The 60,948-nt window shown below is 42.1% G+C and overlaps 1 protein-coding gene across 2 annotated transcripts; it reads left to right on the top strand.

Annotated features, from left to right (window-relative positions):
• Positions 1–272: 272 nt before the first annotated feature.
• On the top strand, positions 273–48,123 carry dlgap5 (discs, large (Drosophila) homolog-associated protein 5). 2 transcript variants are annotated; one of them, XM_087978306.1, is made up of 19 exons: positions 273–592; positions 5,151–5,335; positions 6,231–6,341; positions 6,590–6,716; positions 11,937–12,023; positions 13,175–13,248; positions 13,431–13,490; positions 14,850–15,151; positions 16,605–16,729; positions 17,126–17,222; positions 19,530–19,618; positions 27,935–28,095; positions 28,847–28,948; positions 29,597–29,813; positions 33,916–34,144; positions 36,712–36,754; positions 43,590–43,860; positions 45,364–45,455; positions 46,451–48,123. In XM_087978306.1, the coding sequence occupies exons 1-19, from the start codon at positions 385–387 to the stop codon at positions 46,574–46,576; spliced, it is 2,706 nt and encodes a 901-aa protein (XP_087834432.1). In that variant the 5' UTR covers positions 273–384; the 3' UTR covers positions 46,577–48,123. The 2 variants fall into 2 exon arrangements, with proteins under 2 accessions (XP_087834432.1, XP_043535248.2); XM_043679313.2 differs by lacking the exon at positions 13,431–13,490 and having other exon boundaries at positions 276–592.
• Positions 48,124–60,948: the final 12,825 nt, after the last annotated feature.

Raw genomic sequence — 60,948 nt, 5'->3', positions numbered from 1 at the left:
ACGTAACGGCACCAGGTCGTCCAATGAGCGCCGGCGTCCCGCGCAGAGTGTGAGCGGATTGGATGCTACGCCACGCAAAGCAACCGATGCGAAGGGACGTCTCATACGGGTAGGTGGACTCTGATTGGACGTTGAGACGAACCAATGGAAATGGAGAGTTGTGAAAGGACCGCCATGGGATTGGACGCTGCCCACAGGCGACAGCGTCGGGGTAGCCAATCGGAAATGTCAATAATAAAGATTCGAATTTAACGGTCGCTGGGGTCTGGTCCAATCAAAGGGCGCGCGGATTATTTTGAACGTTGGAGGCTCGCGGCTGCGGCTTGATCTTTCAGGAACGTCCCGGTGTTTTGTTGCTGTTGACCCTTCCACCGGCCCGCCGTCATGGAGCTGGGGCACAACCGCTTCAGCGAGCGCTACAAGGCGGCGGCGACGCGGGGAGTGGAGGCGCTCAGGGTGAAGCAGGCCCAGAGCCGAGCCCGCAGCCAGAAGGAGAACCGCGACCGGCAGCTCAGGAAGAGCCGGCGCTTCGACGCCCTCCCGCTGCTGGCCCTGCAGGAGGAAGGGGAGGCCGAGGAGCCGCGGCCGCCCCGTGAGTGTCCGGAGGCCGCACCGAAGGAGGAGATTGGGGGCGGTGTAGTGGAGCGAGGAGGGGTGGGGGCTGGTGGAGAATGATTGGGATTGGGAAGTGGAAAGGGGGGGCGGGGAGAGAGATGGGGACAACCTGAGGAAGATGGGGGTTGGGAGGATGGTTGTGAAGTGGAAGGGGGGGGAGAAAGATGGGGATATTGTGGGGAGGACGGATGTGGTGGAAGGGGGGGCAGAGGGGGATATTGTGGGGAGGACGGATGTGAAGTGGAAGGGGGGGCAGAGGGGGATATTGTGGGGAGGACGGATGTGAAGTGGAAGGGGGGGCAGAGGGGGATATTGTGGAGGGACGACGGATGTGGTGGAAGGGGGGGCAGAGGGGGATATTGTGGAGGGACGACGGATGTGGTGGAAGGGGGGGGCAGAGGGGGATATTGTGGGGGGAGGACGGATGTGAAGTGGAAGGGGGGGCAGAGGGGGATATTGTGGAGGGACGACGGATGTGGTGGAAGGGGGGGCAGAGGGGGATATTGTGGAGGGACGACGGATGTGGTGGAAGGGGGGGGCAGAGGGGGATATTGTGGGGGGAGGACGGATGTGAAGTGGAAGGGGGGGCAGAGGGGGATATTGTGGAGGGACGACGGATGTGGTGGAAGGGGGGGCAGAGGGGGATATTGTGGAGGGACGACGGATGTGGTGGAAGGGGGGGCAGAGGGGGATATTGTGGAGGGACGACGGATGTGGTGGAAGGGGGGGGCAGAGGGGGATATTGTGGGGGGAGGACGGATGTGAAGTGGAAGGGGGGGCAGAGGGGGATATTGTGGAGGGACGACGGATGATACGACGTATATGGAGGTTGGTGGGGTCGTAGGTGAGGACCAGTGGGGTTCTGTCAACGTGGCGGTTGGAGGGGCAGGGCTCAAGGGTGAAGGAGCGGGAAGTGGAGGATTTGATTTGGTCGCCCGAGATAGAAATGGAAAACTCTAGAAAGGGGAGGGAGGCCGACCGACTCCCACAGCAATTTGCTATAAACCGACCGACTCCCACAGCTACCTAGACTACACCTCCTCTCACCCTGCCCCCTGTAAAAAAAAAACGCCATCCCATATTCCCAATTCCTTCGTCTCCGTCGCAGTTGCTCCCAGGAGGACCAATTCAAATACAGTACAACCCAGATGGCCTCCTTCTTCAAAGACCGCAATTTCTCCCCAGATGTGATCGACGATGCCCTCCACCGCTTCTCCTCCACTTCCCGCTCCTCTGCCCTTGAGCCCCGGCCCTCCAATCGCCACCAGGACAGAACCCCACTGGTCCTCACCTATCACCCCACCAACCTCCATATACAGCGTATCATCCGTCGTCATTTCCGCCACCTCCAAACGCACCCCACCACCAGGGATATATTTCCCTCCCCTCCCCTATCAGCGTTCCAAAAAGACCACTCCCTCCGTGACTCCCTCGTCAGGTCCACACACCCCACCAACCCAACCTCCACTTCCGGCACCTTCCCCTGCAACCGCAAGAAATGCAAAACTTGCGCCCACACCTCCCCCCTTACTTCCCTCCAAGGGATCCTTCCATATCCGCCACAAATTTACCTGCACATCCACACACATCATTTATTGCATCCGCTGCACCCGATGTGGCCTCCTCTATATTGGGGAGACAGGCCACCTACTTGCGGAACGTTTCAGAGAACACCTCTGGGACACCCGGACCAACCACCCCGTGGCTCAACACTTCAACTCCCCCTCCCACTCCACCAAGGACATGCAGGTCCTTGGACTCCTCCATCGCCAGGCCATAGCAACACGGCGGTTGGAGGAGGAGCGCCTCATCTTCTGCCTAGGAACTCTCCAACCACAAGGGATGAACTCGGATTTCTCCAGTTTCCTCATTTCCCCCCCCCCCCCCAGTCAAATCCCTCGAACTCAGCACTGCCTTCCTAACCTGCAATCTTCTTCCTGACCTCTCCGCCCCTACCCCCACTCCGGCCTATCACCCTCACCTTGACCTCCTTCCCCACCTATCACATTTCCAATGCCCCTCCCCCAAGTCCCTCCTCCCTACCTTTTATCTTAGCCTGCTGGACACACTTTCCTCATTACTGAAGAAGGGCTCATGCCCGAAACATCGATTCTCCTGCTCTTTGGATGCTGCCTGACCTGCGCTTTTCCAGCAACACATTGTCAGCTCTGATCTCCAGCAACTACAGTCCTCACTTTCTCCTGACTCATATCCTGCCAAACCTTTCCTGTTCATGAACTTATCCAGATTCCTTTTTCGCCACTTCTCAAGAAATTCATTTCACATATGTACCACCATCTGCTTTTTAAAAAAAAATTGTCCCCCATGTCTTTTTTTTTTTAAAATGTGCCCCCTCGTCTTTAAATCCTTCATTGTTGGGAAAATACACCTGCCATTCACCTAATCTATAACCCTAACACTGGAAAAAAGTCCCAGCCTCTCCTTATAATTCAAACCTTTCATACCTGGCGACATCCTGGTAAATATCTTCTGAATCATCTTCAACTTATCCTTTTTATAACTGGATGACCAGAACTGGGCACAGTACTCCAGAAGGGGTCTTACCAATATCCTATCAGGGCAATGATGGTTTAGTGGCATTATCACTCGACTGTTAATCCAGAAACCCAGATAAAGTCCTGGGTTCAAATCCCATCGCAGTAGATGGTGGAATTTAAATTCAATAAGCATCAAACGTTTGTATCCAAAATGTCGATTCTCCTACTCCTCGGATGCTGCCTGACCTCCTATCCTTTTTCAGCACCATGCACTCAAATCTGGAATTAAGTGTCTAATGATGACCATGAAAATATTGTCACTTGTTGGGAAAACTCATCTCCTTCACTAATGTCCTTTGGGAAAGGAAACTGCCATCCCTATCTGGTCTGACCTATAAGAGACTCTAGACCCACACCAGTGTGGTTGACTTTTTTTAAAATATATAAAACTTCAAGTTATCTTGGGAATGTAATTTGAAAGAAGTGCTGGGATTTCCCATATTAATTAATTGAAACCTGCAACACATTTTAAAAGGTGAAAGCTGTAACAGCAATCTAGGTTTGTTCAATGTATCGCATCAGTGTATGACACTATGATCGTTTGCTATAAATTTTGTGTTCTATGACCCTACTCCACTAGCTACCGGACTAAAGAACAGCGGTCCGAAAGCTTGTACAGGTACACGATCCTTTATCCAAAACCCTCGGGACCAGATTTTGGAAGTTTTCGGATCATGGATTTGATGACATTTTCATAGTATTAATAAAAATTACTGAACAGCAGGCCCACCTGTGATTACTATGAGGAAGGAGATGGAATTGGTGCCTGCCAGTGCTGGGCTATGCCCCCAGTCACATCTGAGTTGCATTAATTGTTTGCATGTCAAACAATCTTTTTCATGAGAAAGAAATTTTGGGTAAAGGATTGTCTCCTTTTACTTCCAAATAAACCTGTTGGGCTATAACCTGGTGTCATGTGATTTTTAGCTTTGCCCACTGTCCAACACTGGCACCTCCACATCAAGTATGGAATGAGGAGGTGGTGGAGGCTGGGACAATTACAACATTTAAAAGGCATCTGGGTGGGTATCTGAATAGGAAGGGTTTAGAGGGATATAGGTCAAATGCTGGCAAACGGGACTAGATTAGTTTAGAATATTTGGTTAGTGTGGATGAGTTGGACCAAAGGGTCTGTTCCATGTTGCACATCTCTGATGTGGATGTTGCTGGCAAGGTCAGTATTCATTGTCCATCCCTAATTTCCCTGTAGAGTGTGATGTTGAAGTGGGCTGCCTTGAACTGCTGCACAACATATATTGTATATAGATGTTTAAAGAAGAACTTTGTGGTTTGTTACCATTATTCGTTCAACTGATTATAATCCCAGGTTTGGAAGGTGTTGTGAAAGGAGCAGGTGCGTGTTGCTGCAATGGTTGGTGGGAGTAAATATTTGTGGATTGGTTACTAATCAAGCAAGCAGCTTTGGCCTGATAGTGTAATTCCTTTTGAGTATTGTTTTAGCTGCAAACATCCTTGTTTGTGAACCATATTCCCACAGTTTTGCCTTATTCAGACTTTGGGAAATTAGAAATTCAGTTACTTGGCCTCTAAATACATTTGTTGTCACAATACATTTCTGGCTGGTACAGAAGCTTTTGGGCAGTGGTAACCCAAATGATGCCAATAGAGCTTGATTCTACAAGGGAAGGAACCTTGTTGATGGAGTGATGACTGAGTTCAGAAACTTAACTCAATAGACACTTTGTAAAACCTCCCTAAACTCCAAGCAGGTTATTTGACTTACCAATGATGTTCAAGTGTAGTCTGTTTTTATTTTGTGCCCATGACTATTTGGTCTCCATGGCAAACTGATATTTCTGAAAGTAGTAAGTCTTATTTATCCATTTTCCATCGCTCTTTATGTGCATTTCCTTACTGTCATTGGTTACTGCTGTGTTGGGTGGTGTCTTCTCAATTTGAATATGGTGGTGTCATAAAATTGATTACTTGGATGTCTATCATATTTCACAATTGCAGAATCCTCTGAGACAGCAGTTCCATCACAGTTCACGCGACTAGAGATGTTACGCCGTTATAAGGAGGAGAAGCTAATGCGGAAACTGAAAGCAGAGCGTGCGAAACCTAAACAAATCTTCAAAGTTGGCATTTACAAACCGGATGCAACTCCCTTTCAGTCACAAAATATAAAACCAAAAGCTCAGGTACAATGTTTATAATGATTTGTGAGAATATAATCTGGGTGGCACAGTGGTTAGCACTGTTGCCTCACAGCCCAAGAGACCCGGGTTCAATTCCCACCTCAGGTGACTCTCTGTGTGGAGTTTGCACATTTTCCTCGTGTCTGCGTGGGTTTCCTCCGGGTGCTCCGGTTTCCTCCCATAATCCAAAAATGTGCAGGTTAGGTGAATTGGCCATGCTAAATTGCCCATAGTGTTAGGTGAAGGGGTAAATGTAGGGGAATGGATCTGGGTGGGTTGCACTTTGGCGGATCAGTGTGGACTTGTTGGGCCGAAGGGCCTGTTTCCACACTAAGTAATCTAATCTAAAAATCTTAATTTCTGTCAATGATGAAAAATAGAGGATTTGATGAATGGCAACCGGGTGATTACAACAGCAGTTGTATATTTGTATGATGGAGTGGTTGGGTCACAGGTGACCACTCATTATGCAAAGACATTTATTCAAGGGATCAGGCAGCTTCGTGCTGAATCTATAATATTGTAGATGTGGGAAAAAATGACTTGAAATACTTGAAACCATTTTCTTTGCAGAAAGCATGATTAAGGAAATAAAAAGGCTTCCTTTAATTAGACATCAGTAATTTGTAGCCAATGCCCTGAGAAGTTTTGAAGTTACGTGAGGTGATACTAATATATTGATGGGGTGCAGTGAAGTAGATTTGAGTAGAGACCCTGGGGCCTTCCTACTGGTATATGATAGGAAAATGGAGTTGATGTGGAAGTTTGGCCATAATCTATTGTCATTGAACAAGATTTGAATGCACCTTAGATGATATAGCTTAATTTGAGATACTACTTTTTGTTCTGTATCAGCATAGATACTAATTGTCATTGTTCCTTTTCTTTATCCTTGTAGAATGTAGTGCCTTCTAGCTCTGATTTGAGAGTGACAAGATCAATGGCTAAGAAACAAGAACTGCTCCTGACAAAGGCACCCAGTGTACCCAAATTCACAGCTCCTACAAAGGTAAGGATTTCAGAAATCAGAGCTACAGTATAAATGATTCTGTCCGCAATAGATTATGGTTGACTTGGGTGTTCTCTGGCTTTCTTTTGCTAGTATATCTGCATAATATGTATTCTTTTGCAAAAAATAACATTTGAGGGAAAGAAATAATATGTTGCTTGCTGATGTGGGGATGTTTTGTTAGCTGTGAGGATCTGAATGTGTTGAAGCCCCAATTTTGAAACTGCTTATTATTTGTCCTGCTGCAGGTGGGTCCTGTCAAAGGTAATGTCTCCAGTAATAAAGGCAGCTCTACAGTGGTCACTGGAACAAGGAGTCGGCACCGACCCATTCAGGCTGCAGCATCCAAAGTACCCATTGCAATAGAGAAAAAGGGTAACTTTAAATCCTTTTCATTGTTAATGCAAACTGGAGAGGTGGGTTTACTGTCCCTTCTGGTGTGAGTGGGTGAGGAGATTTAGGATCCAAAGAGATTGTGAGAGGCAGGCTCACAGAATCAAGGCTGTCCAGAAATAGATAAAAGTTTTTTACAGATTTTGGAGCATGTTGTGATAAGGATTTCTAGAAACACATAAAGAAAGATGAACATTACGTTTAACTAATCTAATACAGCACATATCGTCATACAGCACAGAAACAGACCCTTTGGTCCAACTAGGCTGTGCCAACCATAATCCCAAACTAAACTAGATCCACCTGCCTGCCTGCCCGTGGCCCATACCCCTCCAAACCTTGCCTATTCATGTACTTATCCAAATGTCTTTTAAACATTGTAATTGTACCCCCATCCACTTTGAGGTGTAGGCCATTCATCCATTCAAAAGATGATTGCTGATCTATGTATTTCAAATTCCACTTTCCCATCAATTCCTAATGATCTTTATGTCCTTGAAATGGAATATTCTACCATCTGCTTTCAGAGGCAGAGGTCCAATTTTGTATAATTCTCTAGGAAATTATTCCTCTTCAGATGTATAATATTGTTTGCAGTGGTGGCTCTGAAGTTCAGGATCCTAAAAGCTCAGTCATTGAAGTGTTTCACCTTGGGAGAACGGAATATAAAGCACTACGTTAAGTACAGTTGGCTAGAATTGGAATTCAGAAGATAATATTTTAGCCATTTTTAATGAAGTTGACATTCCCTTGACAGCATGTTCTGAATGAAGTGCTACAGAAATTCAATGACTGAAGCACTTAACATTGTTTTCCTTTTTTTCACGAGAATAGATTGATCTCATGCATTTTAAGTCTCTGGTGACAATACCAATAGGTCAAGTGTAATGCGTGCACTGTAATGATTCCCCATTAGTCTCAATCGGTGATGAAAGTTTTCTGGCATTTGACAGACCTTCCTACATTTGTGTTTCTGAATTCCATAATTTAAATATGTCTCTGTCCTTCCCATTGTCCAAATGGGGCTCAACAGTAAGAAAAGGAAACAATCCACAGAATTTGAAAGGCTACTTCTCCACTCAGATTTTCAGTTGCTCCCACACTATATGGCTAGTTCTTCCAAACACATCTTTTCTTTCTATTTTGCTGCTGCTCTAGAGATAGCACCTATTATTGGAAAAACAGCAAAGGTGGGAGAGAGGGAGAACCTGACATTATACACCAAGGAACTTTTTTCTGGTCAGTCCTGCTACAGCCCTGTAGGGCATTTTCAGTTGCCAATCCAGCCCCACTCAACCCCAAGTATGAGAAGCCAAATAAGGAAAAAAGAAAGCAAGCAACGACCTGAAACCCAGAGTGGGCTCTCTGGAAACCCTTGGCTGTTCCAGTGCAGACAAGGCAACAGTGAGAAGAGGAAAGTGAGTTGGGAAAGCCTGTTAATTGCAAGCTGGCATGAAGTACCTGTCTGTCCGAAGGATATCTTAGTGGGTACCAGTGATCAAAGAGAAGGTTCATACTCCTGATGTACTGTTTTGGAATGCTATTGCATCAAGCTAACACTTGAATGTGTTGGATCATAGTTCCATTGAATTGATCAAGATACATCTATCAAGCATTAAGCAGTTTATAACTGGGAACATCATGAATTGTGAGGCTAGTGGTTAGTTTGATGAGCCTTTGATACCATAACCTTTCAAAAAATAAAGCCCTGGTGGTGGCAATTTAGATGATAACAGCAATGAGAGAAGTGATCAGCCATGCAGAAATTCATTTGGATGCTCATAAAATAGCTTTATTGCATGTCTGATGTTTTTGTTTAAATTATGTAAAATAAAAGTTGGAATTTTGGTGAATCTGATCCTTTTTTGCTATTGGTGATCCTTTCCTTCAAGTGCTTGGCAAATAGCCCTGAAAACAAAATTTATCCTTTAGTGTAATTTAAACCAACAGTATTGACTTTTTTAAAATTGTTCAAACTTGGATGAAATTGATAAACTTGAATGTAGCTATTGTGGGGAAGAAAGGAAACTCGCTCCACATTGCTACCCGATCTTTGATCCTCTGCAAATAGTAAAAGGTTACATTGATCATGCAAAGTACTTGCACTTAAATAGTGACTGTCAGTCAAAACTGATTTGCTTCTGCTGTTCCTTGGGGAGAAATTGAAGGGGCTACCCTTGCAGAGCCTCAACAAATATGTTTTACATGCCAAAATAGTGAAACCTATTAAGGATTAATTAAAAGCTTTCTGATACCATTGATTCTGCAGCAGTGGATAGTGGGAATCAATTGAGCTGGAAGCCAGAGTGTAGAACTACTGTTTAAAAGTTTTTTGTAAAAGTTGAGAAAATGTATAAGCATATCAGTAGGGAAATAACATACTTTCTCTAGTTTCAGCAATGTACTAAGGTTTGTCATTGTGGACAAACAAGTCTGAATATTGTAGTTGGCTACAGAAGAGACAGTTCGGGTCGAAGCTGTATATGTTCCAAGGAAATTGAAATTTGAGGTGTAACTCTCGGTGGCTAAATGTTTGAATAAATAAAACATGTGGGATTCATTATAAACAGAAGTGACAGAAATATTTAGATGGTTTTTGGAAAAGGGGTCAATTCAGCAGAGCAGATGAGCAATTGCACAGTTATAGTGGATCGGTCCCTTTAGGGTTTCAAGTTGATGTCTAGCTCCATTTGAGTGAGGATAGGATATTGGACTGTATAGCATTGATCAAAATCGGAGATCTTGCTGTTACACGCTATCGGTTAGGTTGTGCATGACGCATTATATTATGATCCCAGTTGATGTTAATTGACAAGTCAGATCACAGCTGGAATCTAAACAAAACTCAGTATTTCAATTGAATTACAAGCATGCAATGGTGTGCATCTAGTTTTAAACATGTTGTTCCATGCCAAAAAACTATTTAAATATAGCAATTCGAAAGATGTCAAAATACTTTGTAAAAATATCAATATGCCATCAACAGCATAGCTTTACAGTACTTATACACCAAGTAAAATGTCTTTGCTGTCACATCTATATGTTTAACTTGATTGTTGCTTTTGATTGCTGATCTTGATAGCTTCATTTTTGAGTATTCACACAACTGAACTAAGATTCTCTGAGCTTTGAACAACCCCTTTAGTATTCTGATTTGGAACCTTCTCATTTAAAAAGGCTTGCACTGAAATAAGCTAATTCCTAACAGTTCTGAACTAACTATTCTCTCTCTCCCACCCCCCTTTCCCAACCACCTCCATTAAGAAACTGTTTGGTGCATCAACTTTCACCAGAACATCGAAAAGCATGCCAAGCATTTTCCTATGGATGTTTTCACTAAGTAATAAAAAGTAAATTCCTGACCATTACAATTGAATGCAGGTTAATGATCTTCAATGCTTACTCTGTAAAAGTCTCTTGATGTAAACAAATTCTCATTAGCACTCTAGAAACACACTAATACTGGTTCCAAAAAGCCATGTCTGCAGAATATTGGCAAGTTAATCATTAAATGCTTATTCACAAAGACACAAATTCAATAACAATAATTCAAACTCCAAGCTCTCAAATAATATTGGATTTTTAAAATAACACTTGACATCAGGAAGTTTTGCACAATGGTAATGTCACTAGCCTGATAGTGCAGAAACACAAGTTCTGGAGACGAGCCACCATGGCAGATATTAAATTCAAACATCTCACTAAAAGAAATCTGAAATTTTAAAAAATCCAATATAATTGGTTACTATTAATTTATCAACTATTATGAAATCTCATCTGGTTCATTAATGTCCTTTGGGAAAGGAAAACTGCTGAGCTTACCTGATCTGGCCAACATAACTTCAGACTCAGAGTTGACTCTTAACTACCCTCTAAAATGTCTGATCAAGCCACTCGGCTCCAGGACGGTGAGAGATGGACAACAAATGCTGGTGAGCCAGTAGCACCCACATCCCCTGAACAATTTTAGGTGTGCAATAACTACTGGAAGGACTGTAGTGAAAGAGTTTTAGTAAAAATCTTAAAACCTTTAGTGAGTGACTATGGTTATACTAAAAGGAACCAAGACAATAAACGAGGAAGGTTGTTACTTTAGGGTGGGGAAGGTCAAAAGTGGTGTGATTTGGCCTGAAGTTTGACTGAAGTCCGGAGTTGCAGAAAATTAGTCTGTTATTTGATTACAAACTCAAAAACAGAACATTTAAGAATAAACCAGAAAAGCTCCGTTGAAAATTTTTGTTTGAATACCACACTTCAAGGTCCTTGAGGGTGCAACAGCGATTTTCTAAAATTTACCAGAATGAGTGGCATCTGTATGGGGGGAAAAAAAGCTAGAATTGTTTGCCCTGAAACAAAAACTTAACAAAGTTTGAGATCTCTAGTTTGAAATTGGAAAAATGTGTAGGACCATAAGGAATGAATGAGGGTTGTGATTAGTCTGCTGTCTTTCAAAAAGCTAGACAGGTGCAATGGGTTGAGTGGCCTCTTTCTATGGTGTTGCATTCTATGCCTCCAAAGATTAAGGTGTTTGAATGAGAGTCCAAGAGCTTAAAATTATGGACTAGATTGACAATCGGATTATGGGATCAAGCAGCCCCATCCCAGGTACAAGTGAACAGTATCTTGTGAAACAACTGAGAGCTGAAGTGCACTAAATGTAACTGAGGTCTCCAATTGTGATGTATTCTATTTATGCAGCTGATGTCAATTAATAGCTAACTGCAGATTTATAACCAGCTAGTATATTTATGTGCCTGAAATCTGGCGCAGTACTGTTTATAAATAATACAACAGAACTCTTAAAAGCTTTTTTGAAAGTCCCTCATCGAACTTTAATGTTTCGTTGATTTGGAATTTTTAACTCTCAGCCTTTAAGAAAACTGGGAATTGCAACATTGGTATAAATATTTTACATTGTAATGTAGTGTGACCTAATTTGGTTTGACATACATGAATTAATGTTACTCAAGTTCGTTTTTTTAACTTTACTGCCCATATTCCCAATCAAATTCCATTCCCGCATTATGTGCAACTTTCTTTTTGTGATGAATTTTAATGCTAGCAAGTCCTTCAATGAAAATACACTTTACTTTCTAGAATGTAGCTTATGGACTTTTATTTAATCAAAATGATGTGTGAATTTACTGTTGCTAAGTTGTTTCAATAGCTAATCCTCTGTCATTCTCCAAAAATGGATTCTAGATGTCAAAGTAGCACCTATCAAGCCACTACAGACCAGGGATCGGCTTGAACCAAAAACTGCTGCAAAAGTTGTTAAACCTGTGCAGGGTAAGTCTTTATGTGAGCAGTGGTTTAGCTGGTTGGTTTAAACCATTGTACTGGAAATCCAGGATCTGGAACCTGTACTTTGAGTATAATGTATGGTTGAAGCCCAAGCTGGAGACAGATCTATTCAAGCCTTCTAGTACTGTTCCAGCATTGCCAATGGACTCCAGATTAAGCTATCCTATACTTGGATCTGTTCTGCAATTGAATAACCTGCAGAGTTGCAAGTGTTGTTAGCTGAAATAGAAATAGGTCAATTTTGCTTTTTTTTTGTCCTGCTCCATTTGAGTTGCTTCAGCAAGTGCCCTTTTCAGTTCTGTGGCTGGGCAATATTTTGGTTCCCTACTTAATATTCAAGCTGCATTGGGATAATGGAATCAGAAGTTGTTTAACAGTCAGTGCAAGACATTGATAGACAATACTACAAATGAATGGGCCTGCTGCTTTTCTTTCCTGATACCTCGTGCTTTTTAAACTACCTAGTACTGATGGAAGGGCAGAGAATTCTGTCTGAGATTTAGCTACTATGTTTGCTTTCCTGTTAAGTGCCTCCCTTGCCCCACCTAAACCAGATCTTTCGGGAGGTGACACATGAAAGTTCCCTGCATAATGAATTATACTTCTGTCAATTGAGGAAACATATCTTTGGGCTTTCGCTTTGCTATTTTGTGATCTTCACTGCAAGATGTTGAAGTCTTATGATCACTTGGTCATGGGAAGAATTTTCTAAATGCACAGACTAATTAGGTGCAGACATAGACAATTTTGGCCCCTTGTTTCCGCTCCAAGACTTGACGATTAGACACAGGATTTAAAGGATCCCTTCAGAAATTACAATTGACACTTTCAAAACCATTTTGTTATTGCACAAAAATATGGTGATAACTGGCTTCAGCTCTGCTGTAGGGAGAAAGTATCTAGTTTAATTGGACATAGCTAACCACTGACAGGGCAACCTTTATAACCCAGTCATACTTGAGTTTAGGCCACAGCTGGAGAATAAAGTCTGACTAATGTTTATTTATCTAATTGATATTAAAGCACTGGTGTTGAAATCTCAATACTTACTGAAACTGAGTGATACCTTTTTTGACAATGCTTAAAATTCTCAATCTTCTTCTGAGAAGGAATACTGACTAATTGTTTTTCTTTAGTTGCTAAGTCTCAAGCAGCTATCAACAAAACCAAAAAGATGGGAAAACCTGGAGAGAGATCTGACTGCAAGCTGGTGAGGACTATTTCTGTTGCAGACAAGTCTCTACTTTTTTTATGCTTGCTCGTTTTAAATGGAGTCTATTTGCTACAATTAAGGTTTCTCTATATTTCGCAAGAACATTTTAAAATCTCCATTTGCTAAACCAGAAATTTCTGAACATGATATGTCTGCCATTCTTTTCCCCACCCAAAAAGAGGATTTCTGGTATACTTGTGCAAAAGGGCACTATGCGAGTGCCTCAAGCAATTTGGAAGGTAAATAGCATTTTGACTATAATCACAGAAGGGTTAAAGTACAATGTAACTGCAGTGTGACCAGTACTGTTCAGTTTTGGTCTCCATATTTGAGGCAGGGTATACTTTTTTTGAAGTTGCTCCAGTTGCTCCTAGATTGGCTATAAGATGAGAAGCTGAGTAAGTAAGATCTAAACTTTCTCTAGTGTTTAGTAGAGCTGAAGTCATCTTATTCCTTCACTCGTAGGGTTGTTAATCTTCAGAATTCAGTACCCAGAAAGAGGTAAGGCTCAGATATTTAGAGGCTGTACTGAGGATCAATAGGAGCAGACAAGAATGTGAATCTGAAGGTTGGTTATCATCCTTTTTGACCTGTGGTACAGGCTAAAGATGTGTGCTGTACTCCTATTTCTTGTATGAATGGATCACATGTTCTGCATGGAGTAGGCCAAACAGTGCTCGTTTTAAAGTTGCTATGGGACACAAAGCACTCTTGTTAAATATGCAGCAGAGTATAACTTCGAATATGCCTTTTTAGCTGTTTTGTCATGGCGAATGGTGTACAGCACTTTGTTAAAAATCCTGAATGGAGTATCTCCCATTTGGTTGTTTTTCTCCTTGAGGCATTCTAAAAATTTTGCTTAGAGCCTGGGTATTCTCCAAAATAATGCCACTTTGTGAGATTAGGATGGTGGACCTGCTGTGTTTTGTGATTGCCATTTCTTTTAATTGAACATACAAAGTTTCTGTTTCCTAAGTCTGATTACTCTTGCACATTGGAACTTCAGCAGTTTGCACACATTTCTCTAAATTTGAGTTCCAAACTCTGGGTACTGGATTACATTGAGGACAGCCTACTTTAATTATGTAAAACTATGTGTACGAATTTCAATGACAAAGCCACAGAAAGTATTGGGAGAAGTAACCAAATCAAAGGTTTACAAAGCTGGTGAGAATATCAGGGCTTCAAGTTGGTATGGTGGTGTCATTTATAAAGTAGTGGAATTTGATGGACCAAAAAGGCAGACTTCATAAAGATGCACTGTTCTCTCTCTTCTCTGGAAGAGAGGTTGAGGCAGTGAAGGACTATGAGATATAAATAGTAATCATGCACGACATCAATATCTCCAAGAATTTCACTGACTTAGGATATGCAACCAAGTTGGACTTAGAGCTACATATAGGCCTGTCTTCCAGTTGATGGAATGCTAAGTTTAGTCAGCTCCAGAATAAAACTATCTATTGGCTACTTAATATGATGGCAGTTTTCTGACGTGCAGTGGATGACTGACTAAAATGTATCAATATAATCTTGTACCTAAGCTATAGCAGTCGAAAGCTATTTAAAACTGAAATTAAGTGCTTCAAACTGTCTTTCAGATTGTTCATGATGAACCAGCATCTATCCCCTGTGAAGAACAAGATATGGAAGTGACTGAGAAAGATCAACCACCAAGTTGCAAGGAGCCAATTCAACCAACTGAGAATGACACTGACACTGGGCTCCAAATACCTCCAGTAATGGGAACTGGGCGTGTGGGCAAAAGAATCTCTTTTGCACCTGAAAACTATGTCTTTGCTCCCATGGCTGGATTGGCTGAATTGAAATTTCCCCCACTCAGCCCCCGAAGTGTAAATAATTTCTTTGCAAGTTGTTCCTGGAGTCCTGTCGAACACATGTCGTAAGTTAAACACCTTCCTAATCAGAAGGGTTTTATGTGCATCTACTTAGTTTCCTATATTTTTTCTTCACTCATGCTACTGAATGTCAGTGATACTTGTATAACACTTAGCAAATCCATTCAGCACACCAGTGCCAAACTTCACAATTGTTACTAACCTGATCTTATTTGGCTTCCCAACTTTCCCAAGTGGGTGTTGTACTAGAATAACTGTTAGCAGTCGGGCAAAGTATACTGTAGCTACTTGTTTTCTTTCCTTTTTTAAGTTTTTTTTAAATTAGATTAATAAAAGGCCAGGATTCACTTATCTGTGTAGAGTTAATTAACTGTAGCTGAGTCAACAATTGGAATTATTTGGCCTCCGACCATTTGGTCGAGGAGTAGAAAATTTGGCTGTGCTTTTGTCAGTTCCTGATCTACTGGAACGGCGTGTGTTTGGAGAAATAAGCCGAAAGCAGCTGATGCAGCACCCTTTTTCAAATAGCCTGATGACTCCCATCAAGACTGGACTTTAAATGATGGTCATTTTGACTGAAGTACTGGAGAAGGCATACAGTTCTGTAAGCAAGCATGCACTTGTCATCTCCAATAGAACTGATGGGGGAAAGGAGAGAATGAGTTAATATTGATTCAGGGATTTTACAAGATTTTTACTGTCTTCAGAAATAATATGGATAAACTTGTTAAATGTGACAAAGCTGAGCAATGATTTTCGCTATCTCTTGGTTTGTATTTTTTTTTGGTTTCGCAGGCTAAAGTTTATGAATTATTCTAATACCATCTAACCAGCTGTACCATTTTGTCATTTCTTGGATCAATGTTTTTTGTTCCCTACTCTAAACCAGATACCGTTCCTGCATAAACATTCTCAATATGCTTGAAAATTGTCATTGAGAGTGAGTTACGGGAGGCTGATGAGCACTTACAAAAGTGGGGGGGGAAGTGGGACCTGCCTATTAGAGCAGGAGCGCAGTTATTAGATTCAGTTAGAACTTCCTGGTGGCCATTGCTACCTTGGAGCTTGTTAGCCCAGTTGGGTCCTGATGCCTGCTTTGGGAACCCCTGTTCTATCATCTGAATTAAATTCTGCATAGTTAGTGAACACCATCGACATTCCCATATGGTCTGGCATGTAGTTCACTAGTTATCCATGCTTAATACCATAAGGAATAAGAGGAGAATTAGGCCATTGAATCTGCTCTGTCATTCAGTCATAGCTAGTATTTTTCTCAAGCCCGTTCCCCTTTCTCCGCATAATCTTTGATTCCCTTACTAATCAAGAAGTTATCTATCTGTCAAATATACTCAATGTCTTGGTGTCCATAGCCTTCTGCGGCAATGAGTGCCACAGATTAGAAACTCTCTGGCTGTAGAAATTCCTCTTCCTCCTTGTATTGTGTCCTGATTCTACAAAAATAAGCACTTGTTAATTTGTTTCTCTCCATCTCTCCAGGAAAAATAACATTGATTCCTCCACAACGCAAAATTTAGTGACCAGAACTAGGAGAAGTAAGCTTGTTCCAAAATTTGAGTCTGAGCATCTCCCTGAAGCAAAAAGTGACCACCCTGTTAGTACTGGTAAGTGACAGAATGAATTATTTACTTGTCAATCAGAACTATGGCACTGTAATCCTTGTGCTCCTGTTATATGTCCTGTAAAGCCTCAAGTCCAAGACCTGTTAGCATATTAGTAACCAAAATGAGATATTGCTATCAAATTTGAGTTTTATTACCAGAAATTTACAAAAATCTGGTTTTTCTTTGTTAACTGCTAGAATTTTGCCTTCTGATTCAGTTGAATTATTGATTTCCTTTTAAGACTGCTGCCATCTCTTAAAATTATTCTTGCCTTTTATGGGGGTTTATTTTTTGGACATTTAAATTGTCTTTGGGAATGTCAAAAAAAGACAACCTAGCGTGTGTTCTGTTCAACATTTGAATAATTATGAAATTTGTTCTTTTTTTTTAAAATAGTGATTGAAGAGGTGTCTGTGTCTAACAAACCACAAGATTCTTTAGCAAGCTGTACAACTGATGTCAGTGGACCACGACACAATGTTGCTTATTTCAGGTCAGCCACAAAATAGATACATTAGCATGCAGTAATAATCCTCTTTAGTGTTGAAGTACAGACGAGGTGAGATTTACCTAACTTGACAAATCCATTTTGAAAGGTGGTAACTGTATGCCCTTTGATTTGATTTATTGTTGTCACGTGTATCAGAGTACAGTGCAGAGTTTTTTGTTTTGCGAGAAGTACAGGGAGATCATGGGGACAAGGACATACAGATCATAAGGTTCTCAGGAAGGCATACAAAGTATCGACTGTACGGGAGGTGCACTAAAGCAAGGTCAATATTAGATTTGAAATTAGAGATCCGTTCAGCAGTCTGATAACAGCACGGAAGATTTTCTTGAAGCTGTTGATGCTATTATATCTTCTACCTGATGGAAGAAGTTAGAAGAGAGTATTACAGGGATGGGAGTGGTCTTTGATGTTGGCAGCCTTTCCATGGCAACAAAAAGTGTAAATGCCTTTTAGGAGATGTCAGTGTGCAGGTAGAGCAAGCATCCTAAGTATTTTTTGAACCAAGCAGAGACAGCATAACGGCAGATGTCCACTGACTTCTCAAATTCAAATAGGAATAAAAAATAAACACTGGCCTTTCCATAGGTGCCTACAATCATCGTAAAATTTAGGAATTTGGATGATTTGACTGGATTTAATTTTGCAGAGGTCCCTCCCCCAGATTTTGGGGAATGATCTATAAATATCATTTGGGTCTGCACTTTACTGTAAGGCAGTTAGAGGGTTGTAATTTGAAAAATGAACCTGTTCTTCAGTGTACACTCATCTGTCAGGCTTTTTATTTTCCAAATTAACTGATGTGGAAGAGCAAGAATCACAGATCAGCTTCAACATAAGGATCTTTCTCTTTGGTCAACAAATTCAAACAGCATTTATTCATTAGTGGAGTTTGCTGCTTTGTGGATTAGCTTTATTACTTGTTGCAAATGCACATTAAGAAGTCTTAAATGTTAACAGATTTATTGATTTAGGAGAGGAAACGAGCCTGTACTGCCTCAGCTGTGAAAGACTTGATGGTTTTATTTTTGTTGCATGTCATCAGCCCTGTGCCCTTAGTAGCATTGCTGTACAATATAAATTCCTTGATGCTATCTGAATTTAAATAGTTAACTTGATGTTTTAAGAAGTCTTTCTTTTTATCTGCCAGTGCATATCTAAATATAATAAATTCAGCAAATAAGTGAGTAACTTGAGATGTGGATTTTTGTTGTGCAATTTACTGTACACTCTGTTGGTAAAGCTAGAACGTAACTGGGACACAGGTTTGTGGCTCAATCAGTGCTAAGTTATGTGAACTGGATTGCAGTAGGGTTGCTGCAGCTTGTCTTAGCCCTTGTCTTAGCCCTTGTCTAAGCCACTGCACTAAATTGGCCACAACTGATTTCTTACCCACCAATACTTAGAAATGCCTTTTGTGTAAACAGGCCCTACTTTTTGGGGTTGTTGTAGTATATTAGGATTGTCTGCACCTTTTTGGGTTCACATCCCAAGATTCAAGTCCCATCTCACCCAGAGGTATGTCACAACATGTCTGGACAAGTTGGTTAAAAATATCAAGCTTTAATGTTTGGATAGCACTCTTGACTAATGCACCTACTATAGGAAGGATGTCATTAAGTTGGATATGGTTCAGAAATGATTTACAAGGATATTATTGGGACTAGAGAGCTTGACTTGTAAGGAGAGGCTGGATAGGCTAGGGTGTTTGCCCCTGCAGCAGAGGAGGTTGAGGGGTGACCTTTATAAAATCATGAAGGGCATAGATAAGGTGAATAGAAAGGGTCTTTTCCCTGGAGTGAGGGAGTTCAAAACTAGTGGCATAGGTTTTAAGTGAGAGGGTGAAGATTTAAAAGTTAGCTGAGGGGCAATATTTTCACACAGAAGGTGGTTTGTATGGGTAGAATTAGTATATGCAGGTAAAGTTATTACATTTAAAGTATTTGTTCAGGTACATGAATAGAAAAGGTTTGGAGGGATATAGGCCAAGCATAGTCAAGTGGGACTTAGCTTAGTTTGGGTATTTGATCAGCATCGACTAGTTGGGTGGAAGGGTCTGTTTCAGTGTTGTGACTGTATGATTCTGAAGTTTGAGAGCTCAAGTCCTGATTGAGAAATTTGAGCATGAAAATATAGTATCGAAAACAGAGGGCTTTTCAGACTGGAAAACGTAAATATTATCACTGTCTATTACAATTTCAGTCACCAAATTAGCATGGGTACCATGCTGAAACATAATTATCTGGGAAAAGTAGGTTGGTTGCTGATAATTTTGAATGTGTTCTTTTGCAGAGGAATTGTTAAGTCAGAGACTGAGAGTTTGTCGGTACTTTGCCAGCAATGGGAAATCTGGGATAGTTCTGCAGAGGTTCCAGACCACGGTAGGGTTAAACTATACTAATGAATCCCATTATCAAAGCAATTTGAATACTAGCATACTTTGGATCCTTTTCTAAAATCTGACTGCTATTTCGATTTCACTCCACAATACCAAAATAGCAGTTTAAAACTTCATTAGCCTTTTTTTTTTTGTTTGCCATATTACAGATCTCTCAAAGTCCTTTGAAGCAGTACATTCATTAAAAATAAATTACTGACTTTAAGCACATTAAAACTGTTGATTGTATTCTAACACTTCCCATCTGTACATACTGCTGTGCACGCTTTTATATTTTGTAGGCAGAAAGGCTGTATCTGCCTGCCATGAGGGACCTTGCTAAACGTGATGTGGGTGATGTCCATGCTTTGCCCTCTTCAATATCTTTGTCATTTCCTCAAAAAATGTAATCAAGTTTGGCAGTCATGACCTCCCCTGCACAAAGCCATGCTGCCTGTTTCTGATTAGTCTGTATTTTTTTTCCAAATGTGAATAAATTCTAAGAAGTTTCAATAAATTCCCTACCCCACACCTAAGGTTCACCAGTTTATAATTTCATAGATTATCCCTGATACCCTTATTAAAGAAACAGCATTGGCTGTTCTCCCGTCCTCTAGTACCTCATTCGTGACCTAAAGAGGATGTAAAGATTTCCCAGTAATTTCTTCCCTCGGTATTCTGGGACAGATTCCATCAGGTCCTGTGGATGTATCTACCTTAATGCTTTTCAGAACAAAAATGCCACCAACTTGATATCAACATGTCCTGGAATATCAAAGTACCCCTTTCTAGACTCCCTATCCTCCATGTTCTTCTCCTTTTGTACATACGTTAAGTTCACAAGTGAAGTACGAGAGGACGGGAGAACAGATGGGTTAACTCCAGGAAAGGTAAGAGAGGTAGGTAACTAGTGCAGGAGTCTTTTGTGAATATACCCATGTCAAACAGGTATGCTATTTTGGAAAATGTAGGGGGGTGATGGGTTCTCGGGGGAACATAGCATGAACAGCCACGTTTCTGGTATTGAGACTGGCTCTAATGCAACGAGGGGTACATCTGGTTCCAAGAGATCAATTGTGTTGAGGGGATTCTCTAGTCCGAGGTAGAGACAGACATTTCTGTGGCCAATAGCGCAAAAAGAGAATGGTGTGTTGCTTCCCTGGTGCCAGGATCAAGGTTGTCTCGGAGAGGGTGCAGAATGTTCTCACAGGGGAGAGGGGCCAGCAAGAAGTCATTGTCCACATTGAAACCAATGACATAGGAAGGGAAAAGGTTGAGATTCTGAAGGGAGTTTACAGGGAGTTAGGCTGAAATTTGAAAAGGAGGTCCTTGAGAGCAGTAATATCTGGATTACTCCCTGTACTACGAGCTAGTGAGGGCTGGAATAGGAGGATAGAGCAGATGAATGTATGGCTGAGGAGCTGGTGTATGGGAGAAGGATTCACATTTTTAGATCATTGGAATTTCTTTTGGGGTAGAAGGGACCTGTACAAGAAGGACAGATTGCACCTAAATTGGAAGGGAACTAATATATTGGCAGGGAAGTTTGCTAGAGCTGCTCGGGAGGATTTAAACTAATAAGGTGGGGGTGGAACCCAGGGAGATAGTGAGGAAAGAGATCAATCTGAGATTGGTACAATTGAGAACCGAAGCAAGTCAAACAGTCAGGGCAGGCAGGGACAAGGTAGGACTAATAAATTAAACTGTGTTTATTTAAATGCAAGGGGCCTAACAGGGAAGCAAATGAACTCAGGGCATGGTTAGGAACATAGGACTGGGATATCATAGCAATTACAGAAACATGGCTCAGGGATGGGCAGGACTGGCAGCTTAATGTTCAGGATACAAGTGCTACAAGAAGGATAGAAAGGGAGGCAAGAGAGGAGGGGGAGTGGCATTTTTGGTAAGGGATAGCATTACAGCTGTGCTGAGAGAAGATATTCCTGGAAATATATCTAGGGAAGTTATTTGGCTGGAACAGAGAAATAAGAAAGGGATGATAACCTTATTGGGATTGTATTATAGACCCCCCAATAGTCAGCAGGAAATTGAAAAACAAACTTGTAAGGAGATCTTGGCTATCTGTAAGAATAATAGGGTGGTTATGGTAGAGGATTTTAACTTTCCAAATATAGACTGGGACTGCCATAGCATTAAGGGTTTAGATGGAGAGGGATTTGTTAAGTGTGTACAAGACAATTTTCTGATTCAGTATGTAGATATACCTACTTGAGAAGGTGCAAAACTTGACTACTCTTGGGAAATAAGGCAGGACAGGTGACTGAGGTGTCAGTGGGAGAGCACTTTGGGGCCAGCGACCATAATTCTATTAGATTTAAAATAATGATGGAAAAGGATAGACCAGACCTAAAAGTTGAAGTTCTAAATTGGAGAAAGGCACATTTTGACTATATTAGACAAGAATTTTCAAAAGCTGATTGGGGGCAGGTGTTCACAGGTAAAGGGATGGCTGGACAATGGGAAGCCTTCAGAAATGAGATAATAAGAATTCAGAAAAAGTATATTCCTGCTGAGGTGAAAGGAAAGGCTGGTAGGTATAGCGAATGCTGAATGACTAAAGAAATTGAGGGTTTGGTTAAGAAAAAGAAGGAAGCATATGTCAGGTATAGACAGGATAGATCGAGTGAATCCTTAGAGTATAAAGGAAGTAGGAGTATACTTAAGAGGGAAATCAGGAGGGCAGAAAGGGGACATGAGATAGCTTTGGCAAATAGAATTAAGGAGAATCCAAAGAGTTTTTACAAATACATTAAGGACAAAAGGGTAACTAGGAAGAGAATATGGCCTCTCAAAGATCAGCAAGGCGGCCTTGTGCAGAAAATAGGGGAGATACTAAATGAGTATTTTGTATCAGTATTTACTGTGGAAAAGGATATGGAAGATATAGACTGTAGGGAAATAGATGGTGACACCTTGTAAAATTTCCATATTACAGTGGAGGAAGTGTTGGATGTCTTGAAACGGGTAAAGGTGAATAAATCCCCAGGACCTGATCAAGTGTACTCTAGAACTCTGTGGGAAGCTAGAGAAGTGATTGCTGGGCCTCTTGCTGAGATATTTGTATCATCAATAGCCACAGGTGAGGTGCTGGAGGACTGGAGGTTTGCTAACGTAGTGCCACTGTTTGTTTAAGAAGGGTGGTAAGGACAAGCCGGGGAACTATCGACCAGTGGGCCTGACGTCGGTGGTGGGCAAGTTGTTGGAGGGAATCCCTGAGGGACAGGATATACATGCATTTGGAAGGGCAAGGACTGATTTGGGATAGTCAACATGACCTTGTGTGTGGGAAATCATGTCTCTCAAACTTGATTGAGTTTTTTGAGGAAGTAACAAAGAGGATTGATGAGGGCAGAGCGGTAGATGTGACGAGATGGACTTCAGTAAGGCGTTCAACAAGGTTCCCCATGGGAGACTGATTAACAAGGTTAGATCTCACAATACAGGGAGAACTATCCATTTGGATACAGAACTGGCTCAAAGGTAGAGGGTTGTTTATCAGACTGGAGGCCTGTGACCAGTGGAGTGCCACAAGGATCTGTGCTGGGTCCTCTACTTTTTGTCATTTATGTAAATGATTTGGATGCAAGCATAGGAGGTACAGTTAGTAAGTTTGCAGATGACCCCAAAATTGGAGGTGTAGTGGACAGCGAAGGGGTTACCTCCGATTACAACAGGATCTGGACCAGATGGGCCAATGGGCTGAGAAGTAGCAGATGGAGTTTAATTCAGATAAATGCAAGGTGCTGCATTTTGGGAAAGCAAATCTTAGCAGGACGTATACACTTAATGGTAAGGTCCTAGGGAGTGTTGCTGAACAAAGAGACCTTGGAGTGCAAGTTCATAGCTCCTTGAAAGTGGAGTCACAGGTGGATAGGATAGTGAAGAAGGCATTTGTAATGCTTTCCTTTATTGGTCAGAGTATTGAGTACAGGTGTTGGGAGGTCATGTTGCGGTTGTACAGGACATTGGTTGAGCCACTGTTGGAATATTGCGCGCAATTCTGGTCTGATGTGGCCAGTTTCCTAGTTGGACCATTAACATATTGCTTCAAGAAATCCTCCTGAATGCACCTAACAAATTCAGCCCTCCCCAACCAATCCAAGCTCCTAGCACTAAGGGAGTCCCAGTCAATATTTTAAAAGTATGAGAGGAAGTTCAGATTGAGGTATTCAAGATGATAAAAGATGTGGATTAAAGAGACATAGTGCGGATGCTTCCTCTTGTGGGTCATTCTAGAATGGGAGGTCACAGTCTTAGGATAAGAGATAGCAAATTTAAGAGTTGAGGAGAAATTACTTCTCTCAAAGAGCGGTGGATGCTGGGACAGTGAGTAAATTCAAGGAGAAGTTATAAAGATATTTAATTGGTTATGGGGAGAATAGACAATAGGTGCAGGAGTAGGCCATTCTGCCCTTCGAGTCTGCACCACTATTCAATATGATCATGACTGATCATCCTTAATCAGTATCCTGTTCCTGCCTTATCTCCATAACCCTTGATTCCACTATCCTTGAGCTCTATCCAACTCTTTCTTAAATGAATCCACTGCCCTCTGGGGCAGAGCATTCCACACAGCCACCACTCTCTGGGTGAAGAAGTTTCTCCTCCTCTCTGTCCTAAATGGTCTACCCCGTATTTTTAAGCTGTGTCCTCTGGTTCGGCACTCACCCATCAGCGGAAACATGTTTCCTGCCTCCAGAGTGTCCAATCCTTTAATAATCTTATGTCTCAATCAGATTCCCTCTCAGTCTTCTAAACTCAAGGGTATACAAGCCCAGTCGCTCCAGTCTTTCAGCGTAAGGTAGTCCTGCCATTCCAGGAATTGATCCTGTGAACCTACGCTGCGCTGCACTCCCTCAATAGCCAGAATGTCTTTCCTCAAGTTTGGAGACCAGAACTGCACACAGTACTCCAGGTGTGGTCTCACCAGGGCCCTGTACAGCTGCAGAAGCACGTCTTTGCTTCTATACTCAATTCCTCTTATGAAGGCCAGCATGCTATTAGCCACCTTCACTACCTGCTATACCTGCATGCTTACCTTCATTGACTGGTGTACAAGAACACCCAGATCTCTTTGTACTGCCCCTTTACCTAAATTTATTCCATTTAGGTAGTAATCTGCCTACCTGTTCTTGCCACCAAAGTGGATAATCATACATTTATCCACATTAAACTGCATCTGCCATGCATCTGACCACTCACCTAACCTGTCCAGGTCACCCTGTAATCTCCTAACATCCTCCTCACATTTCACCCTGCCACCCAGCTTAGTATCATCAGCAAATTTGCTAATGTTATTGCTAATACCATCTTCTATATCATTAACATATATTGTAAAAAGCTGCGGTCCCAGCACTGATCCCTGCAGTACCCCACTGGTCACTGCCTACCATTCCGAAATGGAGCCGTTTATCACTTCTTTGTTTCTTATCAGCCAACCAACTTTCAATCCAAGTTAGTACTTTGCCCCCAATACCATGCGCCCTAATTTTGCTCACTAACCTCCTATGTGGGACTTTATCAAAAATTTTCTGAAAGTCCAGGTACACTACATCTACTGGATCTCCCTTATCCATCTTCAGAGTTACATCCTCAAATAATTCCAGAAGATTAGTCAAGCATGATTTCCCCTTCATAAATCCATGCTGACTCTGACCTATCCTGTTATTACTATCCAGATGTGTCGTAATTTCATCCTTTATAATAGACTCCAACATCTTTCCCACCACTGAAGTCAGACTAACTGGTCTATAATTTCCTGCTTTCTCTCTCCCACCTTTCTTAAAAAGTGGTACAACATTAGCCACCTTCCAATCGCAGGAACTGATCCCGAATCTATTGCACTCTAGAAAATAATCACCAACGTATCCATGTTTTTTTTGAGCCACCTCCTTCAGTACTCTGGGATGTAGACCATCAGGCCATGGGGACTTATCAACCTTCAGACCTAACAGTCTCTCCAACACCAATTCCTGGCAAATATAAATTCTGTTAAGTGCAGGTCCTTCAGCCACTGTTACCTCAGGGAGATTGCTTGTGTCTTCCCCAGTGAACACAGATCTGAAGTACCAATTCAATTCTTCTGCCATTTCTTTGTTCCCCGTAATATATTCCCCTGTTTCTGTCTTGAAGGGCCCAATTTTAGTCTTAACATTTTTTGCCTTTCACATATCTAAAAAAGCTTTTACAATGCTCCTTTATATTTTTGGCCAGTTTACCTTCGTACCTCATTTTTTTCTCTGCGTATTTCCTTCTTAGTAATCCTCTGTTGTTCTTTAAAAGCTTCCCAGTCCTCTGTTTTCCCACTTATCTTTGCTATGTTATACTTTTTCTCTTTAACTTTATATTTTTCTTAACTTCCCTCGTCAGCCCCGGCATCCCATGCCACCTCCTAGAATCTTTCTTCCTTTTTGGAATGAACTGGTCCTGCATCTTCTGCATTATACACAGAAATATCCGCCATTGTTCCTCCACTGTCATCCCTGCTAAGGCATTGCACCATTGAACTTTGGCCAGCTCCTCCCTCATAGCTCCATAGTTCCCTTTATTCAACAGAAATATTATCACTTCTGATTGTACCCTCTCCCTCTCAAATTGCAGATTGAAGCTTATTGTATTATGGTCACTACTTCCCAATGGCTCCTTCACTTCGAGGTCCCTAATCAATTCTGGTTCATTGCACAATACCAGATCCAGAATTGCCTTCTCCCTGGTAGGCTCCAGCACCAGCTGTTCTAAGAATCCATCTCGGAGGCACTGCACAAAGTCTCTCTTGAGGTCCAATACCATCCTGATTCTCCCAGTCTACCTGCATGTTGAAGGCAGGAAAATGGGAGTATGAAGCATATCAGCCATGATCGAATGGCGGAACGAGCTGAATGGGCCAAATGGCCTAATTCTGCTTAGTTCATATACAGGAAGATAAAATCGCCCACTATAGCAACCCTGTTGTCTTCATATTTTTCAATCTGCCCACATGTCAGTTCCTCTATCTCCTGCTGGCTGTTGGAAGGCCTGACCTACAGCCCCGTAAAAGTGATTGGATCCTTCTGTATCTATCTATACCTGAGCTGTAGCTATATGGCCTTGCTGGATGACCCCTCCATGGTGGCCCCTCTCAGGAGAGCTGTGATATTCTCCCTAATCAGTAATACAACCAAGTTTTGCTTCTTTGGTGAGATCACCTCTCCCTCTTTCTAAATGCTGGAAAGTTTTATGGCTGGTTCCTTTAATGTCTCCTCACAGGACAATCCTTTTATCCCAGACATCAGTTTAATTGATAGCCATTAGAATTCAGCGTTTGCTCTCTTTGCTGTACACTTGACTTTGCAGTCATGAATATTTTTCCCTCTCTTTTTTTGCCTCCACTGGATGGCACTGTGGCCTGGTACTGAATGGTAATTGAAATGAAGTTTGAGCTGATCCATAAAGGGCTAAAATATCTGTGAAAGGAATTCATTACAAGAGCATTCCAGGTGACAGCACTATTGCAAGAGTTTGTAGCTCTTTCAGAATTCCACTATGAATTGTATATTTCCAATCAGAACATGAGCTGAGCAACAGGTGCTGTGATTTGACATGTAGTGATGCACTTTTGTTTCTGCTGTCACAACTTGTATTAGAATACCAGTTAAATTTAAATATTTTAGGAATTAGCATAATTAGATTTTATTAGTTAATCTGCACCTAATGGTCAGTCCAAGCTGATTTTCATGAATTATGAATAAAAGTCTGAAAATTAATTTCTTGTGTGACTGGGTTTTGTATTTTTTTGACTAAAATCTTCAGAAACGTGCTCCATCTTCTCACGAAAGCCTTCTCTCCTTCCTCAATTAACCTTTTTGACACTTTTTTTTTGTTTATTTCAAAGTTAGGACAGCTTTAGCAACACCCTTTTGTGTCAGGAAAAGCTCCAGATATGGAACATTTGTTTGTTTGATACCTATTGACCTATATTTAGCTGGGTTCTCTGAGTTGAATGCTGACTTGATTGACCACTATCTACTACAATAGGTTCTCCTGAATTATTATGCAAGTAGAAATTTGAGTCTGATTCTGCTTTAATTTGCTCGCTTTTCATTTGTATATCCAAACCAAATTAAATGGGATAATGACCTGAAATTTTTTTAGTTCTCTATGAATCTTTTGCTCTGTTGAATAACTTTGATCAAATTTGCTGGATCTTGTGTGATAGCACCAGCCAACAAAATTTTGTTCTTTACATGCTTGCCTTTTTAAGCAATCTTTCCAACAAAAACTAACATTACAAAGTATTCTTCCAAATTTTACTTTCATCTAGTTAAGGACTTGGTTCGCACAACTGTTGGGCAAGCACGTCTTCTCATGGCTGAGCGATTCAAACAGTTTAATGGACTTGTCGACGGCTGTGAATTCAAGACTAGTGAAAAGGAAGTAACTTGCACAGATCTAGAAGGATTCTGGGACATGATCTACTTCCAGGTATTTCTGAAAGATTTTCTTTTGAGCACAGTGCTGATTTTTTTTTTTGTTTCCCCGCCCACCACCACAGATTACGCATTTTTCTTTAACTGTTTGGCAAACATTCAGAGTTCTCATTGTTATTATCTGAACAGTGCACATCAAGAACTTAACTGGTGGGGGTGGGTGGCAAACTTCTCTGATCGTTAATGTACTTGATAGCTGGCACTTCTGATAGCTATGAAGGCTTCCCATTTCCTATCACCAGTGAAATATCTCTGCATAGATTAGGGATTGACCTGGAATTTTCTGAAAGAGTAGTGAATAGTAGCAGGCAATGAGGCTAACCTTTGAGGTTGGCTAGGAAAAAATTGGGAGCAATGACTTTAAATTACTGTGAGGTTGCAGTAAAGGGAGAAGTTTGTCAACTTACAAAGATAAAGGGGATTATCAAGCAGGCTGCTATAGAGATTTAAAATTTAAAATCTTCAATCATCTGGCTGCAACAATTGTATCAGTTAACAAATTGGCAAAAATTAATCCAAAGCCAACAGCATTTTGAGAGAAAATAATCAAACAAAGAATTCCTTGCAACTATTGGAGAGACACTGTTGAAAAACAATATTCCAACGTTAACTTTCCCAGTTTCAAATAGAAATGTTAGTTTCTTTTCTCCCCACAATCATAGAAAAGTGTGTGAGAGAAAATCTGGGTTTTTATCTTTTTCCTCATCCTGATGTGTCGGTTCTTAACTTTGTTACTTGTCTTCCAGGTTGAAGATGTGAACAAAAAATTTGAATATCTGAAAAAGCTTCAAGAAAATAAGTGGGAGGAGCCAAATGAGTTGCTGTCAGTGCCCAAGAAAATGGTCAAGGTAGGGGGCAAAAAGATTTAGGAATTGGTCATACTCTCTCGTCGCCTTGCCTTTTGGTGTTTATCCTGCAGTCTTTTTAAATCATCCAGTTTTTTTCTGTGAAAAAGTAAGTAGACATGGGCAAAAGGTAGTAATGCTAATGCAAGCTGTTTACAGTTCATTTGTTCATTTATCTGCCTAAAGTCAATGTCCTGATCATTGGGCCAATTTGCTTCAGTGACTGATCTGATGAAGTGTAACTTTGTCCTTTTTCCTTTAGAAACCAGTTCTATATTCTACTTTACAAATTTCTTCTATACATCAATGTATTCAAAGTATACAGATTTTATATTGTAGAAAGACTATACACTTTCCTGCAAAACACTTTAATCCTATCAGGTTACTATGAAAGCGTGATGTAGTCTTTGATCAGGATTGTGCATGAGTCTTTGACTCCTCCCAACTCAGTTTAATTTTTCAATCAGTAAAACATTGAAGAAGCGATTAAATGTGACTCTCAAGGTTTGTTGTATTTGTAATAAATGTGCAAATCCTTATGATTTCGCTTTCTTTTTAATCCCTATTGAGTAGCTTTTCAACATTTATCGGTTGTAGATTTGACAGTGTGTTATGTCAAAATTTGGTAACCTTTTACATTTCTTTATCTAGAAAAAGGTTGCCATCCCAAAACCCACAGAAGTTACTGCAATTAAAGCCAACAAAACCCTGACTGCACCAAAAAGCAGTCTTGCTGCTTTAAAGGCATCTATGAAAGCCAAACTGAAGCGGGAAATGACAGGCTCCAATAGTCAAGAAAATCAAAAAGATGTTATTGTGTTTGATGCAGGGTTCTTCAGAGTGGAGAGTCCTGCGAAAAGCTTCACTGGTAAGAAATGTTTGATGCAAATTTATGTAGGAGTCTGCATGTAGCAAAGTAGCCTTGTATGTGAAATATGATCCAGAAAATGAAGGTGGGAGAAGTGTTCAATGTAGGCGTCTGAGACCAAACAAAAGTTTTGGTCTTCATAATCCAGGTTCTGTCTTCTAGCTCCCCAGTCAGAGGCTGCCGCCTCTGGGTCCAAACAGTAAAATGTCAGCACTGGGCCTTTTGCCTTTGGCTGCAAAATTGTGGGAAGCTCACAGGTGTAGTCCAATTAGGTGAATGTGCATGGTGTGAACTGTTTACTCATTTGGGATTCTGCATATATCATGGGGTTTGTATCACTGTTGTATATATTCAGAACATCATAATTAAGTCTAGTTGGATAGGCTGAGTTCTTTGTTTTCTGTTCTTTGTGTTTCATTGTGTAATTTGTGAATAAAGTTTTGTTTGTAAAATCTAGTAGTCAATCTAGCTATCTTACTCCAGGTAATTTTCACTGTACACTTACTGAAACAAATTGCAAAGTTATGGTCTGAGGCTGCCTGCTTAAGAATGTTTTGAGTGGTCTCGCTAGTCCATTTAATAATGAAACCAAAATTATGTCCAAATCACGTGTAATAGATATGGTTTTGAAGGGTTATTGATGTCATGCACTGTGATGCTCTGAATTTCCTCTGAGGAGAGGGACTCAATGTAGTGGGGCTTGAGCTTAGCATAAACCTATGCTGCAGCAAAACCCAACAATCAGTTTTTAATGTATATAAAAATGCAGTTAGCACAGCTGATTTTAGAATCATTGCAACTGAGTGTAAATGAGTCATTAATGACAGCATTTCTACCTTGAATAAATAAAATTTATTGCAGCCCTTTTGTAACCTACTAACGTGTGTTCTGTTAGTTAGTATGTTCACGTGATCAAATTTGGATAGACCGAGCTTGCCTCCTCAAGACTCAGTTGACCCTCTGTCTCTTGGTAGACTCATTGGATTTTTGATCTTGCACATCTAGCTCTGTTCTTCAGCCTTTACACAGCTGACTGAACAAGATCTGCATTTCTAACAACTTCTTGACTTCCAAGCAACTAGTCCATATGGTGCGTTTGTTATAAATTTAGCTAGGACAGTATCAAATTCATATTTAATTTTATCTAGAGCACCGCCTTGCAGATTTTTGTCCATTGCGTTCCTTTTAAGAATAGTGCAATTACACAGCAGCAGTCACATTGCAGCCTTAATATCAATGTAGTCAGACCTTAAATCAACATGTTTCTCTTTTGTTTTCAGCTCAGTTGAGAAAATGCCAGAGTTTTGGTTGAGGACTGAGATTTTATTCCGAAGCAAGCATTAGTTTCTCTCTGAGCAATGTTCCATTCTATTTGGAGGAAATCGTTCTCTGCTGCAGCAGCTTTTTTTTCTAGTTTGAGAATCTTGCAAACTAGCAGAGTTTGAGATAGAAATCTTCAGGTTGTTAGAATTGGAAAAAAATTAGACCACCAGACTTGTCTAAAGGTCATCTCATTGGACTGAGGTTATAAATTTTTTTTCTTGAACTGTAGAGACACTGGAAGGAGTCAGTTAAGTAGAAATAGAAAGAGGAGTATAATTTCTGATTTGAGTCTCTGTTGGGAAACAGGGTAGGACTTTGTTCAATGTTTGTTTGTATTAAGATATTCCTAACTAATATTTATAGATGTGTATTGCTTATTTGTTTTGGTCTTTGCAGTTGGCCATTGAAACATACATACAATGTTGACTAATTAAACAAAAAAGGGCAACATGCGATCTATCAAACTAGGTTTCATGTTTGGATCTGACTTTAGATTAGATTAGATTAGATTACTTACAGTGTGGAAACAGGCCCTTCGGCCCAACAAGTCCACACCGACCCGCCGAAGCACAACCCACCCATACCCGTACATTTACCTCTTAAACCTAACACTACGGGCAATTTAGCATGGCCAATTCACCTGACCCTGCACATCTTTGGACTGTGGGAGGAAACCGGAGCACCCGGAGGAAACCCACGCAGACACGGGGAGAATGTGCAAACTCCACACAGTCAGTCGCCTGAGTCGGGAATTGAACCCGGGTCTACAGGCGCTGTGAGGCAGCAGTGCTAACCACTGTGCCACCGTGCCGCCCACTTCTCATGAGTCAGAAGTGTTGAAGCATAAGAAGCCATTAAGCCCATATTAGCACCAACCCTTCAAATGAGTATCATTACATGCTATCAATCTCCTTCTTTCCCATGCTCTTGAGCACTCTTTCTATTCATATAATCTTTAATGCCCTTTTGAATGCCTCAATTGAACCTATCTCCTCCAAGCTATAGTCAATTAGTACATTTTCATACCCTGAGTACTCAGTGTGAAAAGCTTTTTTCCCCCTCAGGTTATATTTCCTCCATTTGTAAATCACTTCAAATCTGCAATCTGGTTCTTTTATTCTTTTATAGGCAGTTATAATTTCTTCCTGTCTTCTCTATCCAGACCCCTCATAATTTTGAAAACCTCTTGGATCTTCTCTTAGTCCCAACTACTTCAATTTTTCATCCCTGGTATGATTCTCACAGACCACTTTTGCAATCTCCAATGTGTTCACATTCCTTCCTACAATGCAATGTACACAGTACTCCAGTAGTACAGTCAAGTGACATAAAAATATTCACACCTGGCAATTTTTAAAATAAACTCCTTTCTGGGAATTACTAACAAAACCGACATTTGTTATCCACAGTTAGTTGCCTGGAGAAGGTAGCAACAGGCTAAATTCTAAAACTGCTGGGGTAGAGATTTAATGCAACTTGGTGACCTGCTAGATCAACCACATTGATATGTCACTGGAGCTGTATGTAGACCAGATAAGGATGGCAAATTTCTATCCTCTAAGGACATTAGAAAGCTTAACTGAGGCTTAACTGAATTAAAATTCTGACTGTGATGAAATTTAAATTTTATTATTAGTCCAGTTGCATGGGATCACTTATTCTGCCACATAACCACTACACTGCAACATGAATAAAAGTATTTAGCTATAACCAAGAATGAATGAAAAATCAACCAGATATATACAATGAAAAGAAAATTAATATTTGTAAACTGTCAATCTCTAATGAGACTAATACAAGATAAAACAGTTCAATAAAATTTGAGTCAGATTTGTGCACTGCAATCAGAAAGATGCTTCTAATACTTCCCTCCATCTCCTAAAAAGCTGACATGCTTTAAATCTGTTTCAAATAAATTGGCTTATACTGACAACCTCCAATGTATACACATATTTAATAAGATCAAGAATGCCGATCAGATCAATCTTTTAAACTTTGACCTTTCTTGAACCTCGAGTTGTGCTGAATAGAACCAGGCCCTTTGCTCCAAACGGTCCATGCCATTCATTATACCTACACTGAACTAGCCTCACCTCCCTGTACTTGGCCCATATGCCTCCAGATATTTCCTATTCATATAATTATCCAAATGTCTTTTAAATGTTGTAACTATGCCTGCATTCACCACTTCCTCTGGAATGCATGCACCCCTTTTTTTGTTAGAAACAAAACGTTGTCCCTGTTTCTTTTCAAATCATTCTCCTCTCACCTTAAAAATATGCCTCCTAGTCTTGAAATCCTCTACCCTAGGGAAAAGATGCCTGCCATTCACCTTATCTATACCCCTCGTGATCTTAAACCTCTCTAATGTCACCCCTCAACATGCTACACTCCAGTGAAAAATATCCTAGCCTATCCAGTCTCACTATCTAGTTCTCACCTTCCATTCTTGGCAAAATCCTACTAAATCTCTTCTGAACCTTCTCCAGCTTAATATCCTACCAACAACAGGGTGACCAGAATTGGGCGCACAACTCCAAAAGAAGCCTCCCTAACGTCCTGTGCAACTTCTTCAGAACATCCCAACTCCTATATGCATGGGTTTTTCTTTTTTTAAAAAAATCTACTTGCATGTGCTTTCAGTTCACTTCAAGGAGCAAATTTGCAAAATGTAGGTTTAAATGCAAGTTGTTTGATACATCGAAGGTTGAAGCGATTGGCATTTATTTTCAATTGGTAAATGGGCTGAAAAAAATACAAATTTTAACTGTTTGTGCAGCACCTCCCAAGACTACTACTGTTGAAGATTGGGCATCAAGACAGCAAGCAAAAGAACAGTGCACCCCTGCTAAGAGTGCGTGTGACTCAACTGCACCAACCTCGCCTATCCCTTCTATGTGTGATAGACCAAATCAACAGACTTCAGACAAAAAGGTTTTGAAATGTTTACCAGAGGTTGAATCACCTGTAATGAAGAAAGACGATAACAGTTCCATGGCAGAAGAAAGGTGAATCTTGTTTTCCTACTGCATTTTATTTGTACTTCAAGCTAAGGCAAATATTTATGCTGCTATACATTAGGAATAACTTTGGAATCATTCAGTCTCCCAAAAACCATATTAAGCCTTCACGTTCATTTGCCCGTCCTTATACTTTCCCTTTGTCTGTGTTTGGCTGTAAATTTGTACAATATGTTTCAATTAGATGTTTCTCAATTTTTAAAGAAAATTTAGGAATGCCAGTTTAAACCATAATGCCAGTTTTAAGCCAGTTTAATAAGGGAGCTGTTTTGTGTGGTAATTTTGAATGTTTACCTTGTGACACATCTTTCATGGAGTCCCACAACACTGAGACGGGCCCTTTGGTCCAAACTGGTTCATGCCAACCAAATGTCCATCCACACCAACCATGTTTCCCTGCACTTGGCCCATATCCTTCTAAACCTTTCCTATCCATGCATTTATCCAAATGTTTTTTAAATGTTAATGTACCTGCCTCAACCACTTTCACTGGTAGCTCATTCCATATGCATACCACCCTCTGTGTAAAATCAAAAAAACAATTGCTCCTCAGGTTCCCTTTTTATTCTTTCCCCTCTAACCTTAAACTGATGCTCCCTAGTCCTCAATTCCCAACCCTGAGGAAAAAGACTGAGTGCATTCACTCTATCCATGCCCCTCATGATCTTATACGATCCCCCCCCCCCCCCCCCCCCCCCCCCCCCCGTCTCCTACGTTCTAAGGAAGAGTTCTAGCTTGTCCAACCTCTCCTTATAACTCAGATCCTTGAGTCCTGGCAACATTCTTGTAATTTTCTTCTGCACTCTTTCCAGTTTAATAACATCCTTCCTGTAACAAGGTGACCAAAGCTGAATACAATATTCTGGTGTGGCCTCACCAACATTCTATACAACTGCAACATAACTTCCCAACTTATGCACCGAATGCCCTGACTGAAGGCTCATGTGCCAAAAGCTGCCTTCTCTGTCCTGTCCACCTGTGACTCTACTTTCAGAGAAACGTGCACCTGGACTCCAGTCCCTTTGTTCCACTGCACTCCTTTAGGGCTGTACCATTCACCATGAAACTCCTTCCTTGATTTGACTTTCCAAAATGCAAGACCTCGCACTTAGCTAAGTTAAACTCCATTTGCCATTTCTCAACCCACTTCCCCTGCAGATCAAGGTCCTGCTGCAATTTCTGATAACCTTCCCCTCTATCCACAGTACCGCCTATTTTAGTGTCATCTGCAAACTTACTAATCATGCTTTGTACATTCTCCTCCAAATTGTTAATATCGATTAACAAACAGCAATGGGCCCAGTACTGACCCCTGAGGCACTCCACTAGTCACAGGCCTCCAGTCTGACAAATATCTATCCATTATTGCCCTCTGTTTTCTACTATCAAGCCACTTGTGTATCCAATTTGCTAGCTCCCCCTGGATTCTGTGATCTAACCTTCCAGAGCAGTCTATCGTGTGAAACCTTATGAAAGTTCTTACTGAAATCCTTTTAGACTACATCTATTGCCCTGCCCTCGTCAACCTGCCTCATCAAGGAGCTCTAACAAATTTGAGAGGCATGGTATCCCACTTTCCTTTTAAATGCTACCAGTTTCTGGCAATAGAAGGCAGACTGGTAACAACTTTGGGTTAGCGTTTTCTTCCTGTAGGCAGTCTCAAAAGTCAACATCTATCCTAATGTAGATAACCAGCATTGTACATAGGCTGTTTGTTATCTGTTCAACTCTGGGTAACAGTGGTCATTCTGTTTATCATCTTTTGAACTCCTCTCCCATCCAGGAGACACCCTTTTTAATTGAAATACTAGTGTAGATGAAGCTTGCTTTGAACTTTAAAAATATTCTTGACTTTCCTCCTTTTTTAAAAGGTTGTTCTGAATGCCCTTTGTATCAAAATGCTACTGAACCCATCTATTGTAGTGTGTGTGCCTGGAGCTATGTTCTTTTGCGGTGGGGGTTAACGGCTAGTTTACTGTTTTACAATCATGCCCTTTTTCTGATGCATCAATAAGAATGAATGGATATTTTAGAGACTACTCCTCCCACCAGCAATTCTGGGCAAGCAACTGTATTACATCCTTATTCTCTCTGGAAGTGACATGGTAATATCTTGGCCTGGTTGTCTGAACAACTTAATTTGTGACCAGAAAATCCTCTATTACGCTACTTGGTGATAGATGCATTTTGTAGCTTGTATATGCAAATGTGCAAGCTACTTTTTAGTTTGTTTCAGCCTTGTAAATTGAACTATTAAGCTATAGGTATCACACTGTTGCAAGTTTATTAATAGATCCCTTAAAAATTGAACATTTAATTTTGGGTTGAGATGCTCTCATACATGTGTAAAACACATTTTTAAATGCTTTGAATGGCAGAACAGAAAATTGTATTTACCTGATGGATCTTAACTTATCTGCTGTGTAGAGAGAGCCCAGCAGTTTAAAGTGTTTGAAAACTAAAAAATGAAATCTGTCTATGGTGTAAACATGCCACCTGTTCAATGCATAACTCCTCCCATTATGTAATTTCTAATGAGCATTTTCTCTCCTTAGCACAGCACAAGAGACTTGCTGTTTCCAGAAGAGGCAAGAGGAGGTAAGATCAAGAAACTGACTATCTCTTGAATAACTTTTTGCACATTTTAATCCACTAATCAACTCTACTAATTGAATGAATTTACTGAGGATATGCATGGTACCATTATTGAAAGTTTGACATTAGAAGAAGGTTGGAAGTAAGTTGCTCTTTCCTCTGGTGAGGTATCAAGAGTTGATATGGAAGGTAAATAGCCAGTCTTTTTGCAGAATGGAAAATGTCATGCCAGAGTTTGGAATAATTGGCCACTGTCAGCAATTTAACCAAGAAAAAGGATTGCTAATTACGTCAAAGGGAAAATGGTTGGCCTGGAGGAGGGATGTGGGAGTTGAAAATGTGTTGCTGGAAAAGCGCAGCATCCAAAGAGCAGGAGAATCGACATTTCGGGTGTAGGGGGTGGTGTAATTTATAAATCATTAACTACTGTAGTAAGCACATAGTAAGTACAAAGCCACCATTTTAGTCTTCTCTACCTTGTAGTAAGCACGAGCAGACACTCCCCCAGATTTTCATGAATGGAACAATGGAAACAGCTTTCCTCGTGGCTGAGGGACCGCCCACAACCACGGCTGTACGTCATCATCCATATAAGGGAGAAGCGGGGAACTCGAACACTGATTGGCTGGGTGAATAACCAAATAATCTCATCCATCAGGAGGACAGTGGGGAACATTAACACTCATTGGCTGAGACAGTAGAAGGCCCCGCCCACTCCTACATGTATATAACGTGCGGGGATTACAATCTGTGTGTGTGCCTCGTGGGAAGCCATTGAGGTAACACCCGGTTCTGCAGAATTGAATAAATAGTTTTGGACGAGCTCCTCCGTGTCTTTGTTCTTGGGAAGGGAAGCAGAGTGCCTGATGGGGGGTCGCAGAGTCCCCTATCTTGCACAATTGGGGGCTCTTCCGGGATGCAATAATTATTGCCGGGGCTCTCTTCGGCTCGTGGATCAAGTCTGATACAAAAAGACGCGTCTGGTATATATTTATACTGCTCACTGGATCGGCTTGGTCCGTCAGCCGTCGGCCAAGACTGTGACCCGACTCATTAAAATAATTTTGGATCCCGAGAAAAGGAACACACGGACGAGTGCTGGGACGACCGGTTAGTGACTATACACGGGGGTACACACATTTAAAAAGGCCAGACAACTCCGTGCATGGATCAAGGTAAGAGATTTTTTTTGTTCTTCCTTGTTGGCCACGTGGTTTTGACGGTCATCTGTGAAAATGCTTTAGGCGTTTAAGACCAGGACCGAAGATAAACCACGGGAAATTGTGGTTTTGACGGTTATCTGTGAAAATGCTTTAGGCGTTTAAGACCAGGACCGAAGATAGACCATGGGAAATCAGACTTTTAGGTCCACTAAGGACAAGTCAGGGAGGACTGTAAATGGAAAAGAAATACCCCCCGATAGTCCACTAGGTCGGAAATTGAGTTTATGGACGGAAAGCAGTAGGACAAAGGACTTAAAGAAAGAGACTATGATAAAATATTGTTGTTTTATATGGACCAAAGAACCTATCCGCGCCCCCTCGGTAGTTTGGCCCAAGTATGGGTCTGATGAAGACTGGGTGTGTCAACTCCTAAATATATATGTTAACAGAAAACAACCGTTTAACCCAGAAGAGAGCAAATACGCCGCCGCCTGGTTGGCGAGTGACTGCGGGGACCCCACGAGTCTCTATCCTCTGATTCCCCAAACAGACCCGAGAAAGCCCCAGAAGTCTTGGGACGTCCTCACCGATGGTTTGCCCCCTTCTGCCCCGCCCCCGTATGTACAACCCACGCACGGCCAGGCGTCCAGCGCGGACCTCCCTCCTGCGTCGGATAATCCCGGTTCCCGGCAGGTCATGCTCAGTGAGGGAGAGCCTGCTGGGGGGGACACAGGAAGGGAAGAAGAGTCCACCCCAGGCATTAGGAGATCAGCCCGAATTGAGATGCGGAGAGATCAAGAAGAGAGATTGGGTGCTGAGAGGGTTAACAATGTTGAACAGATGAACCCTTTACGAGAGGTGCCGTTTGGGAACGAACGGACCGGATTCGTAGTACAACCTTTAAATTCTGGGGATATCCGAGAACTCCGTAATGAACTACCCCGTCTACTGGACGACCCTGTCAGTGTGGGAACACAACTAGACCAATTTCTGGGGCCCAGTATATACACATGGGCCGAATTGCAGGCCATGATGAGAATACTATTTAATTACGATGAAATTGTCGTGATCCAGAATAGTGCAATGGCCATTTGGGATAGGGAGCATCAGGACGGCCCTCAGCGTGGAGAGCAGAAGTACCCCTTAGAGGACCCCCGGTGGGATCATAATGATATGGGGGGACGGGCTAATATGACAGACCTCAGAAACCTTATAATCAGGGGAATCAAAACCTGCGTGCCTAAACAGCGGAATTTAGCGAAAGCATTCGAAGTTGGACAGAAAAAGGATGAATCCCCGAGTGAGTTTTTAGACCGTTTGCGGGAGTCCATACGAAAGTATTCAGGTTTAGACCCCGATGGGGAAATAGGCAAGGGCATGCTTAAGGTGCACTTTGTGACTAAGTCATGGCCTGACATTCAGAAGAAATTACAGAAAGTGGAGGATTGGGCTGAAAAAGATGTTGCAGAATTATTACGGGAAGCACAGAAGGTGTACGTTCAGAGGGATGTAATAAGGGAGAACAGAAGACAAAAATGATGGTGGCAGCCGTACGGGAAGCTTGTAAATCCACCGGAATGGGGGAAGAAGGTTATGGGATGGAAAGAGGAAGGTCGAGGAAAAGTTGGAGAGGGAGAGGAGCGAGACGAATAGAAGTGGGAGAGGAGGATCTTATGGAATCGAACGGCCTCAGGCGGCCGGATGTTACCATTGCGGGAAACTGGGACACTTCAAGAGGGATTGTCCCGATTTTAAAAGGGAGCGAGAAGGGATGTATGAAATGGAGCGCGAACAAATGGATTAGGGAAGTCAGGGGAGGATCGGAACACGGGCCTACCAAGAACCCCTGGTAAATTTACGGGTGGGCCCATTTAGACAAGATGTTACTTTCTTAGTTGACACAGGCGCCGGCAGGTCCTCAATCCCCCTCCATCCTAGGGGGGTTGGCTTCCAGGCTAAAACATTAAACATTTCAGGAGTAAAGGGTGGGGTTTTCAGTGCAAGAATATTTGAACCACAACCCTTGCGGCTGGAGGAGGAGGAGCTCTAAGTGGAACTCCTTCACCTCCCGCACCTTCCCTATGGGTTGTTGGGACGGGATTTAATAGTCCGTTTCGGACTACGAATAGAAGTGGGAGAAGAGGAAGATTTAGCCATTACCATGTCATACCTTAGTGAGTCCCGATTGACAGAGATAGACCCTAGGGTTTGGGTCGCCAAAGGGAACCGGGGGGGGCTCGCAATTCGACCTGTGGAGGTAAAATTAAAGCCCCAGAGCCCCGACGTCAGAGTGCACCAATACTCCATCTCTTGGGAAGGGAGGCAGGGCCTGAAGACAGTTACCAAATGCCTACCCCTCGCCCTGTTGCAAATTCGCACCCAGCCAAGACGGGATTTGGGCGTCTCCCCTTACGAAATGCTGTTTGGCCTCCCGTTCCATGGGCCGAAGGGAGAACCTCCCTTATTCGAGTCTCGGGACATGTTTGTGCAAAAATATGTGGTGGCTCTGGGGTCTGCTCTATCTCGTTTACGCAAACAGGGACTTTTGGCACAGACGCCGCCCCTCGAGTTTGCGGTGCACACCATCAAGCCGGGTCAGTGGGTCCTAATTAAAAACTGGAAGCAACGCACCCTCGAACCAACTTGGGACGGTCCCTTCCTCGTACTTTTGACTACCAAAACGGCTGTCCGCACGGCCGAAAAGGGCTGGACACATTATACTCTGATCAAGGGACCGGTGCCACAACCGACGGAGGACAAACAAACCTCTCTGACAGAGGCATCTAAGGAACAGAGACCCTGAGAACAGACTAATTGGACTTTGGCGAGTTTAAAGGACTGCGTCCTCCGGCCGGACACGAGTGTTGCAACAAAATGCAGTCAATCATATTGTTAACTTGCTTTGCCATTATCCTTCGGCTGGGTCATAGTGTGCGTGTTACCCAATTCGGCCTCTGGGAAAAAACAGGCAGAGGACCGTCGATGGCTCTCCATCTCCGTTCCCGCCAACAAGCCAACACAGGCACTTAGTTTAGACCTATGTGGGTTGGTGCCCTGTGCGACTAAAAGTGAACTGAATCAGACTAAGCGTAACCTAGAGAGAGAAAGGGGATTCCAGGGTCAGACGTTAGTATTACAGTTGCATGGCAAAGAAGGCATCAATAGGCCTCCGGCCCCCGGGGTCCAGGCTATGGTGTCAATTGTCCGTGATTCCATCACCCCTGGGCGGAATTGTGAGCAGAATCAGTGCAATCCACTCTATCTGACCATAAAGACCTTGGGGAACAACGGGACGAGCCTTAATGGAACGATCCTGGGTATTAGGGTTGGGGGCCAGGCAGGACAGAAGGGGTTGCAGCTGTGCTGCACAACCATCACGGTCATTGAAGCTGGGTCTGGGGCCTCATCCACCCCCGATGAGCAGGGAAAGGTTAGGATAATTGAGGTGATGGACTTGGAAAGGACCTTTGAAATAGAAACGGGATACGGGGAGGCGAATGCCTGGATGGAATGGGTCAAATATACGGTGAGGAGCATGAAAAAGAGTGATTGCTATGCGTGCATGGGTGCCCGTCCTAACCCTCAGGTGGTCCCATTCCCGCTGGGATGGGAGAAACATCCACAAGCCTTGGACTGCATGGTAAGGCTGTACCAGGACCGAGAGGCCTGGAACGACCCCACTTGTCGACCCTTAAGTTTGAAGTTTCCTCCCGTCAGGTCTAAAGGGGCGCCCCGCCCTCCGTCATTCACAGGGGTAACGGGTACGCACCAAGCCTGCGTCTCTCGGACGGGACCGCAATGGGACAATGATGTGGGGACATTTGACAAGTGCAGCGGATCAATTCGGCGGGTCAACGAAACTACCGGGGGCAGGAATTACTCCCACATTCATGTACCCAGGGCAGACCTCTGGTGGTACTGTGGTGGGAGGATTCTGCGACCGACCCTGCCCCAAAAATGGGCGGGCACTTGTGCAATCGTTCAATTGGCCATCCCATTCACCGTGGCATTCGAAAAACAAGAGCAACCCCGTTCCAGTAGAAGAACTAAGAGGGCTTTGGAGACCTCTTTTGATGATAATATATATTTAGATGTCATAGGGGTCCCCAGGGGTGTTCCTGATGAATACAAGGCTAGGAACCAGATAGCGGCGGGTTTTGAGTCGTCACTGTTCTGGTGGGTGACCATCAATAAGAACGTGGATTGGATTCATTATATTTACGACAATCAGCAGAGGTTCATTAATTATACTCGGGATGCAGTGAAGGGAATAGCAGAACAACTAGACGCCACTAGCAGAATGGCGTGGGAAAATAGGTTGGCCCTGGACATGATGTTAGCAGAGAAGGGGGGTGTTTGTGTCATGATAGGCACTCAGTGCTGCACTTTCATCCCCAACAACACAGCCCCTGATGGGTCCATCACCCGCGCCCTGGATGGGCTCACCACATTGGCGGATGAACTCGCCGAAAACTCGGGCATTGATTCTGGCCTCACGGGTTGGTTGGAAGCTTGGTTCAGTAAATGGAAGGGGGTGGTCGTTTCCTTTCTCGTCTCATGTATAGTGGTGGCAGGGGTACTAACTGCCCTCGGGTGTTGCATCATTCCCTGCGCCAGGGGGTTAACTCAGCGACTGATCGAAACCGCCCTTACTAAGAGGGATGTTCCTTATGGGCAGGTCGAAAGGATGAACCTCGAGATAGAACAGTCTGAATCCCTCTTGGGCGGGGGTAGCATTAGAGACGGGCAGCTTGATAAACAAGCTCGGGAGCTATTGGACGCCCTGGAGAAGAAACTCCCAGTTTAAAAATTACAAACCGTAAGAAAAGACACGGGGGATTTGTAGGGGGTGGTGTAATTTTTAAATCATTAACTGCTGTAGTAAGCACATAGTAAGTACAAAGCCACCATTTTAGTCTTCTCTACCTTGTAGTAAGCACGAGCAGACACTCCCCCAGATTTTCATGAATGGAACAATGGAAACAGCTTTCCTCGTGGCTGAGGGACCGCCCACAACCACGGCTGTACGTCATCATCCATATAAGGGAGAAGCGGGGAACTCGAACACTGGCTGGGTGAATAACCAAATAATCTCATCCATCAGGAGGACAGTGGGGAACATTAACACTCATTGGCTGAGACAGTAGAAGGCCCCGCCCACTCCTACATGTATATAACGTGCGGGGATTACAATCTGTGTGTGTGCCTCGTGGGAAGCCATTGAGGTAACACCCGGTTCTGCAGAATTGAATAAATAGTTTTGGACGAGCTCCTCCGTGTCTTTGTTCTTGGGAAGGGAAGCAGAGTGCCTGATGGGGGGTCGCAGAGTCCCCTATCTTGCACACGGGCATGACTCCTTCAGGGCTTTCTCCTAGAGGGATGTGGGAACCAGGTTAGAATATAAACATTTTTGTGTGTAGACATTTGGCTGTATGTTCCTCTTTTTAATCTTGCTAAGCAAGAATATATTACTTTGCTTGAACCTGTATGGTTTTGCTTGAGTGAAATCTTTCTCTACCTTCAAAAAGAGATGGAGGTAAAGCTACTTAATGTCACTTTTTTTTTGCCCATGGTCTGTCCTTCTACTGATTTGGTTTTGCGGCTTTCCAGTCTCTTGGAGAGGATGATGGTTGAGAGCAATTCAGGCATTTTAAGGTATTTATTTTGTTCCCTAGGTGAATACTTCACTAGACTTTGCAAAGTACCTCCAGCCCAGAAGCTCTGTCTCCAACCTACCAGAGGTGCTACAATCTCCATTCCATGATAATGGATGTGATGCAACATCTGTTTGCAACAAACATTCCCGACACTCTAATGGGAAATCAGAGTTTGCGTCATCTCTATTGAGTTGTGATGATGTGGAAATGAAGAGTCCAGTGAGTCAGCAGTCTTCATCTGGTGCTCAGTCAATTCCAGAAGAGGTGTTTCAACAGACTAGCACTTTGGGTAAGTGAAATTGTTGCATTTTCCTCTCTGGGAAAAATTCCATCTGCTATTTCTCCATCCAACTTTCCAAAGCAACAGAGGTCCCAGCACTGAGTGGACCTCCCTTATCCTAGCTACCCTCTTGCTCCTAATTTACATATAAAATGACTTGGGAATTGGTCTTTAAATGGGAAAAAAAATTAATAAAATCAGTTTACTATTGAACTAATTTGAGTGCCATATCTAGAAGTTGTGAGACTGCCACGTGGTCACCGTTAGACTACATTTTTACTGAATTGAAATTGCATCATCTGCCATGATGAGATTCAAACCCATGTCTCCAGAATACTAACCTGGGGTTCTGGATTACTAGTCCAGTGACATTACCACCACACTATCCTTTCCCCACGTGGTATATAAGGTACTGGACAGGGTCCTGATCAAGCAACCCCTTGCTGTGGATGATGTTGAACTTCATGCTGAAACTGCACTCATTGCACAAGCAGAGAGTTCTGTCACATTGCTGACTTGTGCAGAATTTTCAGTTGGTCACTTATTCCTGGGGCCACAGTATTAATATTACTAGGTTAGTTAAGTTTCTGGTTAGTGGTGACCTTCCAAAACAGTTCCTGACAATTGATTTCAGCAATGGTAATGGCAAAAAAGGATAGTTAGATTTTCTCATTGGAGGCTATTATTATCATTGGTGGTGGCACTTACTGATTCAATATCAGGATTTGCGAATGAGACTAAATGCAATCATCAAGTATCCTTGATTGTGACTTTTGATGAAAGGTTATTGAAGCAATTTAAAGATGATTGGACTTTGACAATTCCCTGAAAAATTTCTATAGTGACTATTAAAATTATCTTTTGAGATCTTTTAATTCACTTGAGTTTGTTTTAAAATATATGCACTTTCAGTTTTTTGAATGCTATTTAGATATTAATGCAACATTGCATTGATTTCTCTGTTGAAAGAAGCATAAACATTTTTCTGCACTGGCTAATGTCTGAACTCTGACCCCTCAATATCTAAGTTAATGAACCTGCTGTTAATGTCCTTTAGTTAACTTGTCAAATCTACCTTGACAGCTTTAATTTATTTCTTCAGCATCAGACACTGACATGTACTGATTGTCATAGGTGATTGTTAACCAAGTATTTTGTGGTTATAAGGAGGGGGAGGGTCACTGATCAACGTGAATAGATGTTAATGTTTAAGTTTTACGTTGCAAAGGGCTTTATGACACACTTTGTCTTAATGACTTAAGTTTGTAACAAAATCAGTTAATGTCTAATGTGCAACTTCATCTCTCCAGATGGTCCTTGGTCTAACAAGCAGGCAAGCAAAAACCTACTGCTCCAAGTGATGACACAATAAATACCATTAATCTAACAGATGTAGTGCTATTACTGTCAGGAGCACGTTTTATCTGTACCCACTAGGAGGCAGGACTTGCAAAGTACTTATCTTTGTTTTATATTTCTCCTGATTTTTATTTACTTTGTCCTGTTCCTTAGATGTGACTCCCACTTCGATTTCAGCCACACAAACTCCGTCCTTTAGCTCAGTTAATGACTTGTTGGTTGCAGGAGCTGTTCTCCATAATGTGGTAAGACTATGTTTGCAGTGATTAAACTGATTTTTACTTTCACATCTCTGCAAGTCAGTTGTAATAAGTTATCAAATACAGGTCAGTGGCTGGATTATTGCTATTTTCCTTCCTTCTAAAATTCTTCCCTCTTTTAGAACTATCTTGCCATAAAATGTTGTTAGTGTACAGATAATTTTCACTTGTTTTCAGTTGTTGTTGTCATAACTTAGTCTGTACCTAGGTGATACATATTTCTCTCCAATATTCCATAATTGATCTTTCAGTTTTCAGAACAACTATTGATTTGCAGCCTTTTACTCACTACATCTCTGCAACATTCAGCATTACGTCTGACTCTATTCTCTTTTTTTTTGGCTTATTTCTATTGAAAGGTCAGTTTGTTAGTCTAGACGTATATTCTCCTGGAAATGAAATACCTCCTCTGGTAGAGGAATCCAGATAAAATATCGATTTTATTGACGTTGGGTATTGAACCAAGGTGGATAAATGGAGTTGGAAAGTACAGATCAGCCATGATCTAATTGATTGGCAGAAGAAACTCCAGGCCTGAATGGTCATCTACCCTGTACCCCACCGTCAATGTTCCTCCCATCATTAGTTGTCATCCTATTTCTGGCTGTACTGAGTGCCCTGGGCACTATTTGCGTGGTTGAGTAACTTGTCCAGATTACCTTTTTTAAACCTGAGCCTGAGAATTCTTACCATTTTGTATCCGAATGGGTTTCTTCCAAGTGCGTTTTGAAATGGAGATGGTTATATTTCACCTCTTATATGGCAAGATTTCACTATATATTCAGAGTTTGATTTTTCTGAGGGCTGTTTTTATGCTCTTTATGCATTATTCCCACAATTTTGATTTCCATGCAAGTCTCATTTGCTCTTAACTTTCAGGTCACTAACTTCCTTTAGTCATCCAACTTTGAACTTGTTTTTAAACTTGTTTAGCAAATGTAAGTTGATCAAAGTTTAACCACTCTTGTGTTCTTTTTAAGCAATCTGCAGAAAATTGTATGAGCCCCTTTGATACAATGGTTGGGGCAGGAGACAGACATAGGCTTCCACTTCAAATACCTCTTCAGGATTTGATATCTTTCAGTCCCAGTGGAACACCTCAATGAAGAAAAACAGATGAGCAGTCCATTGAAACTACTGACTTATCTTTCACTGTGTAGACCATGAAGGACTTGTAGCAGGACACTTCATAGCTAAGAATAATACTTGTGGATTCTAGCTGATTGGAGGCTGTCTTCTCTTCAATGAAGAAAAACACAATGCCAAAGATCAAAGCCATATTTGATGTATAATTATTTCATTTGACCATCAAGTTTCAAATTAGACCTTTTTGGGGGCCACAATTCAACTGAGTTTTGGTGGATAGTGGTCTATTATTTGTGATCTAAAAAGTCATTTTTGGAAGTGTATATTATCGTTGGAAGGCAACATTGTCAATGCTCTGCAGGGACATTGATGCACTGACTTGATTTTCCAATTATAAATATTTTTGATGCTAGTCTGTCTCTTTATATGGATTGAATTATTCTAAACTGAATGTGAAGGAAGTAGAAGAAAAGCTATATTGTGCAAAATGGAGCAGTAGGTTTATATCCATCCCCCATCTGACATAATTCCAAGTTCCCAATTATGTTGAACTGGCAGTGGGCTGTTCTACTTGGAGGGGAGAAAATGTTTACGGCAGTATGAGGACTACTTAGTTTCTCCCCCTTGCCACCACCAACCCACTGTCTCACCTCATGCTTAAGAATGAATGGAAAGGCCAGCAGGTTACCCATCCTTACCTATGCTGAATGAATAATTTAAGAAAAATTGATACTTTCATGAAAGCTTGAATTGCTAGACTTTGTACCATGTTAGGAGCTGGAAGAAAGGAAGAATTTAATGTGAAATACTGCCTTCCTTTAAAGGATGATATCTGGATCATTACAGACACTTGACAGATAAATTTCATTGGAGCTTTTGAGAAAACTCCATTTCAGGAAAAGTTCACTTCAAGCAAGTGCATGGTGTAGGCATTGGAAGAATTTTAACTATTGAAATGCAGTCTTCAGGTTTTATCTTGTTTAAATTATTTGACAGGTCTATCATTATGACAGCTGTCTAACAGATATGACAGTTGCAATACTGTTTCTTTTGTGACCATCCATATTGTAATTCATGATATTTTCAAAATCAAAATATGACTTCTGGGATACCCACAATGTAACAAATAATGGTCTTTGTGTGAAATGTGCCAGGTTAATGCTGAAAATAGTGTAACCCTACAGACTCGGCTACTGAGTTGAAGTCCTGTACTGCTGTTGGAGTCCTATTTCGGTCCCTTGTCCATGACTTCAAACTCAGGTTCTTTAAACAAATGGAATCAGCCAAACTTTGACCTTATGCTGGAAGGTTTACCCAGAAATTTTCTAGTGTGGCTCCCACTCTGTCCATTTCCAAAACTTAATTGAAATTGCCCATTGGTTCAACTACAAGCTTCTCTTGTTTTAAAACTGCCATAACTTACTAACTTTGATTTTCTGCTCAACTTGCTAATTCCAGCAGTGTCAGATACAGTGAGGTTTTGTACTATTTCTGTATAAAATATAAAGTGATGAAAATTATGTAATTGCCAATTTCTTCATATTGCATTAAAGTCAGAAATTTCTTGTCTCTTCATTTTTGAAGGTCTGTTGATCTAAAATCAAACTAACTCTGGTTGAAAATTAATTGACCTATCACCTTTTACCCCTCCTTCTATCCACCTATTATACTCTCAACTACCTTCTCCCCAGCCCCACCGCCTTCCATTTATCTTTCCACCCCCGAGGCTTCCAGCCTCATTTCTGATGAAGGGCTCCTGCCCGAAATATCGATGTTCCTGTTCCTCAAATGCTGCCTGACATGCTGTGCTTTGCCAGCACCCCTTTAATCTTGACTCTAATCTCCAACATCTGCAGTCCTCACTTTCACCAGGATTTAGAGGAATATCGACTAAATGTTGGCAAATGGGACTAGATTAATTTAGAATATCTGGTCAGCATGGTAAAGTTGGACCGAAGGGTCTGTTTCCATGCTGTACATCTCTATGACTTTGGACTTAGGTGGGGAAGAACTTTTGGATCTTGAAGAAAGACATCCCAACTGGCTCTTCCTCATGGTCCCAGTAACAATGTCTGTCGCACTTGTCTGTAACTTGTGCCACTTGTGATAAATTACATCTTGCTTAAGAAAAGGGTCATTTTCTCATTGGATTACCAAGTAGTTTTTCCTCGAACACTAGTGTAGAAAGACATTTGGGCAGGTATGTGAATTGGAGGGGTTTAGAGGGGTGTGGGCTAAAGGCAGGCAAGTGTGACTGGTTCGGTTTGGGAATCTTGGTCAGCATGGACAAGTTGGACCAAAGAGTTTGCCATCTATTTTCAAATTTGTCATGTTTGCTTCAATAGCTAATTGGTCCTTGGTGTTTTTCTTCTCACAAACTTAGGTTGAGGCATTTCCCATTGACTCCTGACAAAACATACCTTGCTGCGTGTTTTGTTGTTGTGGATTTGAAGGTGTACTGTACCTTTAACAATGTTGTCTAGAATTTACAGTACAGAAACCAGCCATTTCAGCTCAATTGGCATAAACTGATGTTTATGCTCTACATGATCAGTGGATAGTTGCGAATCTACTCCATGGAATCGTGGGTGTTCCATCATTTGAATGCATTTAAGGCTGAGATAGATGCAGAATTTACGAGTCTCTGATTTGAAAGATTTGAAGAGTGGGCCACAAACTGGCATTGAAACTGACTGTTATTTTGTTAAATAATGGAGTACATGATCCATTCGTTCTGTTTCCTTATATCCTCTTGAACCCCCCCCTTCATAATTTTGTGAATTTATTCAATTAACATTCCACCTCCTTGAGGAGGCCTAGTCTGGTCAGTCGTTGCACTTCTGTTGTCAGATTTTCCTTAGACTAGGGTCCAAGCTAAAAGTTTGTGTTCCCTATCTGTTTCAGTTTTTCAGAAAAAAACTTGATTTGTTCCATTGTGCAAATCTTTATTGTAATAGATATATCCCCCTCTTGCAAACAACTTAAATTTTTTTGAGTACCTCACACAAATTCTGTATTATCTTACAATGTTTCCCCCCTTTATTAGTAATTTTCTTCTTGAGCCTTGCTGCTTTTGTATGAACCACGTTTTTCCAAGCAGCTTTGCAACTGTGTAGACACACCCACATGCAGGAAAAGAGATGCTCCCAAATCTAGAGCTGAATGATTGATTTATTTATTGCATGTATCTTGAATACAGTGAAAAGTGTTTTGTTGCCACAATCCAGTGCCATTTTGAGTTACAACAAGAATTAAGTTACTTAAAAGTTCATCTGTTCAAATTGGAGTCTCAAACACTATCAGGGCTTCTGCAAGGTGCTCCTGGCCTCAGGCAGTTTTCGATGACGCCCCAGGTATCACTGCCAAGTGGCCACGCTCTGGGCCTACTCCCACCACCTTCAAAAGCCCTGGTCCATGCCGCTGACACTGCAGCTGCCGCCAACACCACTACTCACCCGCAAGATGAAGAAAACAAAAAGGCAAAATACATAGAGAAAACAATGGCTGTGAGCCCAAACACTACCTACTGTGGTGGTGCCATCTTGTCCAATCGGTTCCATGGTTATCTCGGCTGGAAAGCTTATGGCCATCCTAGAAACTTAATACAGGTACGCAACTGTTTATCCAACGTCTGAAAAGCTCTGAAATCCGAAAGTTTTTCATGGAGTGTCATTTTGGCGTGCAAACAGGTGACCCAACTCCACACCCACTCGAACCATGTCACTCAAATGTGACATGGCGGCGTGGCCCAGCATTAGCAGATGTCAATTGTGTCTCAGTGCTCATGCTATTCACAAATGCGCCTGCTGTTAAGTTTTTTTTTATTTCACTGTGAAAATGTCATTTATTCTGAAATCCAGAAAACAACTAGCCCAAAGAATTTCAGGTAAAGGATTGTGTGCATGTATTGTAGAAAGCTTGAAATTGTACAAGAGTAAAATGCAAAAGTAAGTTATGAAGTGGTGAGAATTTTGGAAGGTAAGGTCAAGGAAAACAAAGATATTTTCAATATCTTTAAGAATAAGAGGACAAGGAAAGGGTACGGCCTATCAGATGTACAAGTTACATATTCGATACAATAATACAAGAGGTAGTGCTAGCAAAGTGACAGGCTTGAAACTAGAAGGATTGTATCTCAGACTGTTAAAGGAAATGACCTGCTAAGAATAATTTTTCACTCTTTGCCAGATACAGGTGATGCACCAGAGAACTGGAGGTCTGCAAGCATTATGTCATTGATTTAAGAATGGTGATAGAGAGACCAGTCAGTTTGACGTCAACGGTTGGCAAAGTTATTAGAATCAACTCTGAGATACAGGGCACCTGACTTAGAAAGTTATGGATTAATTGTGGGTATTCTACATTTTTGATCAGTAAAAATGAAGTACTGTGAATACTGGAGAAACTGGCACCACTCTTTGGCACCTGTCTGTGTGGGGTTTGCACGTTCTTCCTGTGTCTTCCTCTGGGTGCTCTGGTTTACTTCCACATTTCAAAGATGTGCAGGTTAGGTGATTTGACCATGCTAAATTACCTCCATTCCTGATGAAGGGCTTTTGCCTGAAACGTCGTTTTATTTATTTATTTATTTATTTATTTTTCCTGCTTCTCTGATGTTGCCTGACCTGCTGTGCCTTTCCAGCACCACATTAATCTACTATGCTAAATTGCCCCATAGTGTTCAGGGATGTATAGGCTACGTGCATTAGTTAGGGCAATGAGTCTGGTTGGGATACTGCTTGGAGGGTTGGCGTGGACCTTTTGGGCCAAATGACTTCCTCACTGTAGGGATTCTATGAATTCTATAAGAACAAAACAGTTAACATTTTGAATTAAATATGACATTTCAATGTTGAGTCCTACAGACTGTGTCCTTTTCACTGTAACATGTACAAGTGAAAAATGAGATGCTGTTCTTCCAACTTGTGTTGAGCTTCACTGGAATATTGCATCAAGTCTAGGCTGGAAACATGAGCAAGGTAGGCTCATGTTTACAGCACAGAGATCTTCCAGAGTTCCACAGTAAGCATTCTCTTTTCTAAGGTAAAGGATAAAACCTTTAAGTCCAACAATTTCAGACCATGAACACTATTGTTTGATCTTTTCACTGTCTTGCATGTTTGCTCTCAACTAAACTGACCTGTTTCTCATTGGCATCAATTCTTAAGCCATATCCGTTCTCTCCTACTGTTTGTAGTCCTATTGCTTTTTGCTCTGGGAGCCTATACCTTCTGTTCCACAGTCAACAAATAAAAGTGTTTCAGTTGTGAAAAACAGGAGTTTTGGACTCCAAACATTTAGATCTGTCCCTCTCCACAGATGCTGCTAGGTGTACTTCAGATATCCAGCAACTATTTTGGATCTGGAGTATTTTGTTTTTAAATTTAAATTGACAGTCATTCCTCTATGCAGGAGGGTTCCCTTTGCGAATCCCCTGCAAATAATGAAATTTGAGAGTGGAGCACATCTGAAAATAGGTATGCGATTTTTAACCTGAGTTTGCCTGCAGCTGTTGAATTTTGGTGATACTGTTGATAGATGAATTTGGGAGTTGTGAACTCACTGATAGAGGATTTACTGTAGTTATGAACTGAGGATTTCTAAAGATATATAAAATGCTACATACATGTCCTTTTTTAGGATGCAAAATAAGTGATGAGCTGGTAACCCAAAGACCCAGGCTAATGCTCTGGGAACTTGAGCTTAAATATTACCATTGCAGTTAATGGAATTTGAATTTGATCAATAAATCTGAAATATAAAACTAGTCTCTGTAAAGCGGATGACAGCTAGTATCCATTTTTGTAAAAACCCACCTGGTTTTCTGAGGGGAGAAAGACTCAAGCATTGCCTAACCCGGCCTATGATTGAAGCCAGGCCCATAGCAACTTGGTTAATTCACAACTCCTTGTAATTTAAATGGTTGAGTGTGACATTCCTCTCAAAGACAATTGAAGATGGGCAAATCCCAGCTATCACAGTGAAACTCAAATCCTATGAAAGAAAAGAATATAAAATCAAAATGTTACTAAAATCTTATGCTGAAACCTATTCTGTACAACGTTGGTAACACAAGCTTGTCCCAGTATTTGCTTGCAAGTTCATTTTATTAGGCTTGGATATTGAAAATATCAGTAGAGCTGTACATGGGTTAAAATGTGGGAGTCAACATTTCACAGGCATCACATGTGCATTGAGAGGCCAACACTGGTGGAAAGATTTATTTTGTCCAACCTGAATGTCTTTTCTTTTTCTCATTCATGCCAGCCCACGCTCAAACATGTGGAGTGATTAGAGTATATTTCCTTCCCATTATAATAACTGCCTAAGTTCACTTGATTTGAGTTATTGTAATGCGTACCTAGGTACAGTGTAAAACTTCGTTGATGAGCAGTGTAGGCAGATCCTAGCAAGCAAGGCTATACAGATCATAGGGCGGGAAACAAAACTCAGACAGAGGCATTTAGGTTACATTGCATAGGGTGTGTACAAGGCAAGGTCAACATTAGCAAAATCAGCTTTTATTTGGAGTTGGAGTGTCTATTCATCAGTCTAATAACAGGGAAGAGGATGTTATTGAACCAGCTGGTGTGTTCAAGCTTCTGTCTGTTCTGCCTGGCAGGAGACTGCTGGAGATCATTAGCGCATGTGTGAAGATTCCTTGACAGCAGCTGTAAGCCATGTCAATGGAGTCTATGGATGGAAGGTTGGCTTCCATGATGCCCTAGGCTGTGCACACCACCTTCTGTAGTTTCTTGCTGTTCAGGTGCATAATGGTCTGGTACAGCAACTGCTCTGCCCAGGACAGTATGCTTTGTGTGGTGTATCTGTAAAGGTTGAGTGTTATGATGGAGGAGGTGCAGTTGCCTTATCTTCACTGATTGCGGTCTGTGGGTCAGAAAGCGGAGAACCTACTTCCAGCTATCCCTCATGTTCTTGGTTAACCCATTGCTTCAATAAGGTTGCGGTTAAGGCATTGTCCCTTGTTACCAAAAGATTTTAAAAGTCTATAATAGGAGGTAGTATTCATGCATTATGATATTTAAAAAAAATTAAGCACAAAATCTGACCAAACATGGAAGTGGCAAACGCTGATTCTAAATCTTGGGTTTTGAAAGGATCTAAAATTAAATTGGGGGAGGGATTTAGGGAAAGATAGCCTCGGAAGTGGAGCGATTAAAAGCAAGGATAAGCAGGGGTAAGAGTTTGGAGTTTGCTCCAATTACATTCAATGTGTCGAGTGAAGGTTGTATCTGTAATATCCTGTTGTTAAAAAAAAATATACGTAAGCATAATGACATGGACAGAGATGAAATTGTCCCACAGGCAACTGATTCATGTGCAGTCACACTGCTAACGTTTTTCATCAGTTGGAGTAACAGTTACCACGTAAACAACTATCTGGAGAACACCACTGGAATTTTAACTAACTCTGACATGGAAAATAATCTCTCAATTGTTCACTATTCTACAGAATTATACTCTATATTCTGAGTATTTTGTTGACTTTGCAGGATGACCAACATTGTCCTAAACTGCTGGAGGAACTTAGCATTTCATCAAAGAAAGGTCATTGTGGACTTAGTGTTCTCGCTCTCGCTCTCTCTCTCACTCCACTACTGCCAGAACTGCTGTGTTTCTCTAACACCAATGGAATCATTTGGTTGGATGGAATTGGAGTATCATTGGGGGAGAAAAAAGGCATTTTCACAAAGGTTTTTCTGTTGAACTCAGGGTATTTTGCAAGGCTATTAATTTGAGGGGGAAAGTGGCATTTATTCTGTTTGGGGGTGACTACAGATTGGTGAATAATGTGTACAAGCATTGTCAATGCATCAGTTTGTGACAGGTAGTTGCCAGCCTTTGTTTACATTTTAAACCAGGCACTTGGCTCTAATTAGTCAAGCCATTGCACTCAGATTTTCTGAATTCAGAGATGCTATTGCACACCGCTGGTACAGGCGGGGCTTGAACCTAGGCCTTCTCCCTCAGAGGTAAGGATGCAATTAATTCACCAAAAGAGCTCAAAGGCCTAGCTTGCATTTTCATTTCGAATCAACCTGTTCAGGGACGCGAGCACTCATCTCTGGAGCAGGTGGGACATGAGCACAGGCCTACTGCCTCAGAGATAGGGGCACTACCACAAGAGCTCTGGCATTGCCCTGAGAAATAAAGCCGCAAAAAGCTATCACCTGTTTTGTGTTAGCACAGGTGCAGAGAAGCAGACCACTGCCAATGCTCTGAGTATCCCACTCAGACCCACTTTCTATAACTGTGCATTTTCCATGGCTAATCTGCATGCCTTTGGACTATGGGTGCCAGCCCACCCAGACACTGGGTGAATGTGCAAACTCCACACAGGCAGTCGCCCGAGGGTAGAATCGAGCCCAAGTCCCTGGTGCTGTGAGGCAGCAGTGCTAACCACTGAGCCATCATGCCACGCCTTCATGTTCTTTCTATCTGTACATCACAAGTGGCACACAGTCTGAATCACAAGCCTAGATTTGTTGACAGCATAATTCTTCCCACGCCAAGGATTATCCAGTAAATATTGTCCAATTGCGAAATCACAGCTGATGTTGGATATTGTGCTGGGGGCTTTGCAAGTGTGAGCTGGTTGGGTGTAGTTACTACTGTACTTATTACAATCAACCAAAGAAAGATTTATCAGGGGGTGGCTAGGAATGGTTGGTTTGAGTTTTAAGGAGAATCTGGATCGGCTGGCACATTTTGCCTGGAACGTAGAAGGCTATAGGGTGACCTCGTAGCCCCCTCAAGTTTAGAAACTGATATTAAGATGAATGGCAGGTGTCTTTTTTTTTAAGGTGAGAAGAGAAAGATTTAAGAGACCTGAAGGGCAATGTTTTACACCGATGGCCAATCATTGGGGAATGAACTGCAGGTAGAGTTACAACATTTAAAAGACATTCGGACAGGTCGCTGAAGAGGAAAGGTTGAGGGGGATGAGGGCCAAATGCATGGAGGTGGGACTAGTTTAATTTGGGAACATGGTCGGCATTGAAGAGTTGGGCGTTCATTCCTGGCAAATCCTTTCTGGCAAACCCTCTCCAATTTAATAATATCCTCCTTACAGCAGGGCACAGAGCAGCACAACTTCAACATGACATCCCAATGCCGATGGTGTGAGCAATGAAGGCAAGTGTACTACATACCACCTTAACAACCCTGTCTACCTGTGACTCAACTTTCAAAGAGAGTCCTCGGCCTCTCTGTTCTGTAATAGTACCCAAGGCCCTACCATTATCTGTATTCCTCCTGGCCAAGTTTTTTTTAATCTGATCCATCAATGATTCTTTAGGCATCTTTGAGTTCTCAACCTGAAAGCAGGTAGAGTCCACAGTGCTACAACCTCTACCAAGAACAAGGAGGCAGTTCCCAAATCTACTTAACAGGGACTAATCCCTGTTCTGCTGTTACCAACTTGGTCAACACCAGCCATCTAACCAACCAGTTCCCCACAGGCTCTGAATTAGTGTCAGCAAACATTTCTCCATCAATTCTGTAGCCTGGAGCGATGCATAGTGATGGTAAAGGCTTCAAAATTCACACCATCAACATGGTTGACCAGGAATCTCTCCTGTCAGTGATTTACAGGTTAATGGTCAACTTCTTTGTACACGTCATGAACACACCTTACTTGGTTACCAAGTCCTGGAGTGGAACTTGAACCTGTAGCTTCTGGCTCAGAGGTGGGAACACTATGCACTATACCACACGATCTCCTTTACTGGAGGCCATTTTGAGTTGGTAGTGGTATAGTGGTAATGTCACAGAGCTAGTAATCTAGAACCTTGTATTAGTATTCTAGGGGCATGGTTTCAAATCCCATCATGGTAGATGCTGATATTTGAATTCAGTGTAAAAATCTAGAAACGTTTTAACAAAGCTAATCTAATAGTGGCCATGTAATACTGTCAATTATTTACACTGAACAAATTTAAGGGGGGATAGATAGTAAGGAGTTAAAAGGGTTATAGAAGACATGCAGACAAGTCCAATTCAGGTTGAGGTGAGATCAGCCATGATCATATTAAATGGCAGAGCAGGCTCAAGGGGCTCAATGGTCTCCTGCTGCTCCTCATGTAAATACACAAGGCATGATGGTAAAGCAAGCACCAAAAGTGTTCATTTATCACAATCTGTACAGTGTAGAAGCAGACCATTCAGCCTGCACCAATCCCTACCAATCCCTATATTTCCCATGGCCAATCCATCTAACCTGCACATCTCTAAACATGGCATGCAATTTCCCATGGCCAATCTGCCGAACTTGCACATCTTCAGACTGTGGGAGGAAAACCACAGGAAGAACATACAAGCTCCACACAGACAGTCACCCAAAGCTGGAATTGAACCCACGTCCCTGGTACTGTGAGGTAGCAGTGCTAACCACTGAGCCACCGTAATCCTGGTAGGCGAGGATGTGACTCAATCGTTTAAGCATCTCATCCAACTCTCTTTTTACATGGGGGAGGGGCGCCCACAGTGTGAGCTTTGGACCCCTGGAGGGTAGAATCACAGCTGAGTCTGCTCCTGCCTTCACCCTATGGCCCTGTGCACACACAACACTTTCCTCCAGGGGTCACTGCACATCACAGCAGGGACAGGAGAAGCAAGCCTGACTCCCTGAAATTCACACCTTAGCTTTTGCCATTGTTCACTGCACCATTTGGCCAACCAAATCCACCCTTCAGATTATTTAAAGACAAATTGTAAGGGAAGTGGGTAAATTCACAGCTACTTGCGGCAGACTGACTACCTCGCACTCTATTTCAAATCAGTGGGTGGGAGCGCGCCGTCCATTTGGAGAACCATGGTATGTTAGCCTCACTTCCTGGCACATACCGGCCCTGTGTCAAGATCACGGGTGATACTGGGCATCCTCTAAGTATGCTCTAAGATTGCGTCCAATCCATAAAACATTTGGGATCATAACATATTAGGGGAGAGGGAATTTCTGGCTACATGACTCAATGTTCTGCCACTGCCTAGTCATCTGAAATAATTCACAACCCAAAATTAAAGGAATGAATAAATCTTTATTAAGCTATGTAAAATATTGCATGGCAAAGAAATGTGGTATACTGAGAATGACTTGATATGGTTAGAAAGTAGAATTTCTTTAGTAATGTCTGTAATAATCCACCAAACATGGCTGCGATGCTGACCATTGCCAGCTTGGTGTTGGGTATTTTGTTGCCACCACAAGAGGATGTTGTCTTAAACAAGATGGAGTTTATTGCATGACAGCATCAAGTACAAGTCATTTTTTGGGGTTTTTTTTTTCCTTTCTTTTAATTAATTCGCCCACACCACCACCACCCCAAAGGGACCCAGCAGTAGTGCTTATATTTTCCCCAAATCACCTGTGGCTGTGCATGCATGTGTAGTGAAAGAGTAAACAAAAACACCTTTGTGTGAAAACTTTATTCTGTATTTGCCACCACCAGGAAAACACCCACATGGCCAGTCAATCATTAACAAGCAAAGCCCAATAAAGACTATGCTTATGTGAAAAAGGTGAAGGGAGGGGTAGGGACAGAAGGAGTAGACTATATCAAAATAGAGTTAATACATGTTATGGTTGAAAGTGAGGACTGCAGATGCTGGAGATCAGAGCTGAAAAATGTGTTGCTGGAAAAGCGCAGCAGGTCAGGCAGCATCCAGGGAACAGGAGAATCAACGTTTCGGGCATAAGCCCTTAAGGAAACCTTAATACATGCTATGTTGGTATGATAGACACTGTTACCAAGTCTATTGAGAGACCTGTGAATATGGCTTCACTCTATTGTTCATTTCACCCATTTGTTGCCCGACATACTCTGCGTTCTTCTCTATGACACGGTGGCTCAGTGGTTAGCATTGCTGCCTCACAGTACCAGAGACCTGGGTTCAATTCCTGCCTCAGGCAACTGTCTGTGTGGAGGTTGCACATTCTCCCCGTGTCTGTGTGGGTTTCCTCTGGGTGCTCTGGTTTCCTCCCACAGTCCAAACATGTGTAGGTTTGGTGAATTGGCCATGGGAAATTGCCTGTAATGTTAGGTGTAGGGGAATTGTTCTGGGTGGGTTGCTCTTCGGAGAGTCGGTGTGGACTTGTTGGGCCAAAGGGCCTGTTTCCACACTGTAAGTAATCTAATCTAATCTCTATTGGTTGGGTACAGATGCTGTTTAAAATATTAACCCTTTCTGAACCACTAAATTCAAAGAATCCCTGCAGTGTGGAAACAGGCCATTCAGCCCATCACTCCACACTGACCCCAACCCCCCCCCTCCCCAAGAATATTCCACCCCATCCCTGCATTTCCTACAGCTAACCCATCCAGCCTGAACAGTATGGGCAATTTAGCATAGCCAATCCACCTAACCTGCATGTCTTTGGACTGTGGGAGGAAGTGGAGCACCTGGAGGAAACCTACACAGACTCAGGGAGTATGTGCATAACTCCACACAAGCAGTCGCCCAAGGTTGGAATCAAATCCAGGTCCCTGGCACAGTGAGGCAGAAATACTGACCACTGAGCCACCATGTCACCCTTACACAACAGCTTAGAGTGTACAATTAGATACCAAATGATAAAATTGAAGGAAGTATGATATCATATGGTATTGGCATCATCTACCCCGAGAAGATGCAACAGCTCACCAGGGCTCACATGACAGCATTTCAAAATCCACGCCCTTTACCATTTTCCCCTTGGTCACTGCTCTGTATAACTCTTTTCTAATTAAAAGTCTTCCTTACATTTATTCATTGTAAACAACAATTGACAATGACTAGATTTATTAAAAAGAAATCCAGATAGTTGGACAGCACCTTCCAAATCCACCACCTCTAGAAGGACAAGGGCAACAGAACCTGCAAGATGCCCTCCGATCCCATGCCATTTTGACTTGGAAACGTACCACCGTTCCTTCATTTTCACTGGGTCAAAATCCTGGAACTCCTTGCCTTGCTGTGGGTGCAGCTGTAACACCTGGGATGAGTTTCCAGGACTGACCTGCTGAGGCAGTAGAGAGCATATAAATCAGATAGAGTCATAGAGATGTACAGCATGGAAACAGACGCTTCGGTCCAACACGTCTATCCCAACCCAATCTAGTCCCACCTGCCAGCACCCGGCCCATATCCCTCCAAACCCTTCCTATTCATATACCATCCAAATGCCTCTTAAATGCTGTCATTGTACCAGCCTCCACCATTTCCTCTGGCAACTCATTCCATACACGTACCACCCTCTGTGTGAAAAAGTTACCCCTTAGGTCTCTTTTATATCTTTCCCCTCTCACCCTAAACCTTTAGTTCTGAACTCCCCCACCCCAGGGGGAAAAGGCCTTGTCTATTTACCCTATCCATGTCCCCCCATGATTTTATAAGCCTCTATAAGGTCACCCCTCAGCCTCCGACGCTCCAGGGAAAACAGCCCCAGCCTGTTCAGCCTCTCCCTATAGCTCAAATCCTCCAACCTTGGCAATATCCTTGTAAATCTTTTCTGAACCCTTTCAAGTTTCACAACATTATTCCAATAGGAAGGAGACTAGAATTGCACACAATATTCCAATAGTGGCCTAACCAATGACCATCCTTATCTTGAAGGACTGATGACCACAGGGAGTGATTCATGTAAGTGACTCTGCCATCTTCACAAAGGATCAACAACAAATGCAGGCCTCATCGTTGACATCATGTCTCAGGAATGAATTTTTTTTAAAAAATCCCTGACAGCTGTCCCGAGGTCTTGCTCATGGGGAGTCAGGGAGTGACTAAGACACTAACGTAATGAGAGCGCTGCTAATTTGCTCTGTCTTTGTGTAGCTCCCACACAAACGGCCGCTTCTGGAATTTCAGGCAATGTACTTGTAAACTTAACCGATATGGACAGCTTGCATTTATGCTGCATCTTTCTTGTCATGAAGTGCCTCAGTGCTCTGTGGTCAATCAGTTATATTGGATAGTGACCAGTGTTTCACCGAACAATTACAAGAGTCAGGCTACCTCCATGCAGTCCCGCAAGAAAGCAAAGTCTTGGAATGATCAATCACCAAAAGGGCACTTTCAGCCCTTCTGTGTCTGTGCTAGCTCTTTAAAAGAGCTATCCAATTAATCACACTCTCCCGCTCTTTCCCTTTAGCCCTGCAAAAGTTTTAATGTTAACTTATTTGCAGGATGTGGGCATCACTGGTTAGCCTAACATTTGTTGCCCATCCCTCATTGCTCAGGGAAGATGGTGGTGAGTTGCCTTCTTGAACCGCTGCAGTCCATGAGGCTTAGATTCACAAACAATGCTGTTAGGAAAGGAACTTCAGGATGTTGACCCAGTGACAGTGAGAGAACGGTGATATAGTCAAGATAACATGTTGCCCAAAGGGGACGT

This window comes from Chiloscyllium plagiosum, unplaced genomic scaffold, assembly GCF_037043375.1.
Source record: "Chiloscyllium plagiosum isolate Xiang-an unplaced genomic scaffold, Cpla_swu_hap1 HiC_scaffold_33, whole genome shotgun sequence".
NCBI lineage: Eukaryota > Metazoa > Chordata > Chondrichthyes > Orectolobiformes > Hemiscylliidae > Chiloscyllium > Chiloscyllium plagiosum.
Note: the sequence above shows the minus strand (reverse complement) of the source record. Positions and strands in the feature narration are given on the sequence as shown.

What these genes read in the sequence shown, in the direction of transcription:
- dlgap5 (XM_087978306.1), top strand. Translation starts at nt 385, where the DNA reads ATGGAGCTGGGGCACAACCGCTTCAGCGAGCGCTACAAGGCGGCGGCG. An exon ending in CGAGGAGCCGCGGCCGCCCC is followed by an intron (nt 593 to 5,150) that starts GTGAGTGTCCGG and finishes TCACAATTGCAG; the next exon opens with AATCCTCTGAGACAGCAGTT. An exon ending in TCCTGCGAAAAGCTTCACTG is followed by an intron (nt 29,814 to 33,915) that starts GTAAGAAATGTT and finishes CTGTTTGTGCAG; the next exon opens with CACCTCCCAAGACTACTACT.